The sequence below is a fragment of the Arvicanthis niloticus genome, unplaced genomic scaffold (assembly GCF_011762505.2).
Source record: "Arvicanthis niloticus isolate mArvNil1 unplaced genomic scaffold, mArvNil1.pat.X pat_scaffold_702_arrow_ctg1, whole genome shotgun sequence".
NCBI lineage: Eukaryota > Metazoa > Chordata > Mammalia > Rodentia > Muridae > Arvicanthis > Arvicanthis niloticus.
Window position 1 is genome coordinate 1 of NW_023046315.1, and position 60,296 is coordinate 60,296.

Consider the following 60,296-nt stretch of genomic DNA (forward strand, 5'->3'; position numbering starts at 1 on the left):
TGAGTCTGTCTTAGGTCCTTCTGACAGAAAGCCTTCCTTACCCATAGTGCCTTATCATAAGCAATACATTTCTGTCTTAGGTTGGTAAGGCTCTGTGCAGAATCTTACCCATTCTTGGCTTGCTGGCCTGTTAAATTAATAACTCTGTCTGGGGGTCATTTTCAGTTTCAAGTCATGTACTTTGGCTGCCAGCCTGTTGATGTAGTTAGAGACAAGCTTTAACATGATGGGAAGGGAATAAAAGTATTCCCAGGACAAGAAGGGCTAGCCTGATCAAGCTATATATGCCATTCCTGAGATTTGACTAAAATGGAAAATATTGACCTCAGGCCATGGATAATTTTTATCAGCATTATCTGAGCACAAAGCTCAACAGAGCAGCATTTTTTATATTCATAATCTCACTATGCAAAGTTGACACACCCAGAGAGGTATTAGGATTATGCCAAATACCCTACAGGTGTCTTTAAACCTTTTTTCTAATTATAATGACAATCGTTGTAAATTTTAGAATTAACACTACTCCACTGATTTGTCATGACTCTTGGGATAGCTCCTAACTCTTGAACCCTGAACCTCCTTCAGATGATTTGAATAGGTTCTAGAGCATCATCTATTGTTCCAAATACCTATATAAATTCTTTTGTATACTCACTACATTAGTAACACTTTTTTTGCTAGATGGTTAACAAAAATAGTTTGTGTTAACTCCTTGTGTCACGCTATTGCAGAAGCAGTGGTGCTAGCAATTAATGAAATTAAAGCTGTTATACCAGCAATAATCAAGCCTGCTTCTCTCTTGCTTCTGCTTAAAGCCTAACTCATTTTTTTCCAGCACTTTCAAGCTTTTTTCAGAGATCGAGGTTTTCTAATACTCAGGGCAGTAAGACAAAAGCTGGTTGATAGACCCTCTTATTCTTAAATCATTATTTCAATTAAAGAGTTGTGTTATTTAGATGTGATGTTGCATGAAATGGATCTTCTGCATCCCAGCCAGCAAGGATAACACAGTGAGACCTTGTCTTTAAAAAGAAAAAGCAACCTTAATAAAACATTTTAGATGACAAATCTAAAGATATTGAGATATCAGAAGTGGAAACTCAATTTATAAAATTTTGGGAATTATATAAATAATTGGATTTGAGCTTAGGAGGTGGTTCAGCAGTGAGAGCTCTGGCTACTTTTCCAGAGGACCTAAATTTTGTTCTCAGCACCCAAGTTGGATGGCTCACAACCACCTCTAACTCTAGCTTCAGGCATCCAAATCCTGGCTTCTACAGGTACCTGCACACACATGGCATATACTTATATAGAGACACATGCATATACATAAAACTTAAAGAATTAAAACATGCCATTATGTGACAAGGGTGATGTCTGACATACCTGGTGCATGAATGAGCAGCAGAACCAGAACCATGGACACATCTACTTCTCATTTGTATAAACACTTAGAATGATAGTCTGTAAATTTTTGTAATATGGAAGTCTTTACATTCACAAAACAATCAAAAAGTAGATGGCTGAGTTTTTAGAGATACATTTTATGTATATGAGTGTTTTACCTTAATGTTTATGTATACCATGTGTGTGCCTAGTGACCTTAGAAACTACAAGAAGACATTGGATCTCCTGGAACTGGAGATGCAGGTGACTGTGAGCTATGATGTTAGTGCTAGGAACTGAACCTTCTATAAGTCTCTTCTATAGAGAAAGCAAGTTCTCTTAACTACCAAACCATCTCTCCAGCCCTTAGATGCCTACTTAATAAGTAGTTACTGCATACCTCCTGTGCGCTGAGTCCTGAAGACAGGAAAATTGTTGAGATGTAGTCCCTTGAACCATGAGATGTATCAGCAGGTAGAAGTGCCTGCAGCCAAGCCTGACAACCTGTGTTCAATCCTGGAACCCACGTGGTGAAATGAGAAAACAGACTCATGGATAGGGTTGTCCTCTGACCTGTATGTGTGCACCATGACACATGTGCAAATGCACACACAAACACAATAAGTAAATGTAAAAAATTAAATGATATATAGTTCCTTGAGTAATTCACAACCTTGAGTATTGTTCATACCAGTATTATTAGATTCTGGATGAACTCTATTGAAAACCCTATAATGGCCATGCTCAGTAGTATATACCTATGAACCCAGCATTTAGGAAGTAGAGGTAGAAGAATCAGTGTTCAGGGTTAGCCTCTTCTTAGTAATGAGTTTTAAAGCCAGCCTAAGCTGTTTAAGACCCTATCTTAAACAATCAAAAATAAAATATATACCTTATGAGAAAAAAGTATAGCTTAACATAGTATCCTTCTTGAATCTTATCACAGTTTATCATAGGTTTGTATATCCTTCATTGCATCACTAGTATTAGTAGCATCAGATAAGACAATATTTCAGTCTCAAGCAGGGTTTTGATTATTTAGTAATGTCATTACTGTCTAGTGTAGATATACAGAGTACATATATTCAGCTTTTAGGACTATAGTATTAGTTCATATTTACAGTATCATGCAAAGCAACTAAAAAGAAAACATTCTTTAAAACACGTAAAGGGCTAGTCATGATGGCACACACCTTTAATCTCAGCACTGAGGAGGCAAAGGCAGGTGGATTTCTATGAGTTTAAGGCCAGCCTAATTATATAGGGAGTTCCAGGTCAGCCAAGACTACATGGAGAAGCCCAAAACAACAACAAAAAGAATATATAAAGAAGACTATAATAAGTCATCATTATCTTACAATGTATTTATTTGAATTAATATAATACATTGGATATTATGACATGTACATATTAGATATCATATAGGCCTATGCTATTCTTCCTGAATAAGCTCTGAAAACATATAGTACATGTATACTTAGAAATTTAAATTTGTACTTTTTTTTCCTATATTAAACTAGCTGCTGCTTTTGCAGTGGTATTATCAAATACCGCATTGTTTCTACTCTTCTGGCGTTACTGCTTCATGAAAGTCTTAATTCACGAGAAAAATTTAGCATCATACTTGCCATTGGTCACTGCACAGAGGATTGTGGTGAGTATTCAATTAATTCATTGTGTGTATTAGCACAGAGGGGTGGAAACATGTTTTTGCTTCTTTTCCCTCTTAAAATCCAGCTCTCCTTTCAGTCATTTAAGCTCCTTATTTTCTTTCTCATACTCTATTCAGTTAATCACTGAAGCTCCTGTCTCTCTCTATTTTCAGTCTTTTCCACCATGTCAGTATACAAATCTAATCTTGTTATCTCTCACCCAAAACCTTGAAAGGTCAGCTTTTCTAACCTTCAGTGAAAACTTGAAAGGTTTGCTTTCCTCTTCCTGTGTCTATCCCAGTCTCCTGTAACTCTGCTCTGTCTCCCTCCTTGTCTTACTTTCCACTCATCTAGTCTTCTCCCTTCTCTTCCATTTCTTCTGCTCTCTTCCCTCATCTTTTGCTTCCTTTACCAGTTTCTCTTTTCTATTCTTTCTCTTAATGAATGGTATTGTTTGTGTGTGTGTGTGTGTGTGTGTGTGTGTGTGTGTGTGTGTGTCTGAGGACCCACAGAAGCCAGAAAAGAAGGATATCAGATCCCCTGGAGCCAGAGTTACAGGTGGATGTGAACCACTTGATGTGGGTGTTGGAAACCAAACTTGGGTCCTCTGCAAGAGCAGCAAGTGCTCTTAATCACTGAGTCATCTCTCCAGCCCCACCCCTCATCTTTTAAAAAGCCAAATGAGAGTTGTTTACTGGTTTGAAGTGTGGCCCATCGTGGCTAAATTTTTAGAAATATAATTTAAAATGTGGCTACATGTTAGAAATCATGTATGAGACTTAGGTAGTTTGTGTAAGTGGATTATTACCTAAATTAAAAATACTTTTAAAATTCTTTATTTTAAAGTTTGAATTATGTTCATAATTATCATAGTGATGAATCATGACCTCATACTTAAGCTTTATGAAAAAATAATCACCATTTTAATTTTTTATATTTTTATAGAGAAAAATCAGTATGAATTTTTAAAAAACAATGGGCTTCCACTGATGATTCAAGCCTTAACTGAATTTAAGAATGAAGACGTAAACAGAGCTGCTACTTATGTGCTTCAGAACTGCAAACAAATTAGTAAGTTTACCTACCATTACTTTAGGGAAATATCAACTGGCTGGGTGTGGTGGTGTGCACCTTTATCCTAGCCCTGGGATGCAGAGGCAGGCAGATCCCTATGAGTTTTAGGCCAGTGACATCTACATAGGGAGTTCCATGTTAGCCAATGCTACATAGTAAGACTTTTATCTTCAAGTCCAAAATATCAGGTGTCAGGTATAGTGACACATCTTTGATTTCAGGACCAAAGGCAGATCTTTGTGAGTTTCACAGTAAGAACCCATTCTAAAGGAAAAGGAAAGAAAATAACCAAAGTTGCTAAAGAGAAATTTATATGTGCTCCAATGGGCCAAGCCTTTTCAGCTTCTAGGTTATTGTTTTAGGCTTGAAAAGAGGATATATAATTTGGAAATGATTATTAGGGTATTTTCAGCATACTCAAGCCTACATTGAAGAGAACATCCTGACAGCAGCAGCTGAGAGAATACACTTATTTATGCCTCATGATTTATTTTTAAATCATAAAGTACATTTGCTCATTTATATAAGTACAGAAGTGTTTGTTATATGCTAAGCTTTATGTAAGGCACTGGGATTGAGATACATCTATAAGGAGATGATGTACCTATAAGTTTAGTCTAAGTAAAGAAATAGTAATTCTAAAAACTGAGACTTGGTATTATTATAAATTGACAAAAAGATTGTGAGGGAGCAAATTGTAGATATGTGGAGACCTATAGCAACAGCTGTCTGATCCAGATTTAAAATAGTAAAGGGTTTTGGGATAAAGGACCCAAAATCATAGAATGAAAGTAATCTTTGAACAGAGATCTGAATGCTATGAGCGAATATCTTAGGCCTAAGCAGCAGGTCTGAGCTTAGGAGGGAGACTGCCACATTTAAAGAATTGATGAGCAGTTTGGCCAGAGCCCAGAGAGCTGGTCCTAGCTGTAAGTTTCTTTGTGTTGTAATAAGCACAATGACCAAAAGCAACTTGGGGAAAAAAGAGTTTCAGCTCGAAGGGAAGTAAGTTCAGGAACTCAAGGCAGGAACCTGGAATCGGAGGTTCAGTGACAGGACCTGAATTAGAGACCATGGGGGCACTGCTTACATGGTTTGCTCAACTTGCTTTTGCATACAACCCAGGACCACCTGCCCATGGATGGTATCTCCTCCAGTGATCTGGGCCTTCCGATATCAATCATTAATTAAGAAAATGCCCCCACAATCTCACAGGCTTGTCTATAGGCAATCTGATAGAGGCATTTTCTCAGTTGAGGTTCCCTCTTTCCGAGATGACTCTAAGTTGTGCCAAGTAGATGAAAAGCTAACAATCTACTTTGGGTCTAGAGATACAGCTGAGTAATAGAGTATATGCTTAGCATGTTATTGGCCCTGACTTTAATTCTTTCATTCCAAACAAACTACTTTAAAGCCAATAACCTTGCATCTAGAATAACATTTCCTAGAACTATGAAAAGTAGAGTCTAATTTGTGACTAAGTCCTGAGTTTCTGCTATGCACTCTTTCCACTTAAGTGCCAGTTATTGTATATGGATACAGTTTAAAGATGGGATATGTGGAATATGTAAGTTGTTATTAAAGTGTGACAATAACATTTCTAATAATAACTCCTTATCCTCTTTCCTCTCCCTGACCCTCGCCATCCCATATTACAAAGCTGAGAAATTATCTCTAAGTCTAAGACAGAATTCTTTTGGTGAAAATGAAACAGAACTAAAGGACATAAATGAAAAGGAGACTCTTGGAGAGCACTGGAAGGCAGCAAAGGAAATTATATGCAGAATAAAACAATTTGAAAAAGGAGGGAAGGAGGTGAGTTTTTTCGTTTCACAGAATATAGAACTCTGTGCAAATATTTTTAAACAATATAAAATTGTATTTCTCCAGTTGTTTTTAAAAATATGTTTAATGGCTGGGCAGTGGTGGCACACGCCTTTAATCCCAGCACTTGGGAGGCAGAGGCAGGCGGATTTCTGAGTTCGAGGCCAGCCTGGTCTACAGAGTGAGTTCCAGGACAGCCAGGGCTACACAGAGAAACCCTGTCTTGAAAACACCAAAAAAAGAAAAAGAAAGAAAGAAAGAAAGAAAGAAAGAAAGAAAGAAAGAAAGAAAGAAGTTTAATGTAAGCCTAGTGGTATAAATTTTTTTTATTAGATATTTTATTTACACTTCAGATGCCATGCCCTTTCCCCATCCCCCCCCTTAGGAAACCCCTATCCCCTGCTCCCTCTTTCTTTTTGCACATATACATTTTTTTAAAAATGTTAATCATGGGCTTTATAAGTTTGGTATTGCTCAATCAGAGGTGTAACCCACTACCCAACCTAGATATATCAACTATCTTTGACTGGTGGAGATACATGAACATCTGCCTCCCTGTCTTCCCCCTCTTTCTCTCTTACATCACCTAGCTTCTCCTCTCCTTCTTCTCCTCCTCTTCTTACTCCTTCTCTTCCTCTCAGTACTCCTCCCACCTTAGCTCCTCCTACATATCACCCTTCCTGTTAAAATAAAACTTTTCTCTCAAAATACAATTAGAGCATAATTATGCCAATTTGTACCCGTGAGGTACAAGATAGTCCTCATACCTAGTCCAACATTTTGTTGAGTTACAAGAACCTCTGTCATCTATCCTAACTAAAACATTTAGTTCTGAACCTGGCTTTAGGATGAATGTCAGCTGACGACCACCCACTCAAGTCTTTTCTCTCAAGGCAAATAGCTATAAGTTTTCAACCCCGTCAGAAATCCAGAATGACTGAGTTAACTATAATTGTGGGAATCACAAAGCATAGCTTCTAAAACTTAGCCAATTTATAGAGACCTCTGAACACCTGGACACTCGCTCTACTTCAAAATGTTGGAGCATCTGTTCTTCTGCCTTCTGGCCCAGGATCATCTGACAGACCTTAGTGCTGCAGAATTATTAACGGCTGATTACTCTGTCTAGGCAGATATAATCAGTCGACTATTCTGCAAGTGTGTCCTTTTCTGGACAGTAATTTGTCTGTAGAAGGAAAGTGGCAATTCTTGCCTAGTGGCTGTCTCACCACAACTGGAGTAACTCCAAGGATGCTCAATTTCTTCTTAGAATTCAATATAGGAAGCTGTCCGGAGCAGACAGGTCTCTAATGAAAATGAACAGGAATGTTTGTCATGTCAATTCTAAGGATTTCTGATGTTTTGAAAACCAACTATCCATGTAAGGTAATCTGGACTGTTGCCTGTTAACTCCACTCAGCTATTTCTAAATAAAACATAGAGAACACCCTTATAATAAACTCCAAGCCATGAATTTGCTATAGTCCCTTAACTCACAGGCTGACCATCTCAAATCAGTTAAAAAAAAGTTAAAGAAGGACTGGGTCTAAGCTTTGTATTCCTAAATGTGTTATACTGGTACAATGCCTATGAGAGTAACAATATTCATCTCACTCTTATATCACTAAGAAGCTCATGCCAATGAAACCTTAAAATTTGTAATCAAAGTAAATTGGTGCCATTTAAGAATTTATATCTTCATCTTGATATTAATTATACAGATTTCTACTAATAGGTTATGGCTATGCAATTAACCCCTAGCTAATCCTCTCTATTCCCACAAAACCACTACCTTTCCCTAGGAAGACAGTCCAACATTTACCACCTTAGTCCCCAAGCCCAGGGAATAGGGGCGCTGACTCTTCATTAGCTTCTTCAAGCTGATTATGGGCGTTGAGATATTAGAAGAGGAGTGGGGGGAAGAGCAAATTGACAATCCTCTGGTGCTGTGTCTTCACTGCCTCCAGATGGAATTCCCGGATCTCAGAGGTTTGAACAGGTCTGCCCAGCTTGCTTGTTGAGTAGATACACCAAGGCTAATCATTCTGCAATATACAATTCTCAAAACAAATTTTAGTATCAAGATAGTTTTTTTTAAGTGGGCTGACATTTTATTAAGAATGTTGGTTCTAACCGCTTTTCTTTTTTTCCCCTCTTTTATTGGATATAGTATTTACATTTCAAATTTTATCCCCTTACCGCATTTCCCTCACCACCCAGGAACCCCTTATCCCATCCCCCCTCCTCCTGCTTCTATGAGGGTGTTTACCCACCTACCCCCATCCCCCCTCCCCACCCTCAGATTCCCCCCCCCCCCAGTGCTCAGCCTTCAAGGTACCGATGACCTCATCTCCCACCTATGCCTAACAAGGCTATCCTCCCCTACATATACAGCTGGAGTCATGTATCTCTCAGTATATGCTCCTAGGCTGATGGTTTAGACCCTGGGGAGCTCTGGCTGGTTGGTATTGTTGCTCTCCTCATGGGGCCACCAGCCATTAAGGCTCCTTCAGTTTACTTTCTAACTCCTCCATTGGGAACCTTTGATCAGATTAATGGATAGCTGTGAGTATCTGTCTCTGGGTATGTCAAACTCTGGGGGACCTCTAGGGAGACAGCCTTATCAGGCTGCTGTCAGCTTTCCCATCCTGACATCCATATCAGCGTCTATTTTTGGTGACTGCCCATGGAATGAATACCCAGGTGGAATGGTCTCCATACAATCCCCCCCCTTCAGATTCTGTCCCACACTTTGTCTCCATATTTGCTCCCTTGGGTGTTTAGTTACTCCTTCTAAGAAAGCCCTAGGCATCCTCACTTGTTCTTTCTTCTTCATGAGCTTTATGTTGTCTGGTAGTTGAATCTTTGTTGTTTCAAGTTTTTGGGCTAATCTCCGCTAATCAGTGAGTAAATACCATGTGTGTTCTTTTGTGATTGGGTTACCTCACTCAGGATGATATTTTCTAGTTCCATCCATTTACCTAAGAATTTCTCGAATTCATTATTTTTAATAGCTGAGTAATATTCCATTGTGTAAATGTACCACATTTTTTGTATCCATTCCTCTGTTGAAGGACATCTGGGTTCTTTCCAGCTTCTGCCTATTATAAATAAGGCTGCTATGAACATGGTGGAGCATATGTCTTTGTTATTTGTTGGGGCGTTTTCTGGGTATATGCCCAGGAGTGGTATGGCTGGGTCCTCAGGTAGTGCTATGTCCAATTTTCTGAGGAACCGCCAGACTGACTTCCAAAGTGGTTGTACCAGCTTGCAACCCCACCAACAATGCAGGAGTGTTCCTGTTTCTTCACATCCTCGACAGCATCTGCTATCACCTGAGTTTTTTATCTTAGCCATTCTGACTGGTGTGAGGTGGTATCTCAGGGTTGTTTTGATTTGCATTTCCCTGATGACTAAGGATGTTGAGCATTTCTTAAGGTGCTTCTCGGCCATTCGAGTTTCCTCAGTTGAGAATTCTTTGTTTAGCTCTGTACCCCATTTTTTAATGGGGTTATTTTGTTGTTTGGCATCTAATTTTTTGAGTTCTTTGTATATATTTGATATTAGCCCTCTATCAGATGTAGGATTGGTAATCATCTTTTCCCAATCTGTTGGTTGCCGTTTTGTCTCGTTGACAGTGTCCTTTGCCTTACAGAAGCTCTGCAATTTGATGAGGTCCCATTTGTCGATTCTTGATCTTAGAGCATAAGCCATTGGTGTTCTGTTCAGGAACTTTTCCCCTGTGCCTAGGTATTCGAGGGTCTTCCCCAACTTCTCTTCTATTAGTTTCAGTGAATCTGGCTTTATGTGAAGGTCCTTTATCCACTTGGAGTTGAGCTTTGTACAAGGGGATAAGAATGGATTAATTTCCATTCTTCTACATGTTGACCTCCAGTTGAGCCAGCACCATTTGTTGAAAATGCTGTCCTTTTTCCACTGGATGGATTTAGCTCCCTTGTCAAAGATCAAGTGGCCGTAGGTATGCAGGTTCATTTCTGGGTCTTCAATTCTATTCCATTGATCATCCTGTCTATCTCTGTACCAATACCATGCAGTTTTTATCACTACTGCTCTGTAGTACAGTTTGAGGTCAAGGATGGTGATTCCCCCAGAGGTTCTTTTATTGTTGAGAATAGTTCTCGCTATCCTGGGTTTTTTGTTATTCCAAATGAATTTGTAAATTGCTCTTTCTATCTCTATGAAGAATTGATTTGGAATTTTGATGGGGATTGCATTGAATCTGTAGATCGCTTTTGGCAGGATAGCCATTTTTACTAAGTTAATCCTGCCAATCCAGGAGCATGGGAGATCTTTCCATCTTCTGAGATCTTCTTCAATTTCTTTCTTCAGAGACTTGAAGTTCTTGTCATACAGATCTTTCACTTGCTTGGTTAGATTCACTCTAAGATATTTTATTTTATTTGTGGCTATTGTGAAGGGTGTCATTTCCCTAATTTCTTTCTCAGCCTGTTTATCCTTTGAATAGAGGAAGGCTACTGATTTGTTTGAGTTGATTTTATATCCAGCCACATTGCTAAAGTTGTTTATCAGGTTTAGGAGTTCTCTGGTGGAAGTTTTAGGTTCACTTAAGTATACTATCATATCATCTGCAAATAGTGAAATTTTGATTTCTTCCTTTCCTATCTGTATCCCTTTGACTTCCTTTTGTTGTCTAATTGCTCTAGCTAAGACTTCCAGTACTATATTGAATAGGTAAGGTGAGAGTGAGCAGCCTTGCCTAGTCCCTGATCTTACTGGGATTGCTTCAAGTTTCTCTCCATTTAGTTTGATGTTGGCTACTGGCTTGCTGTATATTGCTTTTACTGTGTTTAGATATGGGCCTTGAATTCCAGATCTTTCCAAGACTTTTAACATGAAGGGATGTTGAATTTTGTCAAATGCTTTCTCAGCGTCTAGTGAGATGACCATGTGGTTTTTTTCTTTGAGTTTATTTATGTAGTGGATTACATTGATGGATTTCTGAATATTGAACCATCCCTGCATTCCTGGGATAAAGCCTACTTGATCTTGATGGATAATTGTTTTGATGTGTTGTTGGATTTGGTTTGCAAGAATTTTATTGAGTATTTTTGCATCAATATTCATAAGAGAGATTGGTCTGTAGTTCTCTTTCTTTGTTGGGTCTTTCTGTGGTTTAGGTATGAGTGTAATTGTAGCTTCATAGAATGAATTGGGTAGTGTTCCTTCTGTTTCTATTCGATGGAATAGCTTGAAGAGGATTGGTATTAGGTCTTCCTTGAAGGTCTGAAAGAATTCTGCACTGAATCCATCTGGCCTCGGACATTTTTTGGTGGGAAGATTTTTAATGACTGTGTCTATTTCTTTAGGCGTTATGCGACTGTTTAGATGGTTTATCTGCTCTTCGTTTAACTTTGGTACCTGTTATCTGTCTAGAAAATTGTCCATTTCATCCAGATTTTCCAATTTTGTTGAGTATAGGCCTTTGTAGTAGGATCTGATGACTTTTTAAATTTCCTCTGTTTCTGTTGTTATGTCTCTCTTTTCAGTTCTGATTTTATTAATTTGAATGCTGTCTCTGCGTCCTTTGGTTAGTCTGGCTAAGGGTTTGTTTATCTTGTTGATTTTCTCAAAGAACCAGCTCCTGGTTTTGTTGATATTTTGTATAGTTCTTTTTGTTTCAACTTGGTTGATTTCAGCCCTGAGTTTGATTATTTCCTGCCGTCTACTCCTCTTGGGTATACTAGCTTCTTTTTGTTCTAATGCTTTCAGGTTTGCTGTCAAGTTGTTAATGTATGCTCTTTCCAATTTCTTTTTGTGAGCACTTAGAGCTATGATTTTTCCTCTTAGTACTGCTTTCAATGAATCCCACAAGTTTTGATATGATGTGTCCTCATTTTCATTTAAATCTAAAAAGTCTTTAATTTCTTTATTTCTTCCTTGACCAAGTTATAATTGAGTAGAGCATTGTTCAGTTGCCAAGTGTATGTGGGCTTTCTGTTGTTTTTGTCCATGTCAAAGACAAGTCTTAGTCCATGGTGGTCTGATAAGGTACTAGGGATTATTTCAATCTTTTTGTATCTGTTGAGGCCTGTTTTGTGACCAATTATATGGTCTATTTTGGAGAAGGTACCATGAGGTGCTGAGAAGAAGGTATATTCTTTTTTTTTTTAGGATGAAATGTTCTATAGATGTCAGTTAAGTCCAATTGGTTCATAACTTCTGTTAGTTTCATTGTGTCTTGGTTTAGTTTCTGTTTCCATGATCTGTCCATAGCTGAGAGTGGGGTGTTGAAATCTCCCACTATTATTGTGTAGGGTGCAATGTATGCTTTAAGCTTTAGTAAAGTTTCTTTTATGTATGTGGGTGCCCTTACATTTGGGGCATAGATGTTGAGAATTATGAGTTCCTCTTGGTACATTTTTCCTTTGATGAATATGAAGTGTCCTTCTTTATCTTTTTTGATTACTTCTGGTTGAAAACTGATTTTATTTGATATTAGAATCGATACTCCAGCTTGTTTCTTGGGACCATTTGCTTGGAAGATTGTTTTCCAACCTTTTACTCTGAGGTAATGTCTGTCTTTTCCACAGAGGTGCGTTTCCTGAATGCAGCAAAATGTTGGGTCCTGTTTACGTATCCAGTCTGATAGTCTATGTCTTTTTACTGGAGAATTGAGTCCATTGATATTAAGAGATATTAAGGAAAAATGAGTGTTGTTTCCTGTTATTTTTGTTATTGGCAGTGGAGATATGTTTGTGTAGCTACCTTCTTTTACGGTTTTTGGAAGATTACTTTCCTGCTTTTTCTAGGTTGTAGTTTCCCTCCTTGTGATGGAGTTTTCCACCAATTATCCTTTGAAGTGCTGGGTTTGTGTACCACTATAATCAGTGCAGCTGGAAAAAAATCACAGAGACTCTGGACCCCTAGAAGACCAGACACAAGCGAGACAACTGGAAAGGCAGGCTTCAATCAGAGACAGAAGTACAGGTAGCACTAGATTTAACCAGATGGCAAAAGGCAAGTGCAAGAACATAAGCAACAGAAACCAAAGTTACATGGCATCATCAGAACCCAGTTCCCCCATCATAGCAAGCCCTGAACACCCCATCACACCAGAAAAGCAGGAATCAGAATTAAAATCACTTCTCATGATGATGATAGAGGACTTTAAGAAAGACATAAATAACACTCTCAAAGAACAGATAGAAACCCTTAAAGAGGAAACACAAAAATCCCTTAAGGAATTGCAAGAAAATGCAACCAAATGGGAGAAGGAATTAAACAAAACCATGCAGGATCTAAAAATGGAAGTAGAAACAATAAAGAAATCACAAAGGGAGAATACCCTGGAGATAGAAAACTTAAAAAAACGATCAGGAGTCATAGACACAAGTATTACCAACAGAATACAAGAGATGGAAGAGAGAATCTCATGTGCAGAAGATACCATGGAAAACATTGACACAACTGTCAAAGAAAATGCAAAATACAAAAAGCTACTAACCCAAAATATACAAGAAATCCAAGACACAATGAGAAGGCCAAACCTAAGAATAATAGGAATAGATGAGGGGGAAGACTCCCAACTTAAAGGACCAGTAAATATCCTCAACAAAATTATAGAGGAAAACTTCCCTAACCTAAAGAAAGAGATGTCCATAAATATACAAGAAGCCTACAGAACTCCAAACAGTTTAGACCAGAAAAGAAATATTTCCCGCCACATAATAGTCAAAACATCAAATGTACAAAACAAAGAAAAATACTAAAAGCAGTAAGGGAAAAAGGCAAAGTAACATATAAAGGCAGATCTATAAGAATTACACCAGACTTCTCACCAGAGACCATAAAAGCTAGAAGATCCTGGACCGATATCATACAGACCCTAAAAGAACATAAATGCCAGCCCAGACTACTATACCCAGCAAAACTGTCAATCATTATTGATGGAGAAACCAAAATATTCCATGACAAATTCAAATTTACACAGTATCTCAACACAAACCCAGCACTTCAAAGGATAATTGGTATAAATTTTAAGAGTAGTACTTAAGGACTGAACTTTGGACATATAACAGATTTTTTTTCATTTAGTTTTATCTTTATCACTAAAAAAAGATTCTATTTGTGTGTGTGTGTGTGTGTGTGTGTGTGTATGTGTGTGTGTGTGTGTGTGTGTGTGTGTGTGTGTGTGAAAATGGGGAAAGAGAGACAGTGAGACAGAGAGAGACAGAGAGAGACAGAGAGAGAGAGAGAGAGACTGACTCCTTATGCCTGAAGAGGCTAGAAGGACATTGGTCCCTGGAGCTAGAGTTACAGGTGCTTGTGAGCTGCCTGATATGAGTGCTGGAATTTGAACTCATATCCTCTAGAAGAGCAGCAATACTTCTTAATTACTGAGCTGTCTTTCCATGCCCTGTTTATTATGTGTGTGTGTGCGTGCCACAGATTTAAAGGAGCCCTAACAAAATGAAAAAGGGTGTTGTATCCCTTTGAGCTAGACTTGTAGGTAGTTATGAGCTATTTGATGTGGGTACTGGGAACTGAACCCAGGTCCTCTGCAAGAGTAATGTGCTCTTTTAACCACCGAGATGTCTCTTCAGCTCCTAGATGATTTTTTAGTTTTAATTTAATATGCATGTGTATTTTACCTGTATTTATGTCTGTGCACCATGTACATGCCTGGTACCCAAGAAGGTCAGAAGAGAAGAGGGTATCTTGTTGTTGTCCTGGAATTCACTGTGTAGACCAGGCCAGTCTCAAATTCCCAGAGATCTGCCTGCCTTTGCCTCCTGAGAGCTGGGATAAATGTGTATACCAATCTAATATTTTTATATATAAATACATACATAGAGTATGTATCTGTGGGAGGGGTTGTGTGGCACACTCATGTGCGTGTGTTTGTGTGTATCCATTCTCCATGGCTTGTCCTGGAAACCTGACTGGGGTGACACTGCAATAAAGAAATGACAGACACATGTTCAGAAAAGCTGAAATTGGGTAGCCTGTCCTTACTCCGATGGAAGGCACCTACCTACTCCACAACCTGGAAGCTCAGTGAATTTATTATGTAGAGCATAAAGAGGAAGTGATAACAGCTCTCAATGGGAAACCTTAGGTTGCTGTCATCCTGGAAGAGGAAGCTACAGTTGCTAGTTCTTGCACACTGGTCCATTGTTAGTAAACACTCATACTTGGACCAGAGGAAGGCCTTGCCAGCTCCTCTGAGCCTCCCCTAGGGAAGGCTCTGCCACTCCCATGAGCTCAAGGCATTGTGGTAGCTTGACATAGCTGTGCCCATGTCAACAGTATTCTTTTAGAACATTATTCTTTGAGATTGTGATTATATATATATATTTTTTTTTTCATATCAAACTTTCTTTACTTTTTTGAGATCAGGTCTTATTTTGTAGCCCTTGCTAGCCTAAAACTTGATGTATAGATCAGACTGGCCTCATACTTGTAGCAGTATTCCTGCCTCTGCCTCCCGAGTACTGGAATTAAGGCATGAGCACCATGCCTGGCTCTATTTCAGTCATTTTTAAATGCACAATTATGTGATATTAAGGACACTCATAATGTTGTACAACCATATTCCCTGGACCCTATTTCTAGATCTTCTGTTTGTTTATTTGTTTGAATCACTATATCACTGTGGTATGCTGGCTGACCTGGAATGCATAGACCAAGTTGGCCAAGTACATGAGCAGAGCTTTTTGCCTCTGCTTTCTGAGTGCTGGCTGAGATTAAAAGCTTGTGCCTCCACCGCCTGGCTATGTTACAGAGTTTTACAGAGAATTTGAAATTTAAAAGAAGCTGGGTATCTCTGTCTCTCTTTCTCTCTCTTTCTCTCTCTCTCTCTCTCTCTCTCTCTCTCTCTCTCTCTCTCTCCCTCCCTCCCTTCCTCCCTTCCTCTCTCTCTTTCTCTCTCTCCCTCTCTTCCTCCCTCTCCCTCTCCCTCTTTCCCTCCCTCCTTTCCTCCTTCCCTCCCTCCCTTCCCTTCTACCTCTGGCTCCAGCCCCAAAGGTTTTTATTTATTTATTATATGTAAGTACACTGTAGCTGTCTTCAGACACCCAATAAGAGGGTATCAGTTCTTATTACAGATGGCTGTGAGCCACCATGTGGTTGCTGAGATTTGAACTCAGTGCATCCAGAAGAGCAGTCAGTGCCCTTAACCGCTGAGCCATCTCACCAGGCCAAAGCTGGGCATTTTTAAAGAGACAACTTTTAAAGTTTATAAGGCTGTAGGACTGGTTGTAGCTGGACTTTGGCAACTTTAGGGGTTCTTTCTTCCACTCTTCTTCATCCTTTTCCCACCCTTTCAGACCCCTAACACTACTCAGGAAGGAAAAGGAGAGAGGGGAAAGGGGGTGACATCATTAGACTACTTCTGCTGATTAGGGGTATGGAGTTCCTTAGGACACCTTTGATCTTTGCCATCAGGATATCTAGTTATTATTTCTCCTTCTGCTCCTCTTCTTCCTCCTTCTTTTCCTCCTCCTCTTCCTTCTCTTTCTCCTCCTCCCCCTTCTTCCTTATTATTTCTTTTCCTCCTTCTATTTCTTTTTTCTCCTCCTCCTCTTCCTCACACATGACAAATGACAACCAACAATCCACACCACCTCTCAGGACTCCCTAATTTATATACCCTCTGAAAAGTCCCCAGAATTCTAAACATCAAACAATCACAGAAACTATCTGCTACTGGCAAAATCATGCCCCTGCTAAGAGTAAATCATAGTCGGCTGTTGTGGACAATCTAAAACTGCTCTGTATCTCATACCTGGGATTAAAACAAAAACATAATATTTTTGTGTTTTTAAAGAAATCAAAATGCCAAAAAATATTCTTACAAACAGACTGGTTTGTAAGATGTCCTGTATTGTGATGTCTTTATTAATGTTTAGTCTTAAGGTTGTGGCTTAACAGTGATGCATTTGTGTGTTAAGTTGTTAGCTGTCCTGGCTAGTTTTATATCCTCTTGACACAAGTTATCAGAAAAGAGGGAGCCTCAGCTGAGAAAATGCCTCCATGAAGTTGGGCTGTGGGCAAGCCTGTGGGACATTCTCTTAATTAGTGGTTGATGGGGAAGGGCTCAGCTCATGGTGGGTGGGCTCACTCCTGGGCTGGCTGTCCTAGGTAAGGAAGTGGACTGAACAAACCATGTGGAGCAAGTAAGCCCCACCCCTCCATGACTTCTGCATCACTTCCTGCTTTTGGAATCCTGCCTTGTTTGTGTTACTGTCCTGACTTCTTTGGATCATGAACAGTGGTATGGAAATATAAGCCTTTCTTCTCAAAGATGTTTTTGATTATGGTGTTTAATTACTGCAATAGTAATAGCTAAGACAACTACTATATTCCCAGAGCATAGTCATCATTCTAAACTTAAACTCTGTGTAACTGTTTAAATTATCTAATATTTATACCAATAAAGACATGGAAGGTGTAAACTGAGGTAAAAACCTGCTAGTTCAGTGAGGTAACTTTGTTTCCTGAACTATATATAAAATATATATTTACAAACCTGATTCTACAACTAAACTGCCATCTGTTTAGAAACCTTTCTGTATCATTCTACTGAGCTACTCTACTTTTCTCTTTAGTTCTTCCAAATTCAAGAGGGCTCCTTAGCTCTCTTTTCTAGAATTCTGTTTTACCTGTGTCCTGCCAGCTGCATCTTTGTTGTTTCCTACAAGCCCAAGGAGAGAATCCCTGTTACCTGGAGCTCCTTACATAAAATCTTTTCTAAGGAGAGAGAGGGGAGAGGGGAGAGGGGAGAGGGGAGAGGGGAGGGGGAGGGGGGAGAGGGGAGAGGGGGAGAGAGGAGGGGGAGGGGGGAGAGGGGAGAGGGGAGAGGGAGAGGGGGAGAAAGGGAGGGGGAGAGAGGGAGGGAGGGAGGGAGAGAGAGAGAGAGAGAGAGAGAGAGAGAGAGAGAGAGAGAGCTAGATTTCAAAGGTCCAATAGCTATAAAAGAAGTCTCTAGCTCCTCCCCTACACCCTTGGCAGGCTGAACCATGTCACCATCTTATCGGGGTGGGGGTGCTCCAAGCCAGGCAGTAGGGGCTTAACCATTCACCTATAAAGTGGGGTAGCTCAAGACCATCCAGCTGACTTTGCCTTGGGTCATAGAGCAAAGACCGCAAGACTTCTCCCAAGCAACTTGCCTTAAAATAGGAACTTTCCCTTCTTTAGGTTTCTTATCTATGGGGGCTCTTAGAGGCACACCTAAACTGTATCTCTTTATGAAGCACCTAACTGCACCTGACAAATGTAGTCTCTAGTTAGGCTTCCATGGTTTGCTAACAGTTAGGGTTTTTATGTATCACAAAATATCCTGTAACAATTCTGTGCCCATTAAATAACTCCTAACTCTTTAATATGCTCACCCTGGTAACCAAGGCTCAAAGGACAAAATTTATAACAATATAAACATTAAGGAAAGCTTAAAATTTAAAAAATATGAACTGGTTTATACTTGCTTCTCTTATAAAGAATCTCCCATCAGTCATGGTGGCATACACCTGTAATCCCATCATTGACGTGGAGTGGAGGCAGGAGACCAGGAGTTCAAGGCTATATAGCAAATTTGAGGCTAGCCTAGGGTAAGTGATATCTATGATATGTTTACAGGCATCAGAAGTGATAGCAATGTTAGAGTCCCATGGTGTGTGTGTGGTGGTCAGAGGACAGCTTTGTAGAGCTGGTTCTTTCCTTCTACCTTTATGTGGGTTCTGGGGAATTGAGCTCAGCTCATCAGACTTGCTTGGCAAACTCTCTTTACCCACTAATGCCGCTGTTACTCCTCTCTGACCAGCAGAAAGTGAACGCAACTCCGAGTTTCTTCCTCAAGCAGTTTATTCAGGCTTTTGATACAAAAATAGCACACTCTCCCCTTCCGCGTCAGGCTTATATCCCCTTAAGGCCAGCCAACAATTCTCTGCCACGTGGCATAATACTATGGGTACTCTACTAGAGAAAGCTGCCAATTGTTTACATATTCCTTATTAGGCTTGTGTTTACAAGTACAAGCTTTTGCCTGACTGCCTGCCAGGCGCCATCTTCTGGGCGCGGCTCTCCACACGCTAAGCAATCTCATTGGCCTGTATTGGAGTTTCTTCATTCACAGTCACCAGGAAAAACAAACTAGATTCTAGAGTGAGGGGCTTTCCCCCCTCTTCATGCCTCCTTTCTTTTATCCTGCTTCATTGCTTCACTGATACAGCCTTCAATGTTATTCTAATCCCTTGGTGTGACCTACTTTCTCTTATTAGCTTATATAATCTTTATCCCTGGCATTTTATATTCTATTTTATTTCTATTCTCATATATTACATCTTGACCACAGTTTCCCCTCCCTTCACTCCTCCCCGTCCTGTCTTCCCCAACATTTTAAAGCTCACGTTGATGGGCCTTTTAAGGGTTTATATCTTAGGTAGTTAACTTTATCAAACCTGCATAGGTTATTCACCTGTCTTTTTAGTTTTGAAATTTTGTTTAGCCTTTATTTCTTATTCCATTGCTGCCTATTATTGTGGCTTTACTCCTTTTAGAACATGGATCTTTATCCAGTTGGAGATGGTACATGTCTTTTGTCCCAGCACTAGGGAGACAGAAGCAGGTGTATCTCTTGAGTTCAAGGCTAGCCTAGTCTACAAAGCAACTTCCAAGACAGCCAGAGTTACATAGAGAAGGCCTGTCTTAAAAAACAGAACAGTAATGGTGGTGGTGGTAGTAATATAAGTCAAAAGGGCTGGAGAGATGGCTTAGCAGTTAAGAGCACTGACTGCTCTTCCAGAGGTCCTAAGTTCAATTCCCAGCAACCACATGCTGCCTCACAACCATCTGTAATGGGATCCAATGTCCTCTTCTGGTGTCTCTGAAGACAGCAACTCTGTACTCACATAAAATAAGTCAAAAGATAGAAAACTGATCTTTAATAAGTTTTGTAGAGAACTGAAGTAAAATATAAGTATTTAATGTATTTTTACTAGAAACTAATTTTTTGCAGTGTTCTGTTGAATTTATTGATAAATATTATATACAACTATTAGATATTACAATACTACAGTTAAGAACATTGACATGCCAAAGTAATTTATGGGATTTTCTTATACAGATTTTATTATAAAAGGTGTACAAAGATAAATAAAACAAAAAGTCTGGGCATGGTGGTGCTCATCTTTAACTCCACTCTGGAGGCAGCAGCAGGAGACACTCTGTTTGAGGCCAGCTTGGTCCATATATCAAGTTGTAAATTAGCCAGGGCTACACAATGAGACCTGTCTCAATCAATCAATCAATCAATCAATAAAATAAATAACTGCAAAGTTATTTAGTCATGAATATACTCTAGCCAGTAATGTTCATACTGTCTGTTCTTCATATGCTTTGAATCTGTCATGAGAGAAGGAAGATACTGCATTGTTGTTTCAATAGTATTTTATTACAATGAAATAGAGGAATTCGCCTATGTTTAAGAGCTACATATGTTTCATGTCCAGTGAACTGTTTATCTCTTTTGCTTATCTGCCCATACGATTGTTGATTTTTCCCTTAGGTGTTTTTTCTTGTGCTTTTTAAGAGTTACTCTATGGTCTATACATGGTTATATATGTTGGTTTTGCTTCTTGCTCTTTTCCCCTTTAAGTTCATTCTTCTTTTCCATTGTCCTTGGTCTCTAGGAGATCTTTCAAAGATATTTTCTGTGATCAAGCATATTAGTTTTTTTGTGTGATATATTATTGTATACTATTTGGAAAGAACTTCTACCCCTTAAGAATATTTTTTATAATGGATGTACTTTCTGTGTGTGTATGTATAGAAACTAATCATCTACCATGTGTGTCCTGGGGATCACACTTAGGTTGTCAAGCTTGCTAGCAAGCACCTTTACCAACCTAGCTATCTCCCTGAGCCTTTATAATTTCATTTAACATTTTAAAAATATTTGGTTCATTTTTACTTTACTGTTGTGAAACTGTCATATGGCTACATTATTTTTCCCACATAGCTTCTCAGGTATCCCAATATCATTTATTAAGTAAATAATTTTTCCCTAATGTAGATTTCTTTTATTATAAGTATTATCAAAGTTTTTATATTAAGGAAATGTAAGGCATATTATAAGGAAATGATTGTATTGAAATTATTACTTGCTATTTCTTACATTGTAGGAGAGACAACAAAATGGGAGTGAACAATCTAAGGAGACGGCCCAGCCTATGAGAGTAAACATACAGACCAATTTGAAACGTCTCTGTGCAGACAGTATTGGGGGTTCCAGAGCAGAAGATAAGGATGCAAACCAGTCTAGACAGCTTCACAGCCATCAGCCCAGTGGAACCATGTCTAAAGCTTGTGCAAATGAATACCAACTGAAGACTCTTAAAAAGAACACAAATCCAGTTAGTCCTTTCTATAGGGAGAAAGGGCAGAATAAGGTTTCACATAAAACCACTCCAAGCTGTGCTCAAAACTTAAACGAAGAAAAAACTTTTGACCAAAAGGATTCTGTTTCTCCATCAAGGTATAATTTAATGATTACAATGCTTACTTATTTATTGTGTGCCATGGTGTTAGGCACTGTGGATACAGGAATGATTAAACATGGCATTGAGAGGATCCTAAAGTAGGGATTCCTTTTGTTTCCTTTTTTTAAAATGTATTTATCCTTTTATAATTTTATCCATATAAAATGTACTTTATCATATTTTCCCTTCAGAATATTCTTATTCCTCTCCTCCTCCTGCCAATTCCTTCCTTCTAATAAGTCCCCTTCCTGCTTCCATGGCTTTAGTGCTAGGTGTGTGTGTGCCTGGCTGCCTTTAATTAGTGTTGCTTGTCAGGAGCATAGATGTGAGAGGAGAAAAATTGAGACAGGATCTTTTACATCCCAAGCTGCTGTGTAGCTGAGGATGACCTTGAAATTTTGATCTTTCTACCTTTATCTCCCAAGTGCAGGATAACCATACCTAGTTTGCAGTGCTAGGGATTGAACCCAGGATCTGCTGATGTTGGGTAGTTCTCTACCAACTGAGCTGTATATCCTCAGCTCTAAAGTTAAAAAAAAAAAATGACTGATGAGTTTGGAAGAGGGGTATAGATGTTAGTTTATCAAAGGCTTTGCATGGTTCTGAGGTTTTGGGGTTTAATTTACTGGATATGGGGAACCACTAATGACTTTTGCTTTTTCTTTTCTTTTTTTCTTTTTTTTTTTTTTTTGAAACAAGATCTCATGAATCACAAATACAAAAAAAAAAAAAAAAAAAAAAAAAAAAAAAACAAACAAACAAACAAAAACTTTCAAGTACCTGTATAGTCCAGGATGACTTTGAACTTACACTGTGTGTACTACTACCCCACCCCACTCCCCCAGTTTAAAATGGTGCTGGTGATATCAAAACCAGGGCTTCATACATGTTAGGCAAACATTCTGCCAATTGATTTACATCCTAAGCTCCTGAAGACTTTAAATTGAGTGAAATACTTGTGCTAGATAGTTTTATATCAACTTGATACAAGCTAAAGTCATTTGAATGGAGGAAACCTCAATTAAGGAAATACCTTCATAAGATCAGGTTATATGAAAGCCTGTAGGGCATTTTCTTCATTAGGGATTGATGGGGGAGGGTCTAGCCCATTGTGGGTGTTGCTATCCCTGAGCTGATGGTTCTGGATTCTATAAGAAAGCAGGCTGAGCAAGCAATGTGAAGCAAGCCAGTATCAGCACCCCTCCATGACCTCTGCATCAACTTCTGCTTCCAGTTACTTGCCCTGTTTCAGTTCCTATCCTGATTTCCTTCAGTGATGGGCTACAACATGGAAGTTTAAGCCAAATAAGCCCTGGTCTCCTCAACTTGCTTTTCAGTCACAGTGTTTCATCACAGCAATAAAAACCCTGACCCGGCCCACGTGGGTCAATGGTGTCTGCAAGAAAGAGAGAGTGGGAATAGAGACAAGACAGGGTCAAGTCCCCTTTATTGAAAGGAAATCATGGGTATATAAGCACAAGCAGGGGAGTGCAGCTAGAGACACTTTACCACGTGTGCCTTGCAGCTGTGGACACTAAAAACAAGATATATTTGAGAAAAACAAGATGTTTATCAGAGTGTGCTCAGTTGTTGTAGACTGTTGAAAAACAAGTCTCTTGTCAGAGTATATGGCCCAAAATGGCTGCAAAGATAATAGCTGCTTTCTGCTAGGACTTGGCTCCCCACAGGTCCCCCTTTTTAATTTTTTCAAAAGGGAAGGCTGGGAAAACTTATGGAAACCATGCCTGTCTTAGGCCAGAAGTCCCTAGCTTCCCTTTCCTGTCTTTGAATATTAACAGCCATTTGGTTGAGCTCTTGTCTTAGGATGATGAGGCCTCCCAGTTAGGGAGAGGGGTCTTGAGGTGTTCTCTTACTCATCATTGACTATATGGCTTAGCACGTAAGTTAAGGGTTAAGTTAGTCTCGATGACAGAGGTTTTAGAGTCCCCTATTTCCAGCCTGTGATAATGGACCTATATGGGTTTCATTTGAATAGCATCTATCTGTTGTTGTACAAAAGCCATCAGTTTGTTGAACAGTATGGACCTGAGAGACAAGAGACTTAACAATGCCTGAATGGTCAGTATAAAAACACTTTTTTTTAAGGGCAGCACACAATTCCCCCTGTTGGAGAAGTAAAAGGTCTAAGCTTTGTACCCACAAATTTTGAATAGAAGAAATTATACCAATGAGACCCTTGAATTTGCATCAAAATTTTGTACCATCTAAGAAATTATAACTTCATCTTAGTAACAGTTATACAGATTTCTACCAATAGCTTATGGCTATGTAATCAATTTTAGCTCTTCCTCCCTGTTCCAACAAAACCATTACTTTTCCCTAGAAAGAAAGCTTAATATTAACCACCTTAGTCCCCAAGCCCAGGGAATTGGGGCACCGACTCTTCATTAATGTCTTCAAGCTGAATATAGGTGTTGAGCTATTAGAAGAGGGGTGGGGGAAGGGTAAATTGATAAGCCATCCAGCTGGAAGTCCAGGACATCAGTAGTTGCAGGTGACAAGGAGATCCATTCACCAAGGCTGTGTATTCTGTAATATACAAATCTCAAAACAAATTTTAGTATCAAGAAAATTTTTTGATTCTCTGGAATCTAGTCTTCTGGAGGCCTACTTCTGTCATGTCTGATCCATAATATTCTGGAAAATATAACTACTACCTTTTCTGAAAACACATAGAAAAAACTTTTTTCCAAAATCAGAATATTCTTGAACCAGTAACCAGAAAAACCTTTACATTGACCTTTTATCCAGAGGAAAAATAGAACAACACAGCTCAGAATCACACCCATTTTGAAAGTTAAATCAATATAATACAACCGATTAACACTATCTTTCTGTTCGGCTCTCTGCCTAGAGCAGTCTTCTTCTATTTATTTGTTTGGCTCCCTTGACTCAGAGCAGCCTGCAGTTTACTTCTCTTGTCTTTAAAGCCTTTTTGTATCTGTTCCTGCTGACGTATTTCTTGCCTCATTTTCGTTACTATGACTTACTGGTCTTGAAGTGGCAAGTTCCCGTGGTGATCACCTTTGTTTCTCTTTTGAATTTTTGGTCAACTCTTTTTCCAGTAACCTCCCTCACTAGGTCTCTCGTTCTTGCTGGGCACCAGTTGACCTGGCCCATACAGGTCAGTCAGTGGGGTCTGCAAAAGAGAGAGAGTGGGGTTGGAGGGGTAAGAGACGAAACAAATGGAGACAAGACAGGGTGTCTGATCAAGTCCCCTTTATTGAAAGGAAATCATGGGTATATAAGCACAAGCAGGGGAGTGCAGCTGGAGACATTTTACCATGTGTGCCTTGCAGCTGTGGACACTAAACAAAACAAGATATATCTGAGAAAAACAAGATGTTTATCAGAGTGTGATCAGCTGTTGTAAGCTGTTGAAAAACAGGTCTCTACACAAAGAAACCCTGTCTCAAAAAAAAAAAAAAAAAAAAGAAAGAAAGAAAGAAAGAAAGAAAGAAAAAAGAAAAAGAAAAACAAGTCTCTTGTCAGGGTATATGGCCGGAGATGGCTGCAAAGATGATAGCTGCTTTCTGCTAGGAGTTGGCCCCCAACAAAACTCTAAGACAACAATCAAATTTGAATCTTAGAAACTATGCTTACAAAAGAAAACTTAAACTAAGTCCCTATATTTGAAGTAACATTGCAAGCATTGAAACTGTCAGCAACATTGCAAATACTCATTTGGAAATTTACTGTGGTGAAGGGAGTAGAGTATAATGAAAGTCAATTTGGGTTTGCTTTTGTTTGTGTTTTCGAGACAGGGTTTCTCTGTGTAGCCCTGCCTGCCCTGGAATTCTGTATAGACCAGAAACTCAGAGATCCTTTGACTCTGCCTCCCAGGTGCTGGGATTAAAGGTGTGTACCACCATCCTGCTGGGTTTCTTTCAGTTCCCCCAGTACTGTTTCCAGTACTGCCCTTTGCCCTACAAAGGTAGCAAGTAGCATGCAGACATACAGCTTTCCTTCTTAAACCTTTGCTTGTATTTGTCTGATGACTGCTGTACTTAAGGTCTGATTGCAGGATACACTAAATATCAGGCAGGTGGAGTACATTGTCACTTCTTTCTTCCTTTGCAAGACTTTTTTTCTTCAAGTTCAAGGACAATTTTATTAGAGTTTGAGAGGAAAACTGACTAAGCAAGTTGTAAATCTCAGCAGCTGCCAGGATGAGAGATGGAGAAGAGGAAGAGGGGAAGCTATGTGTTTTTGAGTTAGGGACTACAAAAGCTGGCATTTGGAGCAAATAGGGTTAACTGGAGCTTTGTGGTGAAAGAGGAGGAGGATGTCAAGGAAAGAGGAAAAGTCCAGAGTGTGTCAGGAGAAGCATGCTTAGACTTTTGACCATTGTCAAAAAAAAAAAAAAAAAAAAAAAAAAAAAAAAAAAAAAAAAAAAAAAAGCCAAAGGAAAATTTACACTTTTATCAGAATTCAGAAAATTAGGAGGCTTAGGAGTGTGGCATGGGAGCTCTGTCTTCAAGACCATTCTCAGGATTCTCAGGGTAATTTTAACCTACTTCTCATGGGTAGGAGACTGCAAAATGCTCAGATGTGTTTGGGGACAGCATTCTTGCTCCAAGGCTTATACACACACACACACACACACACACACACACACACACTTGTATTGGCCCTGTTTTTATTAGAGGCAGAAAGATTAAAAAAAATTCAAAGTCACCCTCTAATACAGAGCAAGTTTAAGGCTAGTCTGGGATACAGAAGACTGTTTAAAAAAATAAACATTTTAAAAGGAGCCCTGTGTACTGGCTGGTTTTGTTGTGTCAACTTGACACACAAAGTTATCACAGAGAAAGGAGCCACCCTTGAGGAAATGCCTTCATGAGGTCCAGCTGTAAGGCATTTTCTCAATTAGTAATCAAGGGGGGAGGGCCCATTGTGGGTGATGCCATCCCTGGGCTGGTAGTCCTGGGTTCTATAAGAAAGCAAGCTGAGCAAGCCAGGGGAAGCAATCTAGTAAGCAGCACCCCTCCATGGCCTCTGCATCAGCTCCTGCTTCCTGACCTGCTTGAGTTCCAGTCCTGACTTTCTTTGGTGATGAACAGCAATGTGGAAGTGTAAGCTCAACAAACACTTTCTTCCCCAACTTACTTCTTGGTCATGATGTTTGTACAGGAATAGAAGCCCTGACTAAGACACCCTCTCTGTTAGTGTTTTTACAATATTTCTCATCTGTCTTCTTTTGCTCTCTGGAGTCTTGTTTTCTATGACTATTGTAGACCCTACTTTGGCCAGGTTTGTTATAATGACAGGTCAGCCTTCTGTCATTATAACAAAATGCCTGAGGCAATTAACTTTTAAAGGGAAAAGTTTTCTTTTTTTCCATGCTTCTGAAAGTTAAAGTCTGAAATGGTGGGATAGGTACCCTTTGTTTGGGGATCTCTAACAATGGAAGCACAGTATGACAGTACATCTGTTGGAGCAAATCATCCACCTCATGATCCAAGAAACAGAAGAAATGGGACAAGCTAGAGTCACAGTCTCCTTCAAGGGTGTATACCTGGTGACCTTAAGACCTTCTACAAGGCCCCACCTCCTAAAGATCTCACAATCTCCCAGTAGTACCCAGGGCTTGAATAATGGGCTTTTCAGGGACATTTGACATTGAGATTATAGCAATAAGTTTTTTTGGATCCAGCTCTATCAGACATTGAGAATCACAGTACTATTTAACATTTCCCCCATACCACAGAATCTTGACTTCTAGTAATGTAGTATTTGTTTTCTTTTAGTGACCATGTCCTTAAACATCTGACTCATACTGTCAAAGAGAGAAAGCAGCAGGTACCTGAAATAGGTATGATTTAAACTGTTTGATTGATCGATTATTTCTAAGGAACTAGGTAGTGGATGGCTAAAACTCAAATGTAAATTGGTACATCTGCCTTATATAACTCTGGTACACACACCTTTAGTACCACTGCCTCATATCCAGAATCTTTCTCTTTAGATGTAGTACTGAGAGAAAATGCATGAAAATCTGAGACTTAATAAATTTCAGAACCTTTTCATTAAACAAAATCTTATGTTTTGGATTTTTTTCAGATCCATTTACATTGTGCTTAGACATAATAGATAATGAAGTTGGTTTTCAAGTAACTGACAGCTGTTCCAGAATGTTAAAACGTGGGTGCTCAGGTAAATATTTTTTATTTATAATAATTTTATAATTGAATCTGTATCTGCTTTTAGTTAACTATAACACTTCTGCCTTAATTTCATCTCCTTTGAGTAAATGACAATGTGAATTTTGAATGAAAGCATTCAACTTAATGTTCTCTATTTTGTATTAGGCCATGCCCACATGAGTAAATGCAACTAGTATGTCTATTGTTTATTGTTTTGTTTTTATCATAACACCATCTATAACTTTAAATGTGCAAAACAAGCCAGGCAGTGGTGGCGCACGCCTTTAATTCCAGCACTTTGGGAGGCAGAGGCAGGTGGATTTCTGAGTTCAAGGCCAGCCTGGTCTACAGAGTGAGTTCCAGGACAGCCAGGGCTACACAGAGAAACCCTGTCTCGATAAACAAAAAAACCAAAAAACAAAAAACATAAATAAATGTGCAAGACAAATATATTTTCAGAGAATAGAGAAATATTTACTCTGTATTATGCTCTAAACAGCTATTAAGTATACTATATATAGTTTTATATTTACAATTTATTAATATTTGTAGTGTGCCATGCCACATTACTGACTTTTTCTATAAGGTCTCGTTGCACTGACCCCAGCCTTTCTCTTCACAACCTACCATTTCTTCATTTTCTTTTTTTTTTAGTTGGATATTATATTTACGTTTCAGATTTTATCCCCTTACCCTGTTCCTCCCACCACTCAGGAACCTCCTATTTCATCCGCCCTCTTCCTGCTTCTATGAGGATGTGGCCCCACTTACCCCCCACTCCCACCTCCCCACCCTCAAATTCCCCCCAACTCAGTGTTCAGCCTTCATGGGACCAAGGATCTCCTCTCCCACCTATGCCCGACAAGGCCATCCTCCCCTACATATACAGATGGAATCATGGGTCCCTCCCTATGTGCTCCCAGGCCGGTGGTTGAGACCCTGGGGAGCTCTGGTTGGTTGGTATTGTTGCTCTCCTCATGAGGCCACCAACCCTTTCAGTTCCTTCAGTCTTCTCTCTAACTTCTCCATTGGGAAACCCTTGATCAGATCAGTGGTTAGCTGTGAGCATCTACCTCTGAATATGTCAGACTCTGGCAGACCTCTAAGGAGACAGCTATATCAGGCTCTTGTCAGTATGCACTTCCTGACATCCACATCAGTGTCTACCTTTGGTGGCTGCTCATGGGATGGATACCCAGGTGGAATGGTCTCCAGATGGCCCCTCCTTCAATTTCTGTCCCATACTTTGTCTCCATATTTGCTCCCTTGAGTATTTTGTTACTCTAAGTAGGACCAAGGCGTCCACACTTGGTCTTCCTTTTTCATGAGCTTCATATGGTCTGTGAGTTGAATCTTGGCTATTTCAAGATTTTTGGGCTAATATCCACTTATCAGTGAGTAAATACCATGTGTGTTCTTTTGTGATTGGGTTACCTCACTCAGGATATTTTCTAGTTCCATGCATTTACCTAAGAATTTCTCGAATTCATTATTTTTAATAGCTGACTAATACTCCATTGTGTAAACGTACCACATTTTTTGTATCCATTCCTCTGTTGAAGGACATCTGGGTTCTTTCCAGCTTCTGCCTATTATAAATAAGGCTGCTATGAACATAGTGGAGCATATGTCCTTGTTATATGTTGGAGCATCTTCTGGGTATATGCCCAGGAGTGGTATAGCTGGGTCCTCAGGTAATGCTATGTCCAGTTTTCTGAGGAACCACAGACTGATTTCCAGAGTGGTTGCACCAGCTTGCAATCCCACCAACAATGGAGGAATGTTCCTCTTTCTCCACATCCTCGCCAGCATCTGCTATCACCTGAGTTTTTGATCTTAGCCATTCTGACTGGTGTGAGGTGGTATCTCAGGGTTGTTTTGATTTGCATTTCCCTGATGACTAAGGGTGTTGAGCATTTCTTAAGATGCTTCTCGGCCATTCGAGTTTCCTCAGTTGAGAATTCTTTGTTTAGCTCTGTACCCCATTTTTAATAGGGCTATTTGGTTGCCTGGAGTCTAATTTCTTGAGTTCTTTGTATATATTGGATATTAGCCCTCTCTCAGATGTAGGATTGGTAATCATCTTTTCCCAATCTGTTGGTTGCCGTTTTGTCTTACTGTCGGTGTCCTTTGCCTTACAGAAGCTTTGCAGTTTGATGAGGTCCCATTTGTCGATTCTTGATCTTAGAGCATAAGCCATTGATGTTCTGTTCAGGAACTTTTCCCCTGTGCCTAGGTATTCGAGGGTCTTCCCCAACTTCTCTTCTATTAGTTTCAGTGAATCTGGCTTTATGTGAAGGTCTTCTATCCATTTGGACTTGAGCTTTGTACAAGGGGATAAGAATAGATCGATTTCCATTCTTCTACATGCTGACCTCCAGTTGAGCCAGCACCATTTGTTGAAAATGCTGTCCTTTTTCCACTGGATGGTTTTAGCTCCTTTGTCAAAGATCAAGTGACTATAGGTGTGGGGGTTCATTTCTGGATCTTCAATTCTATTCCATTGATTTTCCTGCCTGTCTCTGTACCACGACCGTGAAGTTTTTATCACTACTGCTCTGTAGTACAGTTTGAGGTCAAGGATGGTGATTCCCCCAGAGGTTCTTTTATTGTTGAGAATAGTTCTCACTATCCTGGGTTTTTTGTTATTCCAAATGAATTTGCAAATGGCTCTTTCTATCTCTATGAAGAATTGATTTGGAATTTTGATGGGGATTGCATTGAATCTGTAGATTGCTTTTGGCAAGATGGCCATTTTTACTAAATCCTGTCAATCTAGGAGCATGGGAGATCTTTCCATCTTCTGAGATCTTCTTCAATTTCTTTCTTCAGAGACTTGAAGTTCTTGTCATACAGATCTTTCATTTGCTTGGTTAGATTCACTCTAAGATATTTTATATTATTTGTGACTATTGTGAAGAGTGTTATTTCCCTAATTTCTTTCTCAGCCTGTTTATCCTTTGAGTAGAGGAAGGCTACCGGTTTGTTTGATTTTATATCCAGCCACTTTGCTGAAGTTGTATATCAGGTTTAGGAGTTCTCTGGTGGAAATTTTAAGGTCACTTAAGTATACTATTATATCATCTGCAAATAGTGAAATTTTGACTTCTTCCTTTCCTATCTGTATCCCTTGACTTCCTTTTGTTGTCTACTTGCTCTGGCTAGGACTTCCAGTACTATATTGAATAGGTAGGGTGAGAGTGGGCAGCCTTGTCTAGTCCCTGATCTTAGTGGGGTTGCTTCAAGTTTCTCTCCATTTAGTTTGATTTTGGCTACTGGCTTGCTATATATTGCTTTTACTATGTTTAGATATGGGCCTTGAATTCCTGATCTTTCCAAGACTTTTAATATGAAGGGATGTTGAATTTTGTCAAATGCTTTCTCAGCATCTAATGAGATGATCATGTGTTTTCTTTGAGTTTATTTATGTAGTGGATTACATTGATGGATTTCTGAATATTGAACCATCCCTGCATTCCTGGGATAAAGCCTACTTGATCATGATGGATGATTGTTTTGATGTGTTGTTGGATTTGGTTTTCAAGAATTTTATTGAGTATTTTTGTATCAATATTCATAAGAGAGATTGGTCTGTAGTTCTCTTTCTTTGTTGGGTCTTTGTGAGGTTTAGGTATGAGTGTAATTGTAGCTTCATAGAATAAATTGGGTAGTGTTCCTTCTGTTTCTATTCTGTGGAATAGTTTGAAGAGAATTGGTATTAGGTCTTCCTTGAAGGTCTGATAGAATTCTGCACTAAAACCATCTGGTCCCAGACTTTTTTTGGTGGGGAGACTTTTAATGACTGCTTCTATTTCTTTAGGGGTTATGGGACTGTTTAGATGGTTTATCTGTTCCTGACTTAATTTTGGTACCTGTTATCTGTCTAGAAAATTGTCCGTTTCATCCAGATTTTCCAATTTTGTTGAGTATAGGCCTTTGTAGTAGGATCTGATGGTTTCTTTTAATTTCCTCAGTTTCTGTTGTTATGTCTCCCTTTTCAGTTCTGATTTTATTAATTTGAATACTGTCTCTGTGCCCTTTGGTTAGTCTGGCTAAGGGTTTGTCTATCTTGTTGATTTTCTCAAAGAACAAGCTCCTAGTTTTTTATATTAAATTTACTTTTTCACTTTATATAAGAAATTAGCTCCCCTCTCTTCCCAGTACCCCCTCACACAGGTCCTTTACCCCCATTGTACCCTCCCCTTCTCTTTTGTGAAGGGGGAGCCCCTTATGAATGTTAGCCCCCATACATATTAACACACACACAAGTCACTGCAGGAATAGGTGCTTCCTCTTCCACTGAGACCAGACAAGGTGGACATAGAGGGGGATGGGATCCAACAGGCAGGCAACAGACTCAGGGACAGTCCCTGTTCTAATTCTTGCGGGACCTGCATGAAAACCAAGCTGCTCATACACTACATATGTGCAGGAGCCTAGGTCCAGCCTGTGCTCACTCTTTGGTTGATGATACAGGCTCTGGGAACCCCCAAGAGTCCAAGTTAGTTGACTCTGTTGGTCTTCCTGTGGAGTCTCTGTACTCTTCTGGTTCCCCAGTCCTTCTCCCAACTCTTCCATAAGACTCCCCGAGTTCCATCTGTTTGGCTGTTGGTCTCTGCATCTCTTTCCATTGGCTGCTGGGTGGTGCCTCTCAAAGGACAGTTATATTAGGCTATATTATATATTAGTTATATGTCTGCAAGCATAGAGAGTATCATTAATAGTATCAGGGATTGGTTCTTGCCTATGAGCTCAATTTGGGGCAGTCATTGATTGGCCATTCCCTCTATCTCTGCTCTATCTTTATCCCTGCACTTCTTATAGGCAGAACACATGTTAGGTTGAAGGTCTTGTAGGTAGGTTACTGTCCTTAGCCTCCACTGGGAGTCCTGCCTGGCTAGAGGGAGTAGCCACTTCCAGATCCATATCTCTCACTGCCAGGAGTCGCAGTTAGAGTCCTCCTCATATAGCCCCTGGGACCTCCACCCATCCCAGGTTTCTAGCACATCCTAGAGATTGGTCCCCTGCCCCCCACCACTGATTTCCCTTCTCTCTCCCCTGCTCTCCCTACATCTGATCTCTCATTGCCCTGATCCCCTCCCCATCCATTCTCTCACCCAGTTCCCTTCTTCCATTGACCTCCAATATCTATTTCATTTCCTCTTCTGAGAAAGATTGAACCATCCTTCCTTGGGCCCTCCTTGTTATTTGGCTCCATTGAGTCTATTGATTATAGCATGGTTATCCTGTACTTTATGGCTAATATCTACTTATCAGTGAGTACATACCATGTCCTTTTGGGTATGGATTATCTCACTCAGGGTGATATTTTCTAGTTCTATTCATTTGCTAGTGAAATTCATGATAGCCTTGTTTTTTAATAGCTGAGTAGTATTCCTTGTTTAAATTAACCACATTTTCTTTGTCCATTTTCAGTTGAAGGACATCTGGATTGTTTCCAGTTTCTGGCTATTACAGATAAGGCTGCTATGAACATAGTCCTTGTGGGATGGTGGAACATTTTTTTGGGTATATGCCCAGAAGTGGTATAGCTAGGTTTTAAGGTAAAACTATTCCCAGTTTTCTGAGAAACCAACAAAGTGATTTCCAGAATGGTTGTACAAGTTTGCATTCCCACTAGCAATAAAGGCATGTTCTTCTTGCTCCACAACCTCACCAGTGTGTGCTGTCCTTTGAGGTTTGTATCTTAGCCATTATAGACTTAAGGTGGAATCTCAAAGTCATTTTGATTTATCTTTCCCTGATGACTAAGGACATTGAACATTTCTTTAGGTGCTTCTCAGCCATTTGAGATTTCTCTGTTGAGAATTCTCTGTTTAGCTCTGTACCCCATTTTAAAATTAGGTTATTTGGTTTGTTGGTGTCTAACTTCTTGAGTTCTTTGTGTATTTTGGATATTAGCCCTTTGTTCAATGTAGGGCTAGTGAAGATATTTTCCTAATCTGTAGACTGCCATTTTGTCCTATTGACAGTGTCCTGTGCCTTGCAGAAGATTTTCAGTTTCATGATGTCCCATTTATCAATTGTTGATCTTAGAGCCTAAGTCATTGGTGTTCTGTTCAGGAAATCGTCTTCTATGCCAATGCATTCAAGGCTTATTTCCTACTTTCTCTTCTATTAAATTTTGTGTGTCTGGTTTTATGTTGAGGTCTTTGATACACTTGGACTTGAGTTTTGTGCAAAGTGATGAGTTTAGATCTATTTGAATTCTTCCACTTGCAGACATCCATTAAACCAGCACTATTTGTTGAAGATGCTTTCTTTTTTTCCATTGTATGTTCTTGTGTTCTTTGTCAGAAATCAAGTGTTCATAAATTGTGTTTATTTCTGGGTATTCAATTTGATTCCATTGAACAACCTATCTGTTAACAATACCATGTAGTTTTTATTACTATTGCTCTGTAGTACAGCTTGAAGTCAGGGATAGTTGTGCCTCCAAAAGTTCTTTTATTGTTCAAGATTGTTTTAGCTATCCTGGGTTTTTTTTTTTTTTTCCCACAGGAAATTGAGAATTGTACTTTCAAGATCTGTAAAGAATTTTGTTGGAATTTTGATAGGGATTGCATTGCTTTTGATAAGATGGCCATTTTCACTCTGTTAATTCTACCAATTCATGAGCATGGGAGATCTTTTCATTTTCTAATATCTTCCTCAGTTTTTTTTTTTTTTTCAGAGACTTGAAGTTCTTGTCATAGAGGTCTTTTGTTTGCTTGGTTAGAGTTACACCAAGATATTTTATGTTATTTTTGGCTTTTGTGAAGGGTTTTGTCTCTCTAACTTCTTTCTGAGCCCATTTATCATGTGTATAGAGGAGCACTGATGATTTTTTTTTAAAGTTAATTTTGTATCTAGCTACTTTGTTGAAAATGTTTATCAGCTGTAGGAATTTTCTAGGAGAACTTTTGGGGTCACTTATGTATACTATCATATCCTCTGAGAATAGCAATTCTTTGACTTCTTCCTTTTCAATTCGTTTCCCCTTGATTTCCTTTTGTTGTCTAATTGCTCTGGCTAGAACTGCAAGATTCATAAAGAAGAGATACAGAAAAATTAGACAGCCTTGTCTTGTCCCAGATTTTAGTAGAATTTATTTAAGTTTCTCTCTATTTAGTTTGATGTTGCCAATTGGCTTGCTGTATATTGCTGTTATTGTGTTTAGGTATGTGCCTTGTATCACTGAGCTTTCCAAGAATTTGAACATGAAGGGGTGTTAGATTTTTGTCAAGGCTTTTTCAGCATCTAATGAGATGATCATGTGGGTTTTTCCTTTCCATTTGTTTATATAGTGGATTACATTGATGGATTTTTTTTCATATATTGAACCACCCCTGCATCCCTGGGATGAATCCTACTTAATCATGGTAAATGATGTCTTTGATGTACTCTTGGATTCATTCAATTTGTTAGTATTTTATTGAATATTTTTGCATCAGTGTTCATAAGGGAAATTGGTCTGAAATTCTCTTTTTTGTTGAGTCTTTGTGTGGTTTTGGTGTCAGGGTGACTGTGGCCTCATAGAATGAGTTTGGCAATATTCTGTTTCTATTTTGTGGAATAGTTTGAGGAATATTGACATTAGATCTACTTTGAAAGTCTGGTAGAATTTTGTGCTACATCGATCTGACCGAGGGTTTTTGTTGTTGTTGTTTGTTTGTTTTGGTTGGGAGACTTTTAATGACCAGTTCTATTTCCTTAGGGGTTATGGGACTGTTCAGATAGTTTACCTGATCTTGAGTTAACTTTGGTAATTGGTATCTATCTAGAAAATTATCCATTTCAGTTAGATTTGCCAGTTTTGTAAAGTGATACCTAATGATTCAGTGAGACCTAATTTCCTCAGTGAGTACATTGTTAATGTCTCCTTTTTCATTTCTGATTTTGTTACTTTGGGCACTGTCTCTGTCCCTTTTTGGGTTGGCTAAGGGTTTAATCTATCTTGTTGATTTTCTCAAAGAACCAGCTCTTGGATTTGTTCTTTGTTTTTCTAATTGATTGGTTTCAGCCCTGAGTTTCCTGCTGTCTACTCCTGGATGTGTTTTATTCTTTTTTCCCCACCCCTAAGGCCTTCAGATGTACTTTTAATTCAATAGTGTGAGAAGTCTCCAGTTTCTTTATGAGGGCATTTAGTGCTATGAACTTTCCTCTTAGCACTGCTTTTATAGTGTCCCATATGGTTAGGTATATTGTGCCGTCGTTTTCATTGAATTCTAGAAAGTCTTCAATTTCTTTATTTCCTCCCTGACCCAGTGATTGTTGACTACAATGTTTTTCTGTTCCCATGAGTATGTAGGCTTTCTGTTGTTTCTGTTGTTGTTGAAATCCAGCTTTAATCCATAATGATCTGATAAGATACATGGTGTTATTTCAATCTTCTTGTACCTGTTGAGGCTTGCTTTTATTTCCAATTATATGATCAGTTTCAGAAAAGGTTCCTGTCTCGAAAAACAAAAAACAAACAAACAAACAAAAAAGATCCCAGAATCAGAAAAGGTTCCATGAGATGCGAAAAGAAGGTATACTTGTTTGTTTTGGGGTGAAATATTTTATAGATGTCTGTTAGGTCCATTTGAATAATAACCTCTGTTTTATTATTTCACTGTTTAGTTTCTGTCTCAATGACCTGTTGATTGCTGAGAGTGGGTTGTTGAAGTTTCTCACTATTAATTTGTGTAGGGTTTGATTTGTGATTTAAGCTTTAGTAATGTTTCTTTTACAAATGTGGGTTCTCCTGTGTTTGGGGGAGATGTTCAGAACTGAGATGTCCTCTTGGGGAATTTTTCCTTTGATGTGTATGAAATGTCCTTCCCCAACTCTTTTGATCACTTCCAGTTGAAAGTTTATTTTATTAGATATTAGAATAGCTACTCTAGCTTGATTCTTGGGTCTATTTGCTTGGAAAACCTTTTTCCAGCTCTTTATTCTGAGATAATGTCTTTGTTGCTGAGATGTGTGTCTTATATACAGCAGAATAATGAGCTCTGTTTATGTATCCATTCTGTTAGCCTGTGTGTTTTTACTGGGGAATTGAGTCCATTGATGTTGAGAGATATTAATGACCAATGATTGTTACTTCCTGTTATTTTGATGTTGGTGGTAGTGTGTGGTACACCATACTTCTAACTCAAAGTAGATCCCAGTTTCAACACTGAAGCATTACATTGTACCACATTCATCATATTAATGACACTTGATAAAATTTTAGGTTTTGTTTTTGAAAGATGAGATATTTATATAACACCTAGGCTGGCCTGGGAATTTATGAGCTTAAGTGATCCTCCTGGTTTAACTCCACCTCCCAAGAAGCCAGAACTATTGGTGTATATAACATTGTGCCTTGCCTGATAACATATTCTTTTGTTGTTGTTTTGCTTTGTTTTTTTTTTTTTTACTATTATTTTTTAAGATATGATTTCTCTGTGTAGCACTGGCTGTCCTGGAACTCTTTCTGTAGACCAGGCTAGCCTTGAACTCAGAGATCTGTCTGCCTTTGCCTCCTGAGTGTTGAGATTAAAACCACCCAGCTATGATAATATATTCTTATGAAGCTAGGTTTTAGAAATCTTTGTGATCAAAAAGTAAGGACCAGCCGGGTGGTGGTGGCGCACGCCTTTAATCCCAGCACTTGGGAGGCAGAGGCAGGTGGATTTCTGAGTTCAAGGCCAGCCTGGTCTACAGAGTGAGTTCCAGGACAGCCATTACTACACAGAGAAACCTTGTCTCAAAAACAAAACAAAACAAAAAAACAAAAAAAAAGTAAGGACCACATAAAATATCAATGTGGAAGAGGAAATGATTGTGATAGTATGTAGGTTTAATATAAAATTAAGAAGCTGTGTTGTCTCAGTTGTTCTATTTGCTGTGGAGAAATACCATGACCAAGGTAACTCTTATGAAAGAAAGGATTTAATTGAGGACTTGTCCATGATCATCATGGCAGGAAGCATGGCAGCTGGCAAGCATGGTACTGAAGCAATAGCTGAGAATTTTACATCCTTATCCACATGAAGCAGTCAGAGAGAAAGAGTCAGACATACAGAGACAAAGAGACAAAGACAAAAGACTGGGCCTGGCTTGAGCTTTTGAAACTTCAGATCCCACTGCCAGTGATACACCTCCTCCAGCAAGGCCATATACTTCCTAATCCTTCCCAAATAGCTCCACTAACTGGAGACTAGGTATTCAAACATGTGAACCTATGGGGGCATTCTCATTCAAACCACTACATGTGTCATCCCTAATAAATGTACACTATGACATTACTTGACTCACTGGTCTGAGTATGAGAGACAGGGATAGAGGAAGAGACTGAGGAGATAGCTTAATTGGTAAAGTATTTGCCTGGCAAGCATGCAGAACTGATTTCCATCTCAGCAGCCATGTAAAAAGCTGACACATACTTGGGGTGTTGTTGTTTAATTTAACTTTATTTTTTACTTATTCACTTTACATTCTTTTCACTGTCCATCTCCCGGTCACCCCCTCCCACAATCCTTTCCCCATCCCCCATCCCCTTCTCCTCTGAGCAGCTGGGGGCCCCCTGGGTATCCCCCCACCCTGGCACTTCAAGTCTCTTGAGGCTAGGCACTTTCTCTCCCACTAAGGCCAGACAAGGCAGCCCAGCTAGAAGAACATATTCCACATACAGGCAACAGGTTTTGAGATAGCCCCCTGCTCCAGTTGTTCGGGACCCACATGAAGACCAAGCTGCACATCTGCTACTTATGTGTGTGGCTGGCCCATGTATGTTCTTTGGTTGGTGATTCAGACTCTGACAGCCCCAAGGGTTCAGATTAGTTGACTCTGTTGTTCTTCCTATGAAGTTCCTATCCCTTTAGAGGCTGCAACTCTTCCTCCTATTCTTCCATAAGATTCCCCAAGCTCCATTCAATATTTGACTATGGGTGTCTGCATCTTCTGAGTCAGCTTCTGGGTGGAGCCTCTCGGAGGACAGTCATGCTAGGTTCCTGTCTGCAAGCATAGCAGAGTATCATTAAAAGTGTCAGGGATTGGTGCTTGCCCATGGAATAGGTCTCAAGTTGGCATATACTTGTGATATTTCTCCAGGTCCTAGACTTTTCTTCCAAATGAATGAATGAATGAATGAATGGTGGATGGCTGGCTCCTGAGGAATAACAATTGAAGTTGACCTCTTGCTTCCACATGCATATACACACATACATGTGCATGTTCACCTACATAAACATGTGTGCACACAGATACTTTCCTTCCGTTTTATATGATACAATGAGAAGTACAGAATACTATGTATGAAGAATTTTAGCAAAACACTTGAACCTGAATTTGATGAATCATTAAGAGTACATAAAAAACATTTTTTAAAAATGTCTCACTATGTCTGTCTAGAGACAGGGTCTCACTATATAACCCAAACTGGCCTCATAATCTGGAACTCATAATCTTTATACCAAAGTTTCCTGAGTATTGAGATTATATACAAAGTCACCATTCCTGGCTCTATAAAAACATCTTTAATGGACACAACTAGCATGTAACCAGCACATCCTTTGAGAAGCCATGGCACAGATCACTTCTTTCACAATTAAATGGTAAGGAGGGCAGAGAGGATAAATAATATATTTAAATTAACTTGAACACTAGGTTATAGCTTAGTGGTAGAATACATATTCAGTGTATAAGACTCTGAATTTGATCCTAGTAACAGAAACAAACAAATAAACAAAAATAATATCAACCAAATGTAATGGTAGGTCTTGTTTGGATCATGATTCAAAGAACCAAAATTTTGGAACAAAAAAAGTAAAGATAAGGAGAGCAAGGAGGAAGAGAAAGGTAGAAGTGAGAAAATGAGAAGGTTTGTTTTTGAGCTAAGGCCAATAATGCATGGCTGTACTCTCAATACTCAAGAGGCTAAGGTATGAGCATTGTTGCAAGTTCAAGGTTAGCCAGGGCTATTAAGCAAAATCTTCTCTCTCCAAAGCAAAACAAACAAATAAACAAACAAACAAAAACCTTTGAGCACTGTGATGATTTGAATATGATTAGCCCCTGTAGGCTCAGATATTTGTTTGCTTAAAGAGTAGCATTAAGAAGTATGACTTTGTTGGAGTAGATGTGGCTGTGTTGGAGGAGGTATGTCATTGGGAGTGGGCTTTGGGAATTCAAATGCTCAATCCAGCACTCTCTCTCTCTCTCTCTCTCTCTCTCTCTTTCTTTCTTTCTCTCCCTCTCTCTCCCTCCCTCCTTTCCTTCCTCCCTCCTGCCCTCCCTGCTTGTCTTAGGGTTTCTATTACTGTGAAGAGACACCATGACCACAGCAACTCTTATAAAGAAAAACATTTAATTGGGGTTAACTTACAGTTTCAAAGGCTTAGTGCATTATTTTCATGGTGGGAATTATGAGGGCAAGCCTGGTGCTAGAGAAGGAGCTGAGAGTTCTACATCTTGATCAGCAGTCAGCAGATCAAGAATGTGTGTCACACTGGGCATAGCTTAATCATAGGAGACCTCAAAGTCCACCCCCATAGTGACACACTTCCTTTAAGGCTATACCTACTCCAACAAAGCCACGTAATAGTGTCACTCAGTATGGACCAGTCATTCAAACACATGAGTCTATGGGCACCATTCCTATTCAAACTACCTCACTGCTGCCTGCTGATCCAAATGTAGGACTCTTAGCTCCTTCTCCAGCAACATGTCTGCCTGCATGTTGCCATGCTTCCTGCCATGGCAATAATGGACTAAACCTTTGAACCTATAAACCAGCCCCAATTAAATGTTTTCCTTTACAAGAGTTGCTGTGGTCATGTCTCTTCACAACAATAGAAACCCTAACCAAGACAGGCATTGTATTTAGATTATAGTAAGTATTATTTTCTTAGGTGGTAGTTTTATATATTTAAAATGCAGAGTCCTTATTTTAGAGATGTATAATGACACATTTAATGCAAATTCCATAGTCCTCATGGGTACATTAGAATGGGAAGATGTCAACAAAATTTGATTTTCTGTGATTTAATAATCTTGAAACTGGGTAAAGTTTGCACAGATGTTTGTTGTACTCTGGCCATTCCTTTTAGGTGTTTAAATTGTTCCATAATAATATTTAAGGCAAATAGAAAAAATGATTGAGCATAAAGGTCATGTCTGTATTACTTTTTTGTTGCTGTGAAAAACAACACCAAGGCATCTTACAGAAGGAAGGTTCCAGAGCATGAGCTAAGAGCTCACATCTTGAGCCACAGGAAGGAAGCAGAGAGAATGCACTGGGAATGGCACCAGTCTTTTCATTCTCAAAGCCCACTTCCAGTGACACACTTCCTGACATTCTCAAAGAGCATTGCCAGCTAGGGACCAAGTATTCAAACACTAAGACTATGGAGGACCTTTCAGTTAAACCACACAACTTCTTTAGGTACCTTCCCTTAATAGCTCAAAACCAAACCAGTGTAGATGCTTCTTGTTTCTTTCTCTTTTCTGTTTATTGGAGACAGAGTCTTATATAGTCCAGACTGGCCTCCAGTTCACTATGTAAGGATAGCCAAGAACTTCCTAAATGCTGGGAGTACAATGTGTGCACAATTTTATGCTGTGCTAGGGAGTTAATTTAGGGTTTTATGCACATTGGACAAATATTCTACCAACTGAGATAATCCTTGGTTGGCTCTTTCCTTTTCTGTTTTCAGTCCTGAGAGTTGGACCCAGGCCTTCACACACACTACATGAGCACTATACACTGACTTGTAGAAGCCCTTTAATTGTTTGGTTTTTTTTTTGAGATAGGTTTCACAAAACTACCTAAGCTAGCCTTGAACTTGCAAACCTCCTGCCTTCCTGCCCTGGCCTTTTAAGTACTTAGGGTTGTGTGCATGTGACACTACAGTGGGTTGGATGCTTCTTTTTGTGTGGCCATAACTGTTCACACCTCTGCCCCAACACTTCTTTGTAATTATTTTCTTTATAGGATGGGTTGGGTTTTTTGAAATACTTATAAATTTCTAATTTAGTTTTCTCATAGAAGCTATCTGATTTCACAGTTATTAGTATATACTTTTGTAACATCTGTACATCAACTTATTTTGTTTTCTTTTAGGTTGCATAGTAGTAAGAAAACTCAACAGCCGAAATTTTAGCAAGCTTTTGCACTCTTGTGCATACCGATGTGATCATCATAAAGTCATTATGGAAGCTGAAGACAAATATAAAAATGAACTAAGGAAAACATTTATCTGTGCAAAAAGTAATTCAGTCAGTAACTTTAACTGTAATTATGGCTATACATTCTGAACTATCATCTAAGATATTAAGTTTATTGACTATGGTATAAAGTAATGTTGAAAGGAAAGACCTATCTCTAAATAACAAGTAAAAAGAGATGTTCTAAAGTAGATTGAGCTCTGTAGTTGCTGAAAAAGTCTTCCTAAATTCAGCATGGTGGCACACACCTACACTCAGCCTTTGGGTGTGGTGGCACATATCTTTTACCTCAGCACTCAGGAGGCAGGCAGGCAGGCTGGCCTTGTTTACAGAGCTAGCTCTTGGATGGCCAGGGCTGTCTTGAAAAACAAACAAACAAAGAGATGGTTCTAGGGAGATGGCTCAGCATTAAAAACACATACTGCTCTTGCAGATGACCCAGGTTCAGTTCTAGCACCTACATGGTGGCTCACAACCATCTCTAACTCAGTTCCAGGGAATCCTGTTCCAGGGAAGCCCTCTTCAGACTTCTACAGCCACCAGATATAAATGTGGTATATAACCAGGCCAAACAGTCTCATACAGTAAGAAATATAATGAATAAACAAAATTATTTATAGTTCACTAAGGATTTCTACTAGAAGAGAGTAATAAGTATCAACTAACAGAATTGATATGTAACTACTTAAATTACTATTTTAAGTATACTGTTTTCTGTATTTTTCAGAAATTTTGCTGACACCCTGTAGAAGAAGACTGCTTAGTAAAGAATCTACTGCCTCTGAAGAACTAAGTAAATATATTTAATTTTTAAATAAGCTTAAATTTTACATATTCCTAAAAAGAAGAGAGCAGCTGAATTAACTATTTAAAATGATAACCCTTGGCTTATATGAGATTAAACCTACTGAAAAGAGACACCCTCTTCCTTCCTTCATGGTGTGTGTTTACTTGCTGCCTGCCATCTGGGGAAGGAGCTCTAGGAAACTGAAACTGATCTATCTTCCTTCCTTCTTCCCTTGCTCCCTTCCTCCCTCCTTCCTTCCCTCCCTGCCTCTCTCCTTCCCTCCCTCCCTCCCTTCTTCCCTTTCTTCCTTCCTTCCTGCCTTTGTTACTTTCTTTCTCTCTATATGAGCTGCGTGTGCATGCAATGCCTATAAGGCCAAAAGAGGGTATTAGATCCCCTGGAATTGGAGTTGTAGACAGTTATAAGCTGCCATGTATGTGTTGAGTTTGACCCTAATCCTCTGGTGCTTTTAACAACCAAACTATCTCTCTAGCCCTGACATTTATTAAATATCTGCTATATGTAAGTTGTTTTATAGCTGTTATTTCCCTTAATTATGTTACTCAGCTGGTAAATCACAGAACTTTGATTCAAATGCAAGACATCTAGAAACACTTGCTATATCCTCTGGTTCAAGTTTTAAGCAAGTTATTCTATGTACAAGTACTTCAGAGAGACTTTACAGAAGGCTTCTTTCTATTGATATAACTATGGTATTTTAAATGATAAAAATTGAAGAGTCAAATGGAATAAATTTTAATTTCCTGTTTAAAAACAAAAATCTTAATAAGCTAGTTTTTAGGAATGTTTGTTTTGTTTTTGTTTTTTGAAACAGGGTTTCTTGGCTATTCCGGAACTAACTCTGTAGACCAGGCTGACCTGAAACTCAGAGATCTGCCTACCTCTACCTCCTGAGTGATGAGATTAAAGGCCATTGCCACCACCAGCTGGCAGCTTATAGAGATTTTAAGGAGTGGGGATACGAGCCTGCTGGTGACATGCTGTACAAGCATGAGGACCCGAGTTTGGATCTCTAGCACCCACATAAACTGCACATGCTGGAACATCTATCATCCCAGTCCTGGGAGGGCAGAGACAGGCATAGCCCTCAAAATCTAGCAGGCCATACAGTCCTGCCAATGGGTCAATTTCAGTTTAGCAAAAGAACCTGTCTGAAAAAAAAATCAAGGTGACAAGTGATAATAGGAAGAAACTCAACATTGACCTCTGGTTTCTATGCATACTAACTGATTGATTGATTGATTGATTATATAATCTTAATTTAACCATAAGGTTACTTTTCTGGCTTTTCACCATTCCAATTTATCAAAGAGATTTCAAGAGCATTATTATATTCTTCTAGTCCTAGTAAGCTAATACCTTCAGATAAAGAACATGGCAATGGAGTCCATTACTTGTTATTGTCATCTGGAAATTAGTAATATTAATGGAACTATTCTGTTGTTTACTGTTGTTGTGTACAGACTTTTAGACTTGGTATATCTAGCAAGCAATTTTATCTTAACGTTTATTTTGTTATTTTCACTTCCAAACCTTGAAAGCTACTTAAAATTTACTTTATACATCTTGAGTCTTTTTCTACATGAAGAGATCTTCATGGAGTTGGAGAAGTAGCTCAGCAGATGAGAGGTCTTACTGCTCTTGCACAGAACACACATGAGACAGCTCATGACCATCTGTAACTCAAGTTCCAGGGAATCTGATGCCCTCAGCCTCTGAAGGCACCTGCACTCATGTGATGTAGATAAACTTATGTAGGCACAGACACACACATATGTATGCATGCACAATATATATATACAAATAAGTCTTTTTAAAACATTCTTCATGTATAACCAGGTGTGGTGGTGTGTTTCTGTAGGGGTGATATTTAGAAAACAGTGGCTTGTTCATAGGCAGTCATCATGTTTCCACTGCTCCTCAGCTCTGACCAGGGCTCAGGCTAGCTAGATGCACAGGCCATGGCACCCACAAGATGCCAGCATGGGGGATGGCTCTGCCATTCCCCCAGGCTGCATCCACAAAGCTCAGCTGAACCCCAGACAATATCTGCCATTCTCCCAGTACGGTAGAAATGAGACTCTTAAAGCTTAATGATTATCTAAAGGATTTATATATTTTGAAATGCTCAATCAACAAGATGTCCACACAATTAGAGTTGTTATCCAGTATCTAACATTTTGATAAAAATTGCTACCCAGGACAGCTTTTGACCCATCTGTGGTTCTCTATGGCTGATAGCCTCCTTCCTTCCCTCCCTTCCTCTATTTCTCCCCTCTCTTCTTTTTCTCCTTTCCTCTTCCTCTTTTTCTTCCCTCCCCTTCCTCTGTTTCTCTCCCAGCTCCACCTCCTCTTCTACTGCTTAATCACAGAGCTCCACTGCGAATACAATGTAGCAGAATAAGTATCCTGCTACAGGTTCCCATAATCCCAACTCCCAAGGAAGCAAAAGCATGATGATTGCTGAAGTTCAGGACCAGTATGGTCTACATAGCCAGTTCCAAGCTAGCCAGGACACACAGCAAGATCCTGTCTCAAGAAAACAAAAACATAAAATGAGCAAAAAATTACTTATGTAAGTTAAAATTAAGTACAATACGGCTCTTTTAAATATTGCATACCTCAGTCTCCAAAGGTCTGGGATAACAGGCATGAGCACATATTTTTCCAAGTAACCTTTCTAAGTATTTCTGTAGTATCTATAACACAATTGGAATTTTGTCCCATACAGATGTGTTACATTTAGAAATTTTGTTCTTAGGTAGGCATGGTGGCGCATGCCTTACACTTCAGCACTTGAGAGGCAGAGGCAGGCAGATCTCTGTGAGTTCAAGGCCAGCCTGGTCTACAAAGTGAGTTTCAGGACAGCCAGGGCTATTACACAAAGAAACTTAGTATTGAATAGCCAAAAGAGGAAGAAAATTGTTCTTGGCAAGGACCTGACATCAAATTAATATTTTCCCCCAGTAACATGTCTTCAAAGCAAATATACAACAACTAAAAATTAGTCTATAATTAATTTACATTGAAAGTAATCAAGGAGCCTCATGAAAATGGGCATAATTATGGCTATGCACTAATTATACAGAATGACCCTAAATACTATTAAATAGCATTCAGCTTAAGTTCCAAATACTAATTTTTGTAGGTTAGACTTAGTTAACTAAAAATAAGCAGTTGATACTTTGGCCTGCTGTAGCTGCCTGCAGCCACGAGTACCGGGTTCTCCTGAGATGAAGCCTGGGAATTAACAGGAATGGAGGGCGAGAGAAATGTGGGGCCAAGACAAAGTATTCTGATCAAGGCCCCAAGTTTAATAATTTGCTTTCACATATAAAGGGGAAGCCCCACCCCCCAGAGTCTCTTCTTGGTTCAGCCCAGGGGCTGGGCAAGGAAATTGCAGTCTGGAAGGTGTCAAGGCTAGCTCAGCAGGCAGTCCATTCTTCTTAGCTCAGGTAGCAGGCTCCAAGGCACCAAGGCTGGTAATGCAATGCATCTCCTAGGTCCTACTGTTGCTTGGTCTATTGTGGTAAATGACTTTGCAGGCCTGCTCAGGCCTGGGGGAAGGGCACAGTCTGCTCTGTTAGAATTTACAAGAGTGTTTTGAGAAAGTATGAATTTGACTCTTACTATCTTTTGAATTGAGCTTTATTGCTCATTTTCTTCTGTAACACAGACTAAGAATAGCTAGCGCTGAGGCTGGAAGGTGTATCTCATGCCTCTAATCCCAGCACTAGGGAAGCTAAGACAGAAGTCTCACAAGCTTGAGGCAAGTGTGAGCTATACAGGAAGACTTTCTAAAAGTATGATCATCATAAAATAATAATATTATAATAATAAATATTTTAAAATCACACTGGAAAGGCCATGGAGTAAAGTCTTGAATTGCAGAGTCTTCTTCAGAGATACCCAGTCCTCTACTGTAGAATTTGTAAGTCAGGGAGATGGCTGCCTCAGTGACAATGGGGGCCTTATAACAAGTTTCAAGGCTCAGCATTCTAAAAGTTATAACCTACCCAGTTCTGATTACAAGAAGATCAAGTCATTTATTAGGTGAAGCTTCAAAGAAACTTGGGTAGCCACAGTCTTCCAGTATTCCCCAAAATAAAGAGTAATTTCATATACAAGTTTTAAGACAATTTTATCAATAATAACCTCTCTCTTTTTTTCCCTTTTTTATTGGATATTTTATTTATTTACAGTACAGATGTCATCCCCTTTCCCAATTTCCCCTCCCTAGAACCCCCTATCCTATACCCCCTTTTCCTTTATGCTTTTATACCATTTTGATTACATGCATGTAATACGGTCAGTTCTAGGTTGACGGTCTAGCAATACAATAGATGCAAATAGTCAAGGAACAAACAATACAGTAAACACAAATAGTCAAAGAAAAAGCAAGGCATTAAACCCAGTTATGTGAACAAACACCCCCCCCCCCCCAATGATCACTGTTTCTAAAGGCTTATCAGGATGACCAAAGTATCTGAGCCTACTTCCCTATCCTAGCCTAAGGTCATTTTTATGTCTGAAGCCTACATCCTTGTTCTAGTCTAAAATTTAGAATCCTCTCGGAAATTACTTCTTTGTTCTGGCCTAATATTTAGATTCCTGCCTGAGATTACTTCTTTGTTGTAGCCTACGATTTAGACTCCTACCAAATTACTTCTTTGTTCTAGTCTAATGTCAGATTCCTGCTTGAAGCCTACTTCCTTGTCCTTGGCCAATGTCATATTCTTGTCAAGCAGCCCATTTCCTTGGTTTTTGGCCCATTTCAGCTTCTTGCCAAGCAGCCCCAAAGGCTTTCTACCTCACCCCCTTTTAATTTCGTTAACAAGACTGAGCCTGTCTTAGGTCCTTCTGACAAGAAAGCCTTCCTTACCCATCGTGGAATATGCATTATCATGAGCAATGCATTTCTGTCTTAGGTTGGTAAGGCTCTGTGCAGAATCTTACCCATTCTTGGCTTGCCAGCCTGTTAAATTAATAACTTTGTCTGGGGGTCCAGTTTCAGGTTTAAGCCATGTACTTTGGCTGCCAACATGTTGATGTTGTTAAGGATAAGCTTTAACCCAATGGGCAGGAATAAAAGTATTCCCAGGACAAGAAGGGCTAGCCTGATCAAGCTGTATATGCCATTCCTGAGGTTTGTTCAAAATGGAAATACTGAGCTCAGGCCATGGATAATTTTATCAGCATTATCTGCAGCATCAAAGCTCAACAGAGCAGCATTCTTTAAATTCATAATCTCATTATGCAAAGTTAACACACCCAGAGAGGTGTTAGGATTATGCCAAATACCCTACAGGTGTCTTTAAACTTTTTTCTAATTATAATGACAATCATTGTGAATTTAAAAAATAACATTACTCCAATAATATTTGTCATGACACTTAGGATAGATCCTAACTCTTGAACCCTGAACCTCTTTCAGATAATTTGAATAGGATATAGAGCATCAGTCATTGTTCCAGATAATTATATAAACCCTTTTGTATACTCAATACATTAGTAACATTTTTGCTAGATGGTTAACAAAAATAGTTGTGTTAACTCCTTGTATCAATGCTATTGCAGAAGCAGTGGTGCTAGCAATTAATGGAATTAAAGCTGTTATACCAGCAATAATCAAGCCTGATACCCCCTTGCTTTTGCTTAAAGCCTAACTCATTTTTTCCAGCACTTTCAAGCTTTTTTCAGAGAATCGAGGTTTTCTAATACTCAGAGCAGTGAGATAAAAGCTGGTTGATAAAACCCCCCATAACAGACATGCCAGGTTTCAACACACTAACATAATTGGAAATTATACAGTCAATCCAACTTACAATTAATGCTGTAGAAGAGACAAAACCAATTGTAGCTTGAAATGTAAAAGAGCCTTAAAACATGCACTAACCCTTGTTTGAAATCCAGATCCTGTCCCAACTTTATCTCTTGCTATCCTAACATCATAGCAAGCTACAGCTAGCTTCCAAATATGTTCATAACCAAGTCCAGATCCAGCCTTCCAAAAGTAGACTGTTATTTCCCATATTAAATTGATTTCTAGACCAGTACATGATTGAGTCCTAATAGCTGGGCACCTATAAGAAGAATACAAGAGACATAGTTTCTCTTTTTGATTCTCTATCCCACAAGGTCTAAAAACTTGAGGCAAGGCAGCTTGTCCCATCTTCTGCACCTGAGATTCTCTCTTCTATCTCTTGTATTCTGTTGGTGATGCTTGTGTCTATGACTCCTGATTTCTTTCCTAGGTTTTCTATCTTGAGGGTAGTCTCCCTTTGAGATTTCTTTATTGTTTCTACTTCCATTTTTATGTCCTGGATGGTTTTGTTCAATTTCTTCACCTGTTTGTTTGTGTTCTTTTGTAATTCTTTAAGAGATTTTTGTGTTTCCTCTTTAAGGGCTTCTACCTGTTTACCTGTGTTCTCCTGAAATTCTTTGAGAGTGTTATTTATGTCCTTTTTAAAGTCCTCTATCACCATTATTAGAAGTGATTTTAAATCTGAATCTTGCTTTCCTAGTGATATGGGGAATTCAGGACTTTCTAATGTTGGGAGATCTAGGTTCTAATGATGCCAAGTACCCTGGGTTGCTGACGCTTATGTTCTTGTGCTTGCCTTTCGCCATCTCGATCTCCTTAGTGCTACCTGCCCTGTCTCTGCCTGGAGCCTGTCCTTCCTATTATCTTAGTTGTATCAGAACTATATGGAGTGGGTGTTACTACTGGGGTTAGAGCTGGGGCCCAAGATCTGCTCAGTGCTCAGGCGCAAACAGGAAGGAACCAGTGCTCCTGGCCAGAAGTGACTTCCTGGGTCCTAGTGGGTCCCAGTTACTCCCTGTTTGGGGCTAGTGTTGCTGTCTCCTTGCCTAAGATACTGCCCGGGTTAGAGCTCCTGGGAGGCTTGCTTCTTCTGAGTTCTGTGAGATTGGGGGCAGAGATGCCACCCGGGATCTGCTCAATGCTTGGGTCCAGACCGGAAAGAACCAATAATAACCTCTCTTAATAAATATTGGTGATTGCCTACTATCTTTGAGATACTATTCTGAGCCTGGGGAATACAGTGGTCTCAGCTACTCAGAAGCCTCTCCCTTCATGGAGTCTGCATTTTAAATGCTGACTACTAAATAAAACACTGACTTCTCAGCTTCTACTGGGAAGGATTCTCTTTTGTTTTAAACATTCAAACTTACCTTATCAGGGTGGACAAATAGCCAGCAATGTTGCCTTGTAAGGGTGAAATTTTTTTATACAACAATTCCTTCTACATCTATCCTTCTAAAGCAGAAATGCAAGAGCACTCCTCTCTGACATCTGCCTACAATGTCATACAAGTTATTACTGAGCTACAGACCTGGAGGAAGCCTACATCTGGGGCCTGGAGAGATAGACCAGCAGTAGAAGCACTTGCAACTAAGCCTAATTACTTGTGTTTGATCCTCAGAACCCATATCAAACTGAAGAAAACACTGACTCCACAAAGTTGTTTCAACCTCAACATGCATGCTTATGGCACGAGTGTGTCTATATATATTGCATATAAACAGTAATAATAAAACTGTTTCCTCATAAGAATCATCAGAAGATAATTGAAATAACTGCTTACCAATTGTGTTTTGTTATAGAAAATGTTCATCAAATACCAGATAGTAAAAAACTTCCAGGTTTGGAGGTACATGCCTTAAATACCAGCATTCCAGAGGCTAAGGAAAGAAGATCCCCAGTTCCAGGACAGCGTGGACCACATAGTGAGTTTGAGGCAACTCCAGGCTACTTAGGAAAAGCCCGTCTCAAAAAAAGAAAAAGAGAGAAAAAAGAAAACCTACAAACTTCTTTTACCATTATGTGACCTGTTTTGTTTTACATTTTGATAAGCTGAGCACCTTTACAAATAGCATGTGTGGTTTTTTTTAAGTGAATGTCAACTCTTATTTTTAAAAGCAATGAAAACTGGTATTTAAAATAACAAATGTTGGTATTCTTCTCTGTGAAGTTATGGAGCCTTTGAGAAGACTGTATCTGTAAGATCAGTAAGCCATTTGCTAACCATTCTCACAGCAATGCTACATTAAAATCTAGTGTTTATAAACTTTCTTTTCTATTGTGTGGATATTATTTCAATGGACTAAGTTATAATATTAAAGAAGTCACAGTAGTAGCACCTAACTTAATAGTCTTTTAAACTGAAGTAAATTTTTATTTGATAAAGTGTCCCTGGCATCAAACTGTCTTATTCTGTAGTTTATAGCCTTAGAATAAGTTACATATTTGAGTCTTAAGATTTCTTATTTCAGCAAGTATTAATATATTCTATAATTCATTCATTACAGAGAAAAGAAGAATTCGTAAAAACTTTACCAAAGAAGAAGTAAATTATCTTTTCCATGGAGTTAAAAAAATGGGAAATCATTGGAATTTAATTTTGTGGTCTTTCCCCTTTCAGAAAGGAAGAAGGGCTGTAGACCTTGCTCACAAATATCACAAGCTGATCAAAGGCTCCAGCTCTGCAGCCCTGTGACTGGAGGAGATCAGTCCTCTGGACTCTTAAAATAGAATTTCTTAGAAGATACAATATGTAAAAAATTCTCCTTAACTCTTGTGAGACAGGGAATGGTAAAACAGACATAGTTTAAATTAAATGATTTTTGTGATATAAACTCTTCAAAACAGTACAATAATTTATAAAGCAAGTGCATTTTCAGCATGGAAATTAGAATTCCTCCATGAGGCCAAATGTAATTTGTCTTTACTTTTGCTTATGATCAAAGAACATAGATGAGAAGAAAAACTACCAGCCTTTAAATATCACTTAACATTATATTGCCACAAATACTATATGAGACATTGCATTTCAGTATTTTTGTCTAGTGCCAAAGTCCACCTTAGAACTGAAAACATTTTCTCAAGCTGTTCAGTTAAGGCTCTCACCCAACAAATAAATGGTTGACCTTTTGTTAATTGAAATGATTCTTCCTCTTTTTTTTTTTTTTTTTTTTTCTTCTAGACAGGGATTCTCTGTGTAGCTTTGGCTGTTGTGGAACTTGCTCTATAGACCAGAGTGGTCATGAACTCACAAAGATAGGTCCACCTCTACATCCCCAGTGTAGGGATGAAAGGCACGAGTCACCATTTCCTTGCCATGATTCCTCTTCCAAAGGTTAATTATGAAGCTGTATTAGCACTCTCGCATTCTGTGATCAGATTCTTCTCTTTCTACTATGTTTACTGCTTTACTTATTTAATCATTACACTGTACTGATTTATTATGTTCATGGGCACAGAAGTGCCACAGGGCACATGTGGAGGTAAGAGAAAACTTGCATAAGTTACTTTTTCCCTTCTACTATGAGGGTCCTAGGACTCAAACTCAGTCTGTCAGGGTAGGCGAGTGCCTTTACTCACCACAGCACCTTACTGTCCTTTTGCTTTAGATGTTTCCCAGCGTTGCTCCCTCCCTCCTGTCCGTCCACATTTTCCCCCTTTATGTTCATGAGCCTCAACTCCTTCATGCTTTAGCAAAACAGGTCTCATAACCTCTGGTGAGCATAGTCACTGCTGGACCTATTATTGTCTGGACCTATGTATGGCCTGAGAATGGACTCAATTTTATGAACCTAATTTTGATGTTTTTTGACATTCTGTGGGAACAACTTTCCAATCATAATATAGTTAAACCATTTTATATCATAATTGGGGTAATTTTGAAATAAGTCCTATCCTGTTGGGTTTGTTTGTGATACCAACTTATGTAGCCCAGGCTGACATTGCACTCAGTATATAGCTTAGAATGACCTTCTCTGGTCATTTGTTTATTGATTTATTATGTATATAGCATACATATACAGATCTGGGGTTTGACCCTAGAACACTGTGTTTGCTAGTCATCACTGAGTTACAGCACCAGCCTTAGTTTTGTTTTTGAACCCAGGCTGGTTTTGAACTCATTATCTTCCTGCCTTAGCTTCACAAGTTGTACTGGCTGGTTGTGTCAACTTGACACAAGGTGGAGTTAATCACAGAGAAAGGAGTTTCAGTTGAGGAAATGCCTCCATGAGATCCAGCTGTAAGGCATTTTCTCAGTGATCAAACGGGGAGGGCCCATTGTGGGTGGTGCCATCCCTGGGCTGGTAGTCCTGGGTTCTACAAGAAAGCAAGCTGAATAAGCCAGGGGAAGCAAGCCAGTAAGTAACATCCCTCCATGGCCTCTGCATCAGCTCCTGCTTCCTGACCTGCTTGAATTCCAGTCCTGACTTCATTTGGTGATGAGCAGCAATGTGGAAGTGTAAGCTGAATAAACCCTTTCCTCCCCAACTTCCTTCTTGATTATGATGTTTGTACAGAAATAGAAACCCTAAGACACAAGTGTTGGGATTACAGGTTTCTGAAACCACACCCAATTTGTGAGATGCTGGAAACAGATCTGTGCACCACACTCTGTCAAGTGAGTGATACAGTCTTGTTAAACCCTACTATAGGACTTTAACAGTTCCTGTTAAATTTCTGATTTTGTTAGATTTAGTCCGTGCTGTTTGCCATCCAGTATTTTTGGAAATGCTTCTGTTTCTGTGCTGCTGTACTCGAGTCACAGATGGCAACTGAATTGGCTGTGAAAGGCACTAGCATCTGCAGTAGCCCCTTCTCTCCACCTCAGGCCAGCCTCCTCTTTGTTTTTCAGGCATAGTCTCATGCAGACCAGACTGGCCTTGAATTCAAGCCCCTCCTCTCTTGGCCAGTGCTAGGGCTATAGACATGTGCCACCACACTGGGCTGTTGGTCTGTAACAAGCTATCATCCAGCCTTTATTTTTATCTTCTTTGGTTATGAATTGTCAAATTCTCTATTGAGATTTGCATTCCCTATGTCTATACCCATCCTACCCCAGATATTTCTGTAAGAAAAGAAAGCTACTATATTCATTTGCATCCAGTGCTATCTATCCTCTCTTTTTGCAATAGAGCACATTAGAGAATTTGTGTGCCAACTAGAGTCATCAGAGAGGAAGGAGCCTCACTTGAAATACTTCCATAAGATCCTGCTATAAGGCATTTTCTCAATTAGTGATCAATGGGGAAGGGCCCAGCCCATTGTGGGTGGTGCCATCCCTGGGCTGGTGGTCCTGGTGGGGATTTAGCTAACTGGTCCAGTTTTCAACTCTAGTGTCCTATGAAGACTCATCTACTGCTTATCCTTTGTTAACTTCCAATATTGCCTGCTCTTCCTTCCCATTTCCCTTTTTCCAATTTACCTTCAAATTTGCAAACTACATGCCCATTGTTGGATCCTGTAATTTATGCTGCTAAGTTTTGGCTGAGCCAGAATCACTGTTCTTTTCAACTGAAACCTACTTGGTGATTGCTGTTCCTGACATACCATATTTCCTTATGATATTTATCAACACCTTGTAAAGTTACCCTGCTTCCCTAGAGAACAGCAAGAGCTCTCAGGTAGAGGCCATACCTAAAGTTACCCCTGATAAGCACAAGCCTGTCTTTTCTCCATTACTACTCCCCTTTTACATCCAGTCTCCCTACTACCTTCTCCACTGAAGAAAAGCAGTTATAGCCTCTTGTTCTGCTGTGAAATATTGACTCTTTGAAAAGTAGCCTTTTAAAAAACAAAAACATTGCAGGGCAGTGGGTAGCACTCCCAGCTTTCCAGAGGCAAAGCCAAGCAGATCTCTGAGTTCGAGGCTAGCCTGGCCTACGGATTGAGTTCCAGTATAGCAAGGGCTATACAGAGAAACCCTGTCTCAACAGCAACAAAATTGTTAAAACAAAGCCAAACCTATTGTTAACTGTGGTGGTAAAAATCATTCACAGTTGTTAAAAGTCTACAAAGGAGGAGATGAAAAACAACATTCTCAGGATTTGTGATAAACTTTCACTGAGCATCTTGAGAATTAAGCCAGGTTCATTATTATATGATAGTTTAAGAATAATGAACATGGCTGGAAAGATGGCTCAGTGGTTAAGAGCACTAACTACTCTTCCAAAGGACCTGGGTTCAATTCCCTGTACCCACAGGGTGGTTCACAACCACCTGTAATTCCACTTACAAGGGGTTCAGGCACCCTCTTCTGCCCTCCACAGGCACTGCATATGCAGAGTGACTGGAAATGGCAGGATACTACCTCTAGAACTGGGTTTTGGAGCTGTTTTGAGACAGGGTGTCTTAGGGTTGGTTATTGCTCTGATGAAACACCATGACCAAAAAAGCAAGTTGGGAAGAAAAGGGTTTATTTCAGCTTACACTTCCAGATCATAATCCATCATTGGAGGAAATCAGGACAGGATCTCAAGCAAGGCTAAAACTTGCTGGCAGGAACTGATGCAGAGGCATGGAGGGGTGCTGCTTACCGGCTTGCTCAGCAGCCCACAATGGCCTGGACCCTCCCCGATGAGAAAATGCTTGATCTCATGGAGGCATTTTCTCAATTGAGGCTCCTCCTTCTCCGATGACTCTAACTGACACACAACACTAGCCAGCACACATGGTCTCATCATGTAGCCCTAGAACTTGCTATGTAGACCAGGATGCCTTCAAATTTATAGAGATCCTCCTGCCTCTGCCTCCCGAATGCTGGGATTTAAGGTGTGTGACACCAAGTCCAATCATTTTTAAATTAAGTTTTTTGAAGCAGGGTCTTACATAGCCCATGTTCTACTTAAACTTGTCAAGTAGTCTAAGACATTGAATTTCCAATCCCCCACCCCCCACCCCCAGCTTCCCATTGCTGGTATGATAGGAATGCAAATCCATGTCCAGTCATTTTTTGTGGGTCTTCATTCATGCTTGGCTACATCCCAGCCCATTTTCTTTTAAACTTCTGAGCTGTAGTTTCCTCACCTCACTTATTAAGAGTTCAGCAAGATTCAATGAGATCACTTGTAAATAAGGTTGTCTAGCTTGAGATCATTCCAAAGCTTGGGCTTGCCGCGTCTGGGCCTGCCCTGCAGGGGTCGCCAGCGCGCCCACGGTCTGGTGGTGCCCGTGGCTCCACCCCCCGCGTAAGGCTGTCCGGCAGCCTGCCTGACCCAGCAACGTCCCTAGCTGCGGCGATCACGCGACTCACAGATGCACGCAGACATCGCCGGCTCGTCGGGACGCGCTGGATAACGAAGCTTCTGCGGCGTTGCATGCGGGCAGCGCGGTCCAGCCGGGGTCCTTGCGGGTCCTCAGCGAGCCCGGGGGAGGGCCCTCTTTGTGGCTGCAGTTGGCAAGATGGCGCCGGTGGGGGTGGAGAAGAAGCTGCTGCTGGGTCCCAACGGGCCCGCAGTGGCGGCCGCCGGCGACCTAACCAGTGAAGAGGAGGAAGGCCAGAGTCTATGGTGAGGAGCGTATAGAGCCACAGATGGCACGGCCGCAGCGGGAGCTGGCCGGAGCGGGCAGACGTTGACGGTCAGTCATGGGCCGGGCGGTCCAAGGCGGTCCATGCTGAGCACTCTTGTCATTGTCGCCGCAGGTCTTCGATCTTGAGCGAAGTGTCCACCCGTGCCAGGTCCAAGCTGCCTTCCGGCAAGAACATTCTGGTGTTCGGTGAGCAGCTGGGTACTGCCCCGGGGTGCAGGGGTGGGTCAGGAGGCGCCCCTTCCACAGGTTCCAGGCTTCTCCACCCTTACCTCCTGTTTGTGCCCCTGGAGGGCACACTGGGCTGACTCTAGCAGGGTAGCCGGAGAGACTCCAAGCCCACCCACACCTCTACTGAACCCTCTGTTTGGAGTCAAGTGATGTGGTGTGGGCTTGTAGCACATTCCTTCAGTCATTTGGCTGAGCCTTCAGCCTTGACTTGGTTCATCGTCTAGCCTAGCGCTCACTAAGTTGAGGATGTGAAGAAAGAAAAAAAGAGGATGTGCAGGCTGGATGGAGAAAATGAGAGAACTAGGTGACCAGGACTGGGAACTAAGGAGTTCATAGAGTGGAGCTGAGGGCTGAGCAATGGGACAGTACAGACAGTCTTAGACATGCTACAAGAATCCCAGTCTAGCAGAGGCAGATGTGTGCGTGGTTACATCGCATCTTTCCTGTCAGGAGCAGACTGCTGTGGGCGCATCACACTGCTTGATGTGTTGAGAGAGAGCTCGTGGAATCAGGTGTTTTGCAGGGTAACCGTTTAAGTATAAGCACATCGAGATAACAGGGTGAAGCATTTGGATGCTTTTAGAAGGGTTTGTTTGTTTTTGCAATAGAGGATAAGATGAGATCAGGTCATGAAAGTCTGAAAGATGAATCCTCTTTCCTGGAGACTCCTGATTTTCAGATTTTTATTTTCCTTCACCCTTCCCTAAGCCTTATGGAAGTGACTGCATGCTGATGTCCGTGTGTTTCTCTCATCCAAGTGATGGCCAGTGTGGTAGGTTATAGCCAGGTATGTGCTTTAGGGAAATAACTCAGGCTTCATTGGGCCAGCTAGATAGATGAGAATGAGCAGGAACTGAGGTCAGACTGACAAGCACTCTTCGTGATCCAGGTGAATTGTGGCCAGTGGGAAAAGGGTAAGCTTAGCGGAGGAGAGAGGATCTTTGTGGATTGCCTTTCATTCCTTATGTTCTCAAATTCCTTAGTATTGAATCCAGGGATGTCCAGGGATGTTTGGTGATGATTCTAGTTCGCATTTAGAGGGTATCTTGGAAGGGAGGTTGTTGGCTATGGATAGTCCCAGGGAGATGAGAAAGCACTTGCTACTGAGACTGTACTTAGGAGTTTTGCTTAGGTCAGCAATCCTTTTTCCCCAGTTTCCAAGCCTTTAGGGTGCTTGTGAAGTTGTTCTACAAATCAAATGTGTGTAAATAACATAAGTGCCATGACTTGAGGCAGAACCAGATTTTTATTTCAGTGTTCCTCGACTTTTGGGGTTAGTTGATTTCTGAAGAGTTCTTGCTTTTACTGTGGGAAAGATGTATTTTGTGAGAAATTAGCCCCATCTCTGACTTTTGACTTCTCTGGGTGTCTGTTTTAGGAAATGTAGGAAGGGCTGGTGGGTTTGCTGTTGTAATCCTTCCCTTGTGAAGTGAAGAAAATTGTAGTAGAGGGTCATTTGGGATATCTGGTTGACTGTCTCTGCCAATCACTCTTAAAAGCAGGTCTCCTTTGTTTGTGAGAGCAGATGAGAGAGCCCTTAGCAGGCTTGCTTGAGATTCCTGGTTGTTCCTTATTGTGGTGATGTTGTAGTGTGATACACAGTACATTTTTGTCTTCTTGCAAATGTCATTTGTAGGTGAAGATGGTTCTGGTAAAACAACTCTCATGACCAAACTCCAAGGAGCAGAACATGGCAAAAAAGGAAGAGGCTTAGAGTATCTTTACCTCAGCGTTCATGATGAAGACCGTGATGGTGAGTGACTGTTCCTCCATCGGAAGGGTAACATGTAGGGCTCTGACTCACGTATGTCCTGGCGCTCTCAGCTTTGTTTTACCCAAAGAGAATGTGTGGAATATATGTTGTTTGTAAGAGTTTAGTCACTTTTTGTTTTTGTTTTTTGAGACAGTGTCCCTTGTGGCCCTGGCTGGCCTGGAACTCATGGAGATATGACTCTGTAACAACTCCTTTATAATTTTTCATATTTTATATATTCAGCTATTTCCATGACTATAGAATAGTTATTGGTACCTGGGTCTTTTTTTCCTGTGAGAAAGTTTACAGTCTCGAAATGAAGTAGTGTATTGGTTAATTTTCATTTTTGATGTTTGCTTTTGTCCAATTTAAGTACTAGTGATCATGATGTTAGGGTGTTTTTAAAACATGTTCTCCTCCTTATTGTTAGACTGAAGAAGATAAACTAAAAGCCGCTGTGACACTTAAGCTCCACTCTCTCTAAGAGCTGTGTAGTGGAGAGCACTGAGGCTCTTCCTAAAGCTTGGACACCTCCCTGTGCTAATTGAGATCTCCAGGGATTTTATCCTTGCTCCCTTGATTTTATCTTGTTGAACATTCCTTAATGGTCCTGAAAGAAGGCAGAATGTCAGCCTGGTGTCAAGGCCTCTGTCAGAAGACTCTGTCAGAAGCATCGAGTATCTATCTTGTCTAGACCCATTGGAGTCTGCTTGTATACCTGAGGCCACTGAGTCAAGCCTAGAGGACCTCTCCTATTTGCATCTTTTGCTTCCTGCCTTTGCAAGCCACTATGCTTTTCGTAGGAAGACCTTGGGCTTGAGAGCCAGACCAAACTGGTTCAGAATGTCACGCCTGTGTTGAGCAGTAGTGTGGCTTCTGACTACTAACTTAACCACACTTCCATTTCCTCCTGGGAAGAAGAGGGAAAGGGTGCTGCAGGTGGACAGAGTGTGAGTGTGAGGAGCGCTGGAGGCATGGCGAAAGCCTTCCTGCTTTTGTGGAAGGGCAGCCTGTGGTAGATGCTCTGAGACCCAGAAAATCCTCTGGTGTTTCCAAGACTGAGGCACGTTTCAGGACAGAGCGTCCCAGTCACCACATTTACATGTTGTCTTTGAGTTGAAGTTATACTAACATCAAGTTCAGATTCCTCTGGAAACTTTTTTTCTATATTTATAGGACTTTCTCTTTCGGCTGTTTACTTGTGAGAGAGTCCTTGTTCAATGGAAGAGTGACCCTTACCTGAGGTTAATTATACATCTTGCAGCCCTAGTCTTTTTAATTGTGAGGTATGACTGGGTTGTAAGCACACATTTCAACAGGCAATCAACCTGCTAAAGAACTAGTCTCTGGTTGTATCTGGGTTGCGGTAGGTTATTATATGTCAAAGGACCACTGCCTCTCAGTTAGATGCTCTGTCTACTGCTGCATAGGATATGTGACCCCCCACACATGGGGGAGCCATGTATAGTTGACGTTGGCCAGAAAAGCTGAAGAAACTGTGCTTGCTGATGGGCAGGCATATAAACCTCAGATTGTGAGAGACCGACTGAAAACACTAACATATACTGGTCTGGACCAGTGAGGTAGCTCAGCAGGTAAAGTCACTGGCTGCCAAGAGAGCCCGAGTTTAATTCCTGAGACCCACATGATGGAAGGAAGAAATTGACTCCACAGGTTGTCCACCAACTTCACTGTAGAGCCTTCACCTGTCCCTACCTCCACCTGCACTCTGAGGAGCACACACACAGCTCTAAATAAATGGTATAAAAAAACTTTAAGTAGGAGCTGGAGAGATGGATTACTTGCTACTCTTCAGAGGACCCATCCCAGCACCACGTCTGGTGGCTCACAGTGGTTTATAACTCTAGCTTCAGGGGATCCGAGGCCTCTGGTCCCTGAGAGCACTTGGATCGTGTGCACATAACCACACATAGGTAGGCACACACATAATTAATTATGCTCAAACTCATCAAAATGCATTTTTATAGATATTAATAATTGGTTATATAACAAGGAAGCTAAAGCAAGGTAGATTTTAAAAGTATATTTTGGAAAAGGAAGTTAATGAAATGAAATGAAAGGAGTTCCCTCTCAAGGTACTTTTATAGAAATAACAATAATTAACGAATATGTTTGAAATATTCTAAAACTATCCCATTAATTTAGAATTATCTTTCATAGTTGAATTATCACAGTTCCCAGTTCTTAATATAATTTGTTTCAGTTGTAACTTAAGATCTCCCTTTAGTCCACTTGGGTTATTCTCAAGTCAATGTCAGACATTAATGCCATTTTATTTGTAAATACTTCCATAAGTATATCTAAATCCATACATT

The 60,296-nt window shown here is 40.0% G+C and overlaps 2 protein-coding genes across 2 annotated transcripts; both read left to right on the forward strand.

Moving 5' to 3' along the window:
• Positions 1–2,906: 2,906 nt before the first annotated feature.
• LOC117702322 (telomere repeats-binding bouquet formation protein 1-like) lies at positions 2,907–51,553 on the forward strand (the record flags this gene model as incomplete). The annotated part of the gene is made up of 10 exons (XM_034493536.2): positions 2,907–3,040; positions 3,984–4,109; positions 5,773–5,927; positions 21,098–21,450; positions 27,226–27,290; positions 27,539–27,631; positions 41,717–41,863; positions 42,548–42,613; positions 50,255–50,377; positions 50,960–51,553. Coding segments are annotated over 10 exons (1,450 nt in total), but the record flags the coding sequence as incomplete, so codon positions are not given.
• A 4,056-nt stretch (positions 51,554–55,609) lies between these two features.
• Positions 55,610–57,960, forward strand: LOC143433909 (cytoplasmic dynein 1 light intermediate chain 2-like; the record flags this gene model as incomplete). Its single annotated transcript, XM_076706433.1, has 3 exons — positions 55,610–55,957; positions 56,092–56,165; positions 57,844–57,960. Coding segments are annotated over exons 1-3 (298 nt in total), but the record flags the coding sequence as incomplete, so codon positions are not given.
• Between the last annotated feature and the right edge of the window lie 2,336 nt (positions 57,961–60,296).